Below are 72,089 nucleotides of genomic sequence, written 5' to 3' on the forward strand. Positions count from 1 at the left end.
AAATAATTATGGTTTGAAAATAGCAAATTTCGTTGGTTTTATTAGAATTTTTACTAATAATGTAGATCTAATCTGAGTTCGGCGTGTTCCGCTTACAAAGATCTTTTTCCTCATCATGCAATGTAGCGTCATACTCCAAGCTCACCATTTATAAAAAAGTACAATAGATGTGACGATTTGCAAGTGAATTATGTTGTTGAGCTTAATATTGACATTCTGTATTTGTACTAGTACTTTAATCTTTGATTGATAAAAGTTTTGTAGTGAGACATATTTAGTGAAAACGGGTATTTTTGAATACACGGTGTTTACAAAAGATTCTGAAAATAATAGTAGACACAAGAGCCATCAAAATATTTTATATATGTGTAACTGTTTAATAATTGTTTAAAAATGTTTATTGAGGAATAATTTAAAGAAATGCGGAAATTTGAGCTCATTAAAAAAGGACTTTATCAAAAACATAAATAAATAATATCACTTACTGTTTCAAAATAGTGTTTAAAGGGGATCAAATTAAGTATGTCAAAAACCGTTAATCCAGCAAAATATTGAAAGAATAATTTATTGTAAGTTAAACGACAAAACCAGCTATAACCTTTTTGTATAAAAATTCAGTTTACATATTTATTCACATCAACCGTTTTCAATACAAAGTTTTGTACTCATTATATTTTAGTAACCTTAACAACTTTTTTAATCTTATTAATTAATTCACAAATTGAATTTCGCTCATCTTTCATGAGTGTTTGCCTAATTCATATCCTTTAACAAACTGTAGTTTTTTCTTATAAATTGAAACAATATACATACGCAGTAGTAAATAGTTACGAGACCGCCAATTTCAACCTAAGTATTCTAGTCTTATATTTGTTACAAGTGATACATCAGAAGCTTTTAATTTATAAAATTAATGTTATGTGCTTTTAGTATACATATTTTAATATAAAAGCAGCATTATACCATATTACAACAACAAGGGCTATGAGTCATAAAGGTCAATGGAGTTTTCCCTCATCTTGTATGTTACCCTTTAAAAAGGGTAGTCTGCCCTTTGGCAATGCCACCACTTGATCAAGTTTCCGGTAAAATATAAAAATAAAACCAAAAATATATACTTTATCGTGTATTATTCGCATAAGATTGATATTATAAATTAACTGTAGTTAACGGAACTACTTTAACATTAAAATATCTCAAAACTATATAAAAATTTCCGCGCCTCCAAAAACTCTCGCTAAGGCCACATCAGCCCAGGTAAGACACAATGAGTGATGACCATAGCACACCGATAATGTGGAGGGTGGGACTCCAAGGAATGGGCTGAACGATGGGCATCGCAACCTATTCATTTGTGCGTGACAGCCCCTAATATCGAGATCGTGATAATAGGCTACTTCGATCCAATGTAGGCGGTTACCTTTTATCCTTGTAAAGCCTATAATTTATTCCAGTTTATTTGTACAGTACGTTCCAGAAATAACGTAACTCTTTAGAACATTTTAACCATTATAGGTGGATGTACATAATTTTGTACATTGCTGCTAAATATAAAAAACCAGTTTAATAGAGTATTTATTTTACAGTAGAATGCATGATTAAATTTCATAACTATATAGTCACGTAAGTTGAGTATTCCTATTGTTTACTTGATGTAGATAGAAATTTACAACTTTTATAATTTGGATTAAAGCATATTTTGTAAAGGAAATTGCAGTATTATTAAAACAAATGATAAATGACAACAACATTTCTTTCGATTTCAACATTTTCACGTCGTTTTTATATTTTACATGTTCTTTTATCAATTATAAATGGCCATTAACAGGGTAACAGTTATAAAAGGGTAAAATAAAATTCACATTAACTTAAGCAATAAATACAATTATTGTTCACTGCGTTTATCAAGAGAGTAGTTCGCAAAACACACCTAAGATTTAAAATAAACGTTCGAACTATGTTTTTTCTAAAATCACATAATTTACATGTCCGTAATAATAATGGTGAATATTTTCTGTATCGTTTTTTCTTCGTAATTGCTGAATTTATTCTCTAATTGTTATTCAATTATATTCTGAAACTTTTGTTACAAATCTTATATTTTAAACAATGCTAATGAAAATAATCTAATGAAATTATGTCTGTAGACTTAGCAGATCATGCACATGCTCCTCGTTATCGTATCCTCCACCGGAGAAACCTATTATTGAAGTATGTGCAGACGGTTATTTCAAAAACTGGGTGGTAATCCATCCTTTTCAAAACAAAATCCATTATTAATAATTCAATTGTGGGTAAAATTTCGTTTTATAATAATTGATTATCGAGTTCATATTTTTTCCATTACAGAACCCCTGATATTTGGTCTCTATCAATGCGCTATCAAGCTTAAATTTTGTCTGTGTAAAGTTATAACCCAAAATCAACAGAATATTGAAGGAATTTAACTGTTGGTTTAAAATAACGTTCACTCAATATTAATATAATAAAATCTGAAATAAAGGCAAGGAAACAAAGAATTGTTAACAATACTTCATCCAAACTAATTATATACAAATTAATGAATGTCACCAACATGCAATGAATCTCGGTCACGAACCTAATATTTTGTTCTGTCTGCTGAAGATTTCTCACCTATAAAAGTTTATCAACATAAGAACTCTTTGTTCCAAGTCCGAGATAAACATTGACTCGTTGAGTAGCGTGTAACGTGTTTAAACAGGATGAAAAATACAAATTCTGATTGGTCGGTTTCCTACACGATAACGTGTAACATTATTCTTCTTCGTTTCTATCTTTGACTAATTCATTATGATTGTTGTTGTTTGTGATATAATTTGACAAACAGAGAATTTGGCTAAGAACAGCTACTTAATATAGCTATTAATTGCCCAATTATGGGTGTTTCAATATTTTATTCATTGTGAGTTTAAGTGCACTTTATATTCCATTTTATCAGGCAAGTGAAGTGTGTTATTAAGCTTAAAAATTAGATGCTGTATATTTTTGTGTTAATTCATATCTCATATTCATATCATATCAAGGAGTCTCCTTTATTTTGTTCTGGGATTGACCGTTTTTATACATAGAAAGTTTTAGTGACGCATATAAGGGTATAATTTCCAACCTCCCCGGTCGCTGTTTCATTAGAATCAACTCCATGATTAGTAATACAAAAAATTGTACAATATTTTTATTTCAGTGGTTTTCGTTAAAAGTGATGTTAATATTTAATATTCAAATAATTATAACAACATCCATAATCAGTCAATTATTATTTAATTAACGAACATTCTGGATTAATCTTGGTATTTTGCCTTATAACACAGAATGCTGTATTGTTAAATATTGTTACTGACTACAACACTAGTTATAACACTGGTTATACAATAGTGTTAAATTGCCTAAATATAATCCAGTCATAATTTATTTAACAAAAGGTTAAGATATAACATTCCACTTATGATGACATGGAACTGTCAGGGTATGCAGGACCTCCACGATAAGGAGCGCACCCTATTGCAATCCACATTTTGCGAAGTCGTTTGGAGGACGTCATTTTTTAGGAACGTGATAGTGGCGCACCAAATAATTCGTACTAATTGATTCAATCTACAGAATATCAAATGGATATGCAATAGTTTTAAAAATCAATCGTGATACTTGTAAATAAAATTATAAGCGTCGGCGAATCATAAATGTGCCGGCTGTTTGGTGGGAAATTGCGACTATCAGCATTTTACCTAGTTGTCTTACGTTGATATACCTATTTTGTGAATATGTCTGTTCAGTCCTCTTGGTGGTTTATATCTTGTGAGTTCATGCGCTTTATATATATAAATTTGTCTCTTCACTTAAAGAGATGCAATGTAATAGAGAAATATAGCTTACTATAATAATTAAATTTATTTGCCATTTTATGATTAACATGCCTTTTTTATACATTTGATTTTTGACATTTTAAAATTATTTATTACAAATAATAATAGTTGCCGATAATTTTTGGCTGCGATTTGAACTATATAGAAATCAATATCGAATCAAATTTATTTTGACCTCCGGAAATCTCAATTACTTGTAGTAATATTTCCCCAATGCCATGGATGGCTACCCCGTGACGTATCTCTCGCTACAGACCGGGAGGATGATGGATAGTCAGGGAGAGGTGTGGAGGGGTGTGAGGGAGGGTGTACTGTAGACATTCACTTTGCTCTCAAGTGACCCGTGACCGAGCCAGGATGGCGAGGGCGAGGGGAGCAGGATTCCCTCTCAGGTGCGGCTCCAAATGATTTCACACTGAAAAATTACACGTACATTCAGATAGTATGCAGTTTTCTGGATTAGTTTCAGAATCATATACCTGCTGACATATTCAGGGCTATTAGAATCTTTTCATAAAGTACAAGTATTTCAATCATTTGGTCCAACACTTTTGTGGTGAAAACATTTTAGTGTGGACAAGTCATATTAAATACAAAGTTTTTACGAGAGACTCAGAAAAAATAGTATGCGCAAAAACTGTCAAAATATTTTATATGTACATATGTGAGTTTTCTTAGTAATAACCTTAAAAAACGGTTATTGACAATAACTGACACTTTTGCATTTCTACTAAGCTTATAACAACTACTTTATAAAACAACTCTAACTAAATAATATCACTTGCTATTTCAAAATGGCGGTTTTTAAAATCAACCGAAATTCAGTAACTCAAGAACCATTAATCTTGTAAGAAATTTCAAAAAATCTAGTTTTATTAGATATTTGATCTCAAATCTAACGGTATCATATTTGTGTACGCTAAATTAAAATATACTCACATTACTGATTTTCAAGTTTTAATAAAAATACGTATGTACGGTACATACAATGAATGGAGTTAATAAAAATCTTAATGCACACATTTCATGTATTATATATCAAACCACAACTTTTTATTAATGAACTTATAATCATCTTAAAATTTTTTTATGTTAAATTTAATAAAAATGAATTTAATGTCCTTCTTCTTTTTAAAAGTTGGGGAATCGAAATTCTTCACAAGCAGTAGTTTTATATTATAATATATTTGAAACAAGATAATTTTTCAGGAGCCAGTGATCACCAATTTCAAGGCAGAGGTTATAGTTCTTGTATATGATAAACATGGTTGATTGGTAGTGATTAAATTAAAATTATAGACTTTTAGTAAACACGTATTTAATATAAAAACTAACAAAAGAAAAACATATTTCATCAACAAGGGCTATGAATCATAAAGGTCAATGGAGTTTTCCCTCATCTTGTATGTTACTCTTTTGAAAGGGTAGTTTGTCCTTTGTAAAGGCCACTATTTGATTACATTTCCAAGTTTTAAGCAAATATACAGTAAAACTTCGCAAAGTTACGACTATAGCCCAACGATAATGTGGATGGTGGACTCCAAGGGATGGGCATCGCAACCTATTAATTTGTGTGTTTCATCCCTTAAGATCGATATCGTGATAATAGGCTACTCCGATCCAACGTGGACGGTTATCTTTTACCCTTGTGATGCCTAGCATTTACTCCAGTTAATTTATACAGTGTGCTCCAGAAATAATAGAACACCTGAGTAAATGTGCAACCATTACTGTTGGATATCTAGAATATATATATATATATATATATATAAAATATATATATATATATAAATATATATATATATATAGAATATATATATATATATATATATAGTATATATATATATAGAATATATATATATAGAAATAAAATTAGGCTATTGGCACTTTTAAAAATTTAATGAATGTAAATAGAAATCATTTGACAGGTATTTGGTCTTCCGATCATATGTTAGTTTGGTTATTTAAACACATAATTATGTGAAAGAAACGGCCAAATACAAAATAATTGAATCGTAAAAAGCTCCGCCGGGACTCGAACCCGGATCTCACTTGCCGGGTGAATGTGATACAATTACACCACAGAGCCCTCACTTTTTACGACTCAATTATTATGTATTTGGCTGTATCTGTCACATATGCGTTTAAATAAACAAATTAACATATGATCGGAAGTAACAAACTAACACACGATATATATATATATATATATATATATATATATATATATATATCTGTGTGTGTGTGTTTCTTAACTTTAACGAAGCCTAGCTGTTTCCCGCGGCTTGGCACGCTTTTCGTAAGTTTTGCCCGCGTATGAGCATTTCTGGTTGAAGTAAATTATATTTCCAACCCCGATGTAGATTTTACCTTGATGTCACGATCAAGAAAATATGTCAAAAATGTATTGTACATGCATAATGTATTTTATTACAAAGAGGTCTACCACTCAACCTTTAAGTTCAACCAAAAATTTAGTTTAGACAATTATACATCATAACTTAGCGCCTTCAAATAGTGTTTCACTGTTTAATATACGTATCTATCTCGTAATTGCAGGTTATAATGTGCAGGCGCTTTGAAAACTTTTCTTCATTTTATTCGTTTATATTCACGACATAAGCGAATAATTCAGATAATAACTATCCTATCTTCTAAGTTAGACTAAATTACGGATACATGTGAAATTTGATTGAAATTGGTTCAGTCGTTTTGGAGTTTATTGGCAACATACATCGTGACTCAAGATTTTTATATATATATATAAGATATATATATATAAGATATATATATATATATATATATATATCTGTGTGTGTGTGTTTGGAACTTTAACATGTTTTATGTGATCTAGTACCTTTTCAAGGAAATGATCGTTTTTAAACAAAATGAAAAAGGCAAGTGTTCTGTCTGATTACATACATTTTTCCACACGTTCACATTTTACATAGTTTGTTCTCCATTTCTATCTTAATATAATTATGTTGTGTTTTGTTCATATATGAAACATTATTTGGAAAACAGAGAAGTAGCTAAGTTCTATAGCAATTCATTTGTTATATAATAGTTTTTGAATAAGATATCAATATGTTTTATATGTATTTTATATTCAATGATATTAGGTATTAGTAATTTGCTTATGGAGAAGCCGATAAAGCCTCATTCTGCCCGTCCACATGGGCCACTGACTGAGCAAGTATCTTATCAAAAGGAATAAGAGGGTTGTACAATCCAAGGGCGATTGTACTGACTAATTGTGCAATAGTCACAGACTGCATTATACCTTGTAATTGTTATCTACCCGTATTTCTCAACAGAATAACTGGTGAGTTAGTTTTTTCTTTAGTAAAATATAATTTTTATATCATTTACGTACTGTGTAATCAGTCACATCTATTGCCTCACAAAAAACTCCAGAAAAAGAGGATGGGGCAGAGCATATGTACGAATTTAAGTGATTTAAAGAAGCCATGATGCAAGTGCAGTGTATTAACTAACCACAACCAATAATAATACTCTGCTATGTACAATGTAATTATCATAGGTCAATTGGGAAGAGAGCACCATTAGTTAATAAAATATGCTTTATCTCTGTACTGTATTTGTATTGTAATTTTACTCTTAAACTGCTATTAGTTCATTGCATTGAATGATATCGGAAAGATATAGTAATTCATTGCTTATTTAACGGTTTTATATTTAAACTAAAACTTGTAGGTAACTTTTTATTGATACTTTATTATTAATGATATTAATGATTAATAATGATCATTAATGATACTCTTTTGACAGTAAAAAGTAGAAAGTGTATACAATGATTTATTTATTTGCCTTTTATTCATACAAAATATTTAGTTCTGTTTATTTTGAAGAATTAAAAATAATAACTAAATACATAACATTTTATTACTTATAAATACGTCATTTAATATAACTTTACTTGTTTCACTTAGCATTAATTTATAACACCTTTTTATCTGTTATTTGGTTGGTTAATTAATTGACAAGCCTATTTTCTCTATTCTTTAGATGTCTGTATTAAACTGTCATTCACCGTAATTGCGGGTCGCCAAAAAATTTGAAATACTAAATAAAAAAAATACTCAACCACATAATTCACATAAACACGACCACGACAGAAAACATATATCCGCCTAACGACCCGCACTGCGCGGCGCACTCGTGTTATTCTTCATGATATCGAAACAAATCTTATCTTTGTCATTTTGTTATGCGCTAAACTCTGTGTTAGTGTCCACAGATGTTTCTTACTCTAGCGTTGTGCATAGTGTCAAACCTCTACTTTGATGTAGATGCCATGTTTATGGTTTTCCACCAGGAAAGCAGTGCTTAAACTGATTTGTTGTTGAACGATATTTCTTAACCACCTCAATTTGATGATTATTAAATTTTTTTTTAAAGTATTGGCTAGGAAAGGACGGTTTTTTTCTTCAAATTATTTTTTTGCAGAGATATAATAAAATATTATAAGCAGACAATCTTGTTTTTCTTGAAATTGGAAGATCAATTTTTCCTAATAGAAATAGATCGTCAGCAATGCTGGATTTTGTGTCGGTCAAAATCTGAGTGTAAGAAAGGGTTAAAACTATGAAGGGATGATTTTTCCAATAGGTGTATTGTAGCGGGTACAACGGTTATCATAAGATAACCTGATCAAGCAACGTCGTGGCTGCTGGTTGGATAAGTGACCGCTGAGCGATCCTGTCCTTGCAAGCAGCTCGCCTGCCCGGCCATTGGTGGTGGTTCGGAAGTCACCTTTAAGCCGTTGGTCCCCAGGTTGTTAAAGAGGGCTCCTTAGCTCTAACTTCGCCTGGTAAAATTAGATTACTTTACTTTACTTTTTACTCTATTTTGTCTCAAGTTAAGTTTTTTCAATTTCTTAAACCAATGATTGTCAGTCTAAGACATAATATTAATAGTGTAGTTATATTACCGTCATACCACCATAGAAAAGGAATTAAAGTCGACACTGACGGTCTGATACTTTTGTAACCTTTAGTTACGTTTCTGTCGGTCGATTTTAAGTGTGGAAATTTATGATCTGGTAAAATTCATTTTAAATTGTATATATTTAACACTTTTTATGCTTCCCATTTCTCGACCTGCACCAAAAATATCGATAAATTATTTTGTTTATTAGGGAACAATTCCATATGGGATTAAATAAAACCCAGATTGTGTGCTTTTACAATGTAAATTAGCTCTCAGATATAGGATCTTGGTTCAAATAACCCAGTATCTGCATTGTTATTAATAAAGGCTGAAGAGTATTTTTTACCACTATTCCTATTATTTACGATAATCATAAATCTTAATTGTGTTTGATCGTTTAACACTTTCACTGCCGACAACGTAATTTGACGTCGCGCAAGGAGTTCTATAGACTGCCGACAACGTCATTTGACGGCGCCGACTTTTACAGTAATAAAAACTCATTTAAACGACTATGAAATTCGGCATTGATAGTCATTCGCTAATTCGATGTTTTTGTTTCTTACTCTATGTATTATAATCTATGAAATGTTGTTGGCAGTCATCTGTAACATCGGAAAAAAAGTGGTTTGTTTACCGCTTCGCGTCGGGCGTCGGCTATTTGTTGTCGTTCTGCTACCGTAGTTCGTCGTCTGCGTCGTTATTGTTTTGCTTGCTATTACGTTTTGTTTATGATTGTTTTGTGAGTAAATACAATGAATCGTAACAGTATTGAAGACAATCAAGTTCTAGAAGAGTTACTCAGATGTTCAAGTGACAGTGAAAGTGATGATTTATTCCAAGATGACACAGATAATGATCCCGATTTTACTACTGATGGACTTCTTGGAGATGCAAGTAAGTTTGTTGACATTGTATTTTTACTCAAATAACAAATATAAGCAAATTAGTAATAAAAACATTTATTCTTGTGTTTTGTAAATAATTGGTTTATTACAGAATTTTACAGTTTATTGTTTATTTTATTTTATTTATTTTTTATTTTTTATTTTTTATTATTCAAGACTTTCCACACTAAAAAAAAAATATTTCAGCATAAGTAAATTTTAATTGTAAACATGTGTAGCTATAGTGTTAGTAATGACAATTCTAAATACAGAAAAAAATAATAAAAAATATATTATGCTACAGACTAGTACATGGTGATGTTTTTTGGTCAACTTTTTATTTTTTACAAAAAACGTTATGTTTTTAAGTTTTCAACCAAGACTTTCTGTTTGAAAATATTTATGCATGAGCATCTGTGTAGAAAGAGGAAGAACTTAGCTTTAAAAAAAATGTAAGTCCTATGGTTTTCTTATAATTAGTTAAAAAATTATATATATTTAAAAATCGTTTAAAAATGGGCGGCAGTGTAAGAAAGTTGTCAAAATTAGGAGGCGGCAGTGAAAGTGTTAATATGTTTTTTTGTGTGTAGAAATGGTAAAAAACTTGTATTGTTTATCTTAATGGTAACAAATATATTTTAAATAGGTGATTGACGAGTGATTCTTTGTAGCTATAAAATGCAATAAACCTCAAGACTTTTGGAATTTTCCAAATTTTTTGCAGGTAAGGATCCCTAAACTCTGTAACCACTCCAGTTTGTAGTCGGATATTACGATAACTCCTTTATCATAATCCTGTATTTTGAGTATTACTTGTACGTGTGTACGATAAACTTCACGGTAAGCCTTAACTATTGGAAATTTTCGATTTGTTCACTTTTTAAAATTGTATGAAAGTTGTATTTATACAGTTACAAAATGAAAACTAAAAGTAAAGTTTAAAGGTTAAGACCGTTTAAAATAAATGTTTTTCCTACATACTTTTCTATATACAATTACAAATATTGTAAACAGAATCTAGTTCAATAAAGATATAAAAATATATATATCTAATTTAGCTAAATTATGAAACATAATTTATGACTGTTAAATAATGTTTTAAAACTGTTGTTTGTGTAATGTTTCTTTTTTTTATATTTAAGGATGTATATGAAAATCATCAAATATAATACGATTAAATCAATAAGAAGCATAATGATATGCACGCAATTTGAAGGAAAATAATGTTAACATGGCTTACAAGTGATTCTATGTTAATAATTGTTCAAGATTTCAAGATGCTACATTTTTAGTAGACAAACCTGTCTAAAGTAGCACTTTAAACTATGATTGGAACTTTAAACTTTTAATATCAAATTTATTATAAAACCATTTCAAAATCAACATCTAGAACAGAGAAGAAAATTTCAAATACGCTGAAGGATTTTTGGTATTTATGACCAAGACTTTGACAATGTGGAGGAAATATCATTTTTATTTCTTACCAAGGCTATTACAGATTCATGTATCTCACCAGGAGGTTAACTGTTTGGTTACGCAGTTATTCATATTTCATGTTTGGAGGTTCCGATAGCTCTTTGAGATGATGTGATACATTTGTTTGTTTATGCTATATACATCACGTATCCAAAATGTTCTACGACTCTCTTACTATTTTGTATTTTTGAAAATTATTTAATAACATTTATTGCATCTTTATAGCATAAGATGTAGCACAATTGCCTTGGATTAGAGTTTCAGCCCTAACCACAATGTGAAGGTTGCAAGGAATAACCCAAAAGTTTGCAATAGAAACCCCTAACTTGGGAACTCTTATTTTATATTGTGCTTTTTATACAAATTTTTTCCTAATCATCATATGAAAATAGTGGTCTAAAATTGTGTGGTTATATTTTAGTAAGTAAACCACTCCCCATGTTTATTGTTAAAGGATTGTGCGTGGATACCGTACTACATTATCCGCCTCTTTAACTTTGCCTCTTGAATAAAGGCATATTTCATTTCATTTCATTAGGTAACATTAGATTTAAAAAAGAAATATATTTTTAGATTATATTTAATAATTTATTTTATTTTATTTTTTCAACTGCAAAACATGTTGGCACAATTCATCTTATATAACAGTAAAGAAGGAGTACTCATAGGTTATATATAACCAAAGTGATATACATATACATACAAGACTAGATAATGCAGTAAATTAACTAATTATATCATATTAAGTAAACAATCCATAGGTAAATATTAAGGTTATACTGTATAATAGTAAGAAACCCTAATTAAATTAAAGCTACAGATAATAATCTACTTCATACGGAGATTAAAGATAACATTCTTAAATGACAATGGAAAAGCGTGAATAACCAATGGGCTTATACTACAACAAGTGAGATCAACATATAGGAAACAATAAAGGAAAGCAAAATAATATGAATATAAATAATGAAATAGTAGCAACCATCCTAGTAAAAAATTATTTAAAATAATAACATCCAAATAACATAACACACAGGCAGGAACAAGATATGTAAAATTTGTTGTAAAAAAAACGCCAACAATACATTAATAGTATTTAGTAAGTGAAGTAATGTAACAGTTAGTGGTATACATATAGAATTTTTTCTATCATTCAATTTAGTAACCCAAAGATAACATACACCCTCTCACTTACTGTACAACATGCAACAATTCAATCAATAACTAAATGTTAACCATTCAACAGGATCTCATGCAGATACCTTCGAAACAACTGATGAGAAGAGCTCTTTGGGTCCGATGAAGTTGTTTATCTGTGGTACTTCTTTAATTGGATGTATAAATTAAATTTATTGAGGGACCGTGTCATCGAGACTGGCTTTATTTATGACATATATAGTGTCAGTTAATATTGTAATTAGCGTCAAATATAATAATACCTTATTTTAGGATTACAATTTTATCTAGTATTACTATGGTATTCTATTATTATTCTGGACACTCATAAGAATATAAGGGTTTGGTATACCTTATAAAACCCCCCCGGGGATAGGACAGATAGGACAATCGTACAAAAAATATAAGTTTGTAACCGCTCGTTTTATATATATATATATATATATATATATATATATAATATATATATATATATATATATATATATACAGGGTGGAAAAAAAGTATGGAAACGCTTTCACTAACTTTGTATAGCTTCACTTATACAAATTAAATTTTGTACATCACCACTTGTATTAAGTACCTAGTTTTTGAGACCAGTGGGGACATTTTATCTTTTCAGGGGACGGCCCCGTGAGGAGTCGGACGAAAAATCTTAAATGTAAGCATAGGCCGAGTTTGGTATCGAATTAAAGGTCTAGTAAAGAGAAAACTCATTACCGCAAACCGCACTTAAAAAGGTTGACCCTATCCAGAGTATACGGGCCGTATGAAATTTCATGACAAAGAAATTTAGTAAATTTTGTCTTGTGAAGTAACTAATTTACTTTCAGTAGTATGTTTTATGTCGGTTATGTAAATTTGAAAAACAATTTCCAACAAAAATTATTTTTTTTTTACCTCTACATTTGTTGGATAACAGTAAATAGGGGTTTTCCTGTCTTGTCTTCAAGAAACTGAGAATATTCAATAATACCACCGTAACTCCTTATCAACATGAGGTCAAGGTCCAGTCCCTCCAGCCCTTTTATCTCAGGCAAACATAAACTGGTTTAGGCAATACAAACATACTGTCACAGCAAACCTCCACAGTTTTGTATTTTTAATATCAGCTTGGTTTTTAGTCTACGTTATAATTTCGTCCACGTAAGATAAAGTTGAAAGTCTTCACTAGAAGGTACTGCGATAGTTATAATTTTTTTTACTTAAGTGTTTACATTTTATTCTACTAGTTTTAAAAGCAATGTCACTTAGTGAGTTTGAGAGAATCACGCTGCTTATGATGCGTGGGTATGGATATCTAGTTCGTCCCTATGAAGAAACAGCGCATTTGTTTAATGACACTTTTCTTGATAGACCCCCAATTAGGAAGTCAACAGTGTTTAAGACAGTGAAAAGATTTGAAGAAACTAGAACAGTCAAAGATCGCGAAAGAAGTAGCAGGTCTAAATCGGCAATAAATGAACAAAAATCTTTGGATGTACTCCAAACATTTGTTGAAAATCCCAGCAACCTGCGCCAGAGTGGCTGCAGAAGATCTTGATATGAGCCATACCTCAGTGTTGAATGTTTTTACACAAAAACAAGTATCACCCTTTTAAAGTAACCCTAACCCAAGAACTTGCAGAGGATGATTTTGATCGAAGGACTGAATTTTGCGAAATAATGATGAGAAAGTGTGACGAAATTCAAAATGTTTTAAGCTCGATATTGTTTTCAGATGAAGCTACATTCTTTGTTAATGGACAAGTTAATAGGCATAATTGCCGTTACTGGGCCGACCATAATCCACACTGGATGATAGAAGGCCACACACAAAGGCCTCAGAAAGTGAATATGTTGGGCTGGAATAATAAACAATAACATTGTAAGGACCGTTTGTAATAGATGGAAATCTAACAGGCGAACGAAATTTATTTCAATATGTTGACAAATAACATTTTGCCAGCAGTGCGTGCTCTTCTTGGGGCAAATTTTAATGCAGTATGGTTTCAGCAAGATGGAGCACCGCCCCATTACTATTTGCGGGTGCGGAATCTGTTAGATGAAGTGTTTCCTAACCGTTGGATTGGGTCGCAGGGTACCGTTGAGTGGCCGGCTAGGTCACCGGATCTTAATCCACTAGATTTCTTTTTGTGGGGCTTCTTAAAAGATAATGTTGTATAAAACTAAACCAGCCAACACTGAGGAGCTGACAATCGTTTATTAGAAGAAGCAAGAAGAATTACACCCGAGATGCTTCAAAAATGTGACTGCACAATACGTTTTTTTAATAATAGGACTAGCTCATTGCCAACAAGTGTTCGAAGAGCAGTTTGAGCACCTCATTTAAAAGGTATAGTTATTTTTTGTAATACAAAGATAATTTTTAATTTAATTCTTTTGGATAATTGTGTTCCATAAAGTGTCATTTTCAGTCAGAACAGATTACATGAGACTGTGAAATTGCGGAGAAATAATAATTAATCAAAACGTTACTTGTGAAATTCAAACGGCCCGTACTCTGGATAGGGTAAACCTTTTTAAGTGCGGTTTGCGGTAATGAGTTTCTCTTTACTATTACTCTCTACCAAACTCGGCCTATGCTTACATTTAAGATTTTTCGTCCGACTCCTCACGGGCCGTCCCCCCTGAAAAGATAAAATGTCCCCACTGGTCTCAAAAACTAGGTTCTTAATACAAGTGGTGATGTACAAAATTTAATTTTATAAGTGAAGCCATACAAAATTAGTGAAAGCGTTTCCATACTTTTTTTCCACCCTGTATATACACCGTGTCCCAAAAAAAAACTGAACAACTTTATTAGATTGTAATTATTTTAATAACACACATATAAAAGAATTTTTTGATTTAAAGTAACACGCATAATCTTAAGTTATTTTGGGTACAACCTTTATTTGTGAACCTCAACATGGTTTCCATTGTTGGCAAAAAGATAGTCGATTCGGCTATCTAACTCTGCCCACACTCCATGACTGACGCATTTCCTCATTAATTTTGGAAAAGGCCGTGATAATCCTTAGTCTCAATTCTTGAATGTTTTAACACTTTAGACTTGAAAACCTGGTCTTTTACAAATCCCCAGACAAAAAAATCACATGGTGTTATGTCTGGGGACCGTGGGGGCCAGGCTATGGAACCACCGCGCCCAATCCACCGACGAGGGAAAGTGTCATCAAGTGATTCTCTTACAAATAAGTTCCAGTGCGGAGGGGCACCATCTTGTTGAAAAAAAACGTTGGGCTGTAGGTCTTCTAGCTGTGGGTAAGCGTAGTTTTCTAGCATGTCTAGATAAAATGTTACCATTAATTGTTTTTTCATTGAAGAAAAACGGGCCAATAAGTCTGTCATAGGAAATAGCACACCACACATTTAACTTGGGACTGTCTCGAACATGTTCCCGAACTTGATATGGTCTTTCTGTACCCCAAATACGCACGTTATGTTTATTCACTTTTCCACATACATGGAACGTGGCCTCATCAGAAAACACTACCTTCTTTAGAAAGTTCTCATCAGCAGTTAAACGATCAAGCACAGTAACTGCAAAGTGTTTACGTTTAAGTTTGTCATCTGGAGTAATTTGCTGCAAAATTTTGCAGCTTATAAGGTTTCATTTTCAAATTTTTCTTTAAAATTCTTTGAACACTGGATTTTGATAAATTTAACTCACGTGCTGCAGTGCGAATAGATTTTTGAGGACTCCGTAGAAATGTTTGTTGCACGTTCTCAATAGCTTCATTTGGCAGTTTAGGCCTACCATTGTTTTTTGAATGTTTTATGCTGCCAGTTAACATGAACTTATCATACATACCAGGCTCGAATGCTGTTCCTTGATGGTGGATGCGACCATAGCGTGTTCTAAACCTTCTTTGCACTACAATTATCTGATATTGGTTTCAATGTACCACTCAACACACTGCGCTTTTCTCCTGTGCATTCATAGTGACTGATTTATTGTAGGTTATGTTTTGGGGTTAAGCAGTTTGAGCAAACAACAATGAAACAGCTGATCTTTACAACTAACATTAAAAAAAACTTTATAAACTCTACCTTCATGTGGTCATGCTTATAATAATCTAATTTTAAACTTTGCGGATTTTATTAGGCTTTAAAGTTGTTCAGTTTTTTTTGGGACACGGTGTATATATATATGGGCAATTGTGTCAGCTGATTGAGTAATAGGCTTCAATGGCACAAAGCCAAATACCACTTGTGTTACCTAGCTGTTTGCAGCACGTTATTTTCTGTCTAGAAGCTCCATACGGATTTTAATATATTAAGTCACTTAATGAAGATTTTGCATGTGTTGGAGTATATAGGTCTAATGAGTTACGCGTTAAAATTGTATACGCTTGTACTCTTTATATTTTAAAGTGTATTTATTCTTTAATTTGTCGTTGTCATAGTTACCCATAATACCAATCAGTGTTGTTTATATAGAAATTTCCTTTCAAGCTAAATTTAAAGTCTGTACGTCAGTAAATGCCGTGCTAGTAGACTAACAACCATAGAGACCATAAGGACAGAATAGTCACGGAATATAGTTGGCAGCACCATCTTACGGCCGTTTACTTCACATAGCGCGACACTAGCGAATTCTATTGACTGGAGCCAGTACTAACCTAGTGAGGCGTCTACATTAAGATTTTCTTCAGTAACAACTGTAGAGAAAATTCTTACGTTAAAAAGTTGCAATTTTTCCTCCCTACGCAGTTAAAATTTTTAAGAGTTATAAGAATTATTACATAAGAAAAAGAATACAGAACTTCAGATAAAATAATAATTCTGTAAACAATAATAACCGGTATTTGTTTAATCAATGAAGCGATAATGTAATATCTGGAACGGAACAATGTAAACAGTTAGCGATAAATGTAGTCATGCTTCAATGCTTCTTTTGATGAAGTAAAGGGAATATTGCCATAAACAAGCTGATGCTCGAGTGACGCGCCACAATACAGTTCTGTACAGTTCAGTGGTAGTCAACATCAAAGTCTCATACCAGGCACGTTTAATTAGCTGACTAGCCTTTTTTAGCGCTCATAGGAATAGCACCAACACTTGCATTCTTTATATTCCTAAGTGATAAAGAAGGATATTAATCATATATTATTAAAAATTAAGGCATTTCTAAGATATTCAATGATGTTGAGATCAGTAAATTACATTTAAAATTTCCTTTGAGATATAACTTTGGCATATTTATAAAATATAACTAGTGTTTTATACAGGTATGCTCCATGGAAACAAGTGAAGAAATGTGCGTTTACCTAAAATGGCATGTAATTTGGATGTAGTTTTTTTTAATACTCACCTGTTTTTCCGATTTGTACATAGTATAATGCACTTATTTAAGCGACAAAAATGGGATAATAGTCAGATATCAAACAATTAATTAATATTTTACATTTAAAACTTATATTAATCTTTACATATTAATAAAGCCTTAGAGACTTGACAGAAGGCATACAAACCGAATGGCTGAAACTTATAAAACGACGTCATAACAATAATTAATAGTCAAGAATCTTACTAGTCATTGTTTCTAGTTTCGTTTCTACAAAACATGGGTTACTGAGAACCAGAATTTCTTGATTTTATAACTCACTATAATGTGTGGTAAAATAAAAAAAATGGTGCCTCAAGTGTCATTAGTAGGAAACCTTCACACTGCGGTTCTGTTAGTTTAAATTTTCAAAGTATGAGTAATTATTTAATTGGGCGTTAATTTATTAATTGCTAATTTTTTTTAATAATAAAAATAAATAAATAAATAAATAGAAATGGCTTTATTAAGAGCTATTCTCATTTACGCTTTTTTAACTTATGCGTTATTCAATACATTACAGACCTTCAACAATAATTTAGTTATAAATAACACATAAAAAAGAAATATTCTTTAAAATTTTAATATTCATAATATTTTTACACTATATCTACCTTGTAGCTTAACATTGAGAGCTCGAGAAGTTTACTTTTAGAACAAATGTAAATAGACTGCATGTTATTACAAATATAAAAAGTCAAGTTGCGATTATTTCCTTAACAATGAAACATATTTACAACAACAAACAGAATAGAAAAAAAGTAAATAGCTAGCTATAGAAGTAGATTGATTCCAAAAATGTGTCAGATTTTTATTAAAGTCCAAAAAAATGTTAAGCTGTGTATTAAGCTCCATGAAAAGGTGTCCTTGATCCTACTCCGGTAAACTTCAGTGTATCAGTAAATCATGGTATCATTGGTGGGGTAAATCTGCCCAAGAGGTACTCAATTTATGCAGAGAGCCAAGTCATATTTGTCACAGACGCTATATAAACAGCGGTTCCCGAGCAAACATCACGCTGTCTCAAGTTTCTTACCCTTGATAGTTTAAAAGTCAACTGTAAAAATGGATTTATGTATAAATATCTCTATCGGCCTCACAGAGTGTAGTAATCTTGAATTGGGTGAATTTTTGAAATTATTTTCTGGTGAAATTTGTATAACTTTTAAGAAATCATAATATACTTATTAAGTATTATTAAATGATGAATTAATACGCCTTATTGTTATTAAATGTTATTGAGTATTTTATACTGCGAACTACGTATTTATGCGTTTTTGTTTTATTGCAATAAGACAATTCATTTAATAATATATTTAACATATTTATTTACACCTGCATAGGTAATGGATTATCATGAAAATTCTTTATTGAATCAACCTTTTATGTAACATTGTTGGAAAACTTCTAATTAATTGTTAGTTACAAAACTATATATTTATTCAAAATTACAGAATAAGATACAGTTGAAGTCCGTAATGAAAGGTTGTTTTGAAAGTTGTAGGTGTCAAAATGTATCCAATAACTAACTCCCATTTAGATAATATAGTGGAAGTGTATGACATCTATTTATAAATAACAAATTGATAATGATAATAAATGTTATTGCCCATTCAATATGTTTTTGGAAGTTACACTTACACTTAGGCAGATAGTATGAATATTATCTATAAAGAGGATACACGAAGCAAACAAGGAAGGTAAAAGGTTTACTAAAAGCGAAATGGGGAATGTTAAATGCGCCTGCATTATTAACTGGTAATAGTGGAACAAGGAAAGCCGAGATTTTTCTCCAAGAACACAAAATGCTATTTTTACACTTTGTTGCTTTTTCTACAGTTTTTTATTGCAAACCTCTTTGTCTCCCAGCAATTTAGCTTTTCACTTATTCCCAGCAACACGTTGTTAATTACGGGTTGTTCATAGAATATATTAATTAATTTAAATCTCCCTCATGCATGTTAACATCGTTTTGAATCAAATGTGGTTCGCATCAGAGTGAAATTTTTCTCTTGCTTATTATTTCACCAAATACAGATTTTTACCAAATACTCATCAATGTTTATTTGTACCGTATTGACGAGAAACGATTTTATGTACTTATACTTTGCACATATGGTTGAGAGGGAGAGAGAGAGAGAGAAAGAGAGAGAGCGATAGAGAGAGAGAGAGGGAGAGAGGGAGAGGGAGAGAGGGAGAGGGAGAGAGAGAGAGAGAGAGAGAGAGAGAATCCTCTCACGGGTGATTCAGCCATTGAATATGGACCGAATATGATTAATTAGTTACAGAATATCCCGCCAAAGAAGTCTCCTACAATATTGTTATAGGAGGGCACATTGTTGAGAAGCATTTATCTCACAATAATTTCGACCTAATCTCAACGCCAACCAAGATCCCCCTCAGTTCACTCTTTCAATATCTTCCTCAGAATACGGCGTATTGCTGGCAGCCTTAAAAGCCCGGAATATGCAATTTATGTGTATTTAAGTCTAGCCAGACAATTTTTACTATGGTCCGCATTCTTTTTTATTATCTGTTATTTCTTTCCTCTATCACTGAAGTTTATTATGACTGAAGTCAAAACAGAGAACATATTCAAGAAAAGATAAAGAAACTCCTTTTACTTACATAAGCCGGAGATTCAACCTTTGGATCAATACCAGACGGAAGCACCGAAGCTATTTACTGATATCTCAAATTGAACCGTAGAACCTCAATGGAGTTTTTGCATTCATGCATTGATAATTGTAGTTCGGGAGTTGCTTGTTTTTCAATCAAGAGTTCCTAATTGAAAACCAGTTTTCATTGAAACCACCTAATGGTTAAATACAGGAATTTTAAGTGCTAAGAGAGAAGAAGAAAAGAACATTATAATAGAAAAGGTGTCACTGAAACAAGTAAAGGAAGCGAATGATGGGAAGTGGAGGAAATGAAGTAATTCTGAGGTTTTCCCGGTAATTACCTGCTTCGGTAAGCAGTCTCAGTGATTCAGAATTAGAAGAACAGGAAAAAGAAGATATCCAAGAATATTGTGGACGTTTTTGTTCTTTTATTGCACTTAGTCCTGTAAGAACATTTTCGCTGCTCCTGGAGTGACAGGATATTCAGGATGGGTAAGGTTAGGGAGTAGGGGCCGCCTCCTATCGATTCATGAGGAACAATTAGGGCATTACATCTTAAAGTCATGTCTCCCAGGAAGAAGGAGAGGCCAGATCTGAACCAGCCTCTTCATTAAAAGTAGGTAGGGAGTGGCATACCCTTGTTGAGGTTAGCAAGAACCTCTGAGGTTAGGGAACACACCCCACTAACTCCAACAGTCATCTCCCACAGTAGACTAGACCTATTGAATTGCCCATGTACCAAAGAATCTCGACAGTTGCGATTTCCTGGACGTCCATAAGGTTACCCAGGTCTAAGTGATATTGGTTTTTGCTATTCCCAGAGGTGGCTTCAACTGGAAGGTGTCAACCAGCCAGAAGCTGATCTCTGTTGGATGTATTGTGGACTTAATGGCGAGAAAAAAGTGATGGATTTCCTGGCTTCAGTTTCTAAGTGAGTGAAGTAATGAAATATAAGAGAAAATATTTTAGATGAGTCTTCTGGAGGTTTTTGGAACGATCAATAAGAAGAGGCCAGAGCGGGATATTAAAGATCTTACAAGAGGCGGCAAAACCAAAGTAGCCATTCAAAACCAACATTATCCTACCTTAGGAGTATATATGCTCGGCGAGAATTCTGTTTATTACAATTATTATTATTTCACACATTGCTTGTATAATAAACACAAAATATATATTTAAAATTAAAGAGGATTTTAAAACATGAAGGTAATAAACTTTTATTTCAAAATAAATAAATAAACTTGTTTATTTATCTTTTTAAACTTATTTCTCAGTTATTTAACTTGCATGTTTTTCTTTTTACATTTGCTTTACAAAGAAGAAAAACAATCCATTCAAACGGGGTTAAGCCTTGTTTGAAATCATACATGTACATCATAAACTAATTAACTTCTGTGTTGCGTTGGTGTATTCTACCATTTTTGGGTAAACGCGCTACAAAGGGATTTGTACTGGATGAGATTGGCTGGATCAACACGTGAATGTGACATGTGCCATAGAATGTCGTGTGTGTGACAAACAACCAACCTGTGCTGTGTGCGGCAAACACGGGCTGTTTGTGATTCAAACATCGCTCAGTCAATAGCAAACATTGATATACGCAGATTGGTTGGGAGTCTGGATTACAGTTACCATGAAATTTTAATCATGCCAAGAAGTATAAACCACAGTGAATGTAGAGAAAAACAACAACTTCGATATATTGAACAGAATAATAATATCGAAACATATGCAGGTTTTCAGGTATACGCAGTCAGTACAAATGTTAGTCTGTGATAAAACAGTTTTCTAATTACTATCACACAAGCAAAAATACTTTTTCAGTACATAAGCAATTCGTTTCCAAATTGAACATTGATATATAATATGATATTCATCTTCACTCTTCATTCTTCACACTATTAAAGTTAAACTTGTGAACACAGATTTTAACTGGTATATAACTTACTGCAACAGGTAAATAGTGCTTTTAATCCGTTACCAATCTGATTATTATTATTATTAAATGTCTGCCCAAGATTTTCACAGTTAGTTGACGCCGTTACAATTTAAAAGGTCATATATTTTACAATTTATTTAGCAGGTGATCTAAAATATTTTACTTCTGAAAGCCAGATTTCTCTTTTAATCAACTGTCCAAACCCGTTAAAATGTATACTCCTAATAAGCTCAAATGTTCCAAAATAGTATACAAGATCAGTTTAGTTTTCTGTTGTTGTTTACGAGCAAAGATCATATTCACCATTGGTTTGCCTGATGCAGTGGTTTTTCACCTATACTGTAATGTACATTCTATTTTGCTTTAGCTCTAGTTTGGTCGTAACTAAAGATGTCCAAGCGTTTTTCCATTACAGTAAAGAGGATCTGTGAGTGAATTCACCGAAGCTGTGTAAAACAATATTGATTTTTATTTACAAACTTAGTTGAAGACATTTTCATTTCTAGAGTTCCAAAATCTAATCAATCGGAAATACTTAAATTATAACAATCAAACTTTATATGCAATATTAAACTATGGTTCTTTACTTTCACGATATTCTATTCATTTTCACTCGTTTTCTAACTTGAAATCAACATAAAACAGCTGCACGTATCTGAAATAGCAGTAACTTGCAATAAGTTTGTTTTATACTAATTCGAATATATTTAGTTAATTCTCGAGCGCTAACAAGGGAATGAATTTGGTTTTACATTCAATAAAGTATAATAAATGATCTGTCCATGTATTTCTTTAATCGCCAAGGTTGTAATTTTAAAAATAAATTAATTTTTCTTACATAATTTGTTGCTAGATATTTTAAAAAAGATAAATTTTATTTTATTATTGCTGTTATTTCCTTTATAAAGTGTTAGTCTCCTATTTAACTGAAGCACGGAGATGTAAGAAAAGATGCAGGAAAAATAAATGACGAAAAATAAGGAGTTTGAAGCAAAAAGAGTTCCAGCCATCCAAAACCAAAGATAAAACAAAATGGACGAAGAGTAGGATGTTAAAGAGCTTAGAGAATGTAACTTACTTCAGAGATAGAGTATGGCTTCAAGATAAGAAAATATATTGACGTATAATAGAGTTGTGGATATATATTACTATATTTTGATCTTAAAAAAAGAAGAAGTTCTTGTGTATATGGCTTGAATAAAATACAGTTTTTATTTCGAAACATAATAAAATCACTTTTTTAATGGTGACTAGTTTACTCTATTACTGATTAATTGAGAGCGGTATTTTTTATCACAGTTTGCTTTGTTGATATATTGATTTATTATGGCCAGTATTATTAAAATTTCCAGAAAAAATAAATAAATAATGTATGTAATATAGCCAAGCTATATTCTATTTAATTGTAGTTTACTGTACTTTAAACTATAGTTAATAAGAATGGAAATTTGCAGACGAACAATTTGAGAAACAATCTCCGATGTATTCCAATACCTTTGTGTATCCAATCACACCTGATGTTGCCATGGCAACCAATCACCGTTGTCTGTCTGTTAACACGTCTGGATGGTTTCAATCAGTATTCTGTGATTTATTGAATTAATCATTGACCATGTTATACAACTTAACTGACGCTGTTATCAATGGGCCTTTTGTCTGTATCGTCCGTTTCCATAGTAACCTACTGTCGTTATATATCTGTAAATGTGACTTTATGGTTACAATCAGTATTGTGTGATATTTTGAACTGATCATTGAACATGTCCTACTTACTGATCAGATTTTACACTTTCCTCAATGGGACTTCTGTCTTCCTATCGCTTGTAGCAATGGAAACCTACCATCGCTATCTATGATTTATGGAATTGATCATTGCGCCTTTTATACTTTTTATACTTTTTTTTAACTACTGAAAAGTCGTTTTCTAAATAGAATTTTTGTCTTCCAATCATATGTTGCTATGGTAACTAACCACTATCGTTTTCATCACTTCTCGTGATTTCAGTCACTATTGTCTGATTTATTAAGTCTATTTTTTATACCTATTGAAATCACACACACACACACACACACACACACACACACACACACACACACGCGCGCGCGCGCGCACACACACACACACACACACACACACACACACACACACACACACACACACACATCTTTATATGTACAGTATGTATGTATGTTTATAAGAAGCAAAATATTGTTCAATTAATATAGTTTAATTTAATAATTGTATTCATACTGACATGATTGCAATTCAAAGAATTATAAAACATGACTATGCATTTCAACTGACTTCTTTCTCAACGACACGGTCTTGTTAGCTGTTTTTGGATACTGCATACTTGCTCCATCACTGTTATTTAGTTGAGAGACGGTGTCTTCTCAGGTTCCTTAAACAGCGGTCAATGCGTCATCACTAAGTATTAAAGATAGATAGTGTCATTTTATATACCGTAAGGAATAGATCGTCGTCACAAAGAATAGTGTCTTGGTAGATGCATTGAGGAGGACATACTGAATCACCACTAAATATTAGCAAGAATTAGTGTTCGCTTTCAGCGAGACATTTCCTGTAGATGCCTTGAGGACCAAACAATAGAACTCGTTTTAGTAAGAGACGGCTTTCCTTCGTTTTAAATACTTTGACCTTGATCCTTTCTCTCACCCCTCCCCCAACTTCCCCCAACACTACTTGTTATTCTTATTCATTATCAAGTTGGCAATTAGTTCAAGTAAATTAAATACATTTTTCATGCCGGATAGTTTAATTTGTAAATTTGTGGCTTATTTTTTAGTTTGTCTCTGTACCTTCCCGGCAAAGCAAACTAAAATAATTTATCTAAAGGATAACGTCTCTAGCCACGCACATGTTGCTTGCGTCCATGTAGGCTAATTTCCAATAAAATATATATTCAGAAATTACAATGTTTTAATAGTTCTGCTAACAAATTAATTCTTTGCAGACAAGTTTTTAATCTCTGTATCAATATGAAAATTGCGGAAATAAACTCATATTTCATTTAATTTTGTTTAGCAGATAGTGCATCATCACCAATTATTAGTGAGAGACGGACGAATGTTTCAGGCTGTCTTGTGGAGCATAATACATATTAAAAGTAAATATTAGTGAGTTAAAATGTTCTATCAGATTCCTTGGAAAGAAAGCAATTATTTTATTAATGACTGTTAGTTATTGTTCTGTTATTTATCATGGTAGCAGACAGTACAACATCGCAAATTATTACGAAGGGACAACATCCTGTTAGATTCCAGACATTGTATTATCACATCGCGATAGTTACAGCTCGATTAATTGACACTTCGAGGTGCAGTGTGTGTTGCACTATCACTAACTATAGGGGAACACGGTTTTAGAAGGATTATTCAGTAGGAAGTAGACTATATACCATTAGTATTAGTGAGTGATGGTGTTTGTACAGTTCTTCATCACTGACTCTAATTGACTGAGTGTACTGTCAGGTGCCGTGGAGCGCAGACTATACATTATCACTGACTTTTAGTACCGGATCCTTTAAGGTGGCACGCTTTGGATAAACGTTTTGTGTAATAATGAATATCGGTATTCTGTTAGGTGTCTTTGGAAACAGAAAAAAGTGTAATTAATGTTTATCACTGAAAATAGCACCCATGGCATATAACATTTGACTAGGTGTATCGTATTTTCGTTATTTTTGCCCGTCTATATTCACGATCACGAGAATTATAAGTTCTATAATCTTGATATTTTTCATGAAGCTCAATTTCTATATAAAAGGAACATAGATTTTGATGATTGTGCATGCTTACGTAAGGACAATCATCCACATTGTATCCACTCAATCATCACGGTATCCACAGGCTATCTCGCGAAACATAAGTTGTGTATTTCCACATAGACAAGAACGAGTAGGAGGTGTATGTCTATTCATGGAGTTCGACTAGGCATCGTTGAAGTGCATAACTCATTGGACTGGCAGATTTCTCTTGTAGGCTATCTGCCTGGGGCGTCTGACTGTTCTTTTCTGTTTGATTGGTATTCTCTCCTCAGGACATGTTGAAAGTTCTATACACTTGAAATGTTGTAATACAACTCACACAAGGTTGATACATGACGCGTAGTATGGCGTACACCTGCCTTGTATGATATATGATGGTATTATTTTAAAAACTCTATCCCCTGTGTAATATTATGAAATAGAAATCTCAAAATTAAAAATTGTTGTTTCTTTCTCGTCAATGTTTCCAATAAAACTGGATTACATCATGCCAATGAGTAACAACGTTTATGACACGAAATTTATTATATAATTTTAGTTTTATCTCTTAACAAATACTGTGAATAGATCGTAATTTGCCTCCAAATCTAGTATTTCATCTATAGAGAAATAGCTATCTAAAAATATTGAAATGAAAAATAAATTAATAAAACACTATTAGTAGTTTACATTCGATCGTACACTAATACCTACGGTCATCAGTGTGGGCTAAGGCAATACCTTAGGCGTAATGGCTTAGAACAACATTCCTCGAGTATCTATTACGTATTAGGATAAAAGTTTAAGGGATCTGAAAACAAATTTCTAACGAGCTATTAAGTATTGTTTATAATAATTTGCATAAAATATAATTCTGTAGAAAAAATTAATTTATAAGCCCAGCTGACTGTTATCTTTAAGACGTGTGACTCATTCAGTTTCTATGGTAACACTGGAAAACCGATTATCATTATTGGCAATAATAGTATACAATTATTTTAGGGTTAAAAGGTCGTATAAAAGAATGTGACACTATAAGATAAATCTATATTCTTAATTTTTAAAATTAAATTAAATGTCTATATATTTAACATTATACTGTAATTATCGCTGAGATTCCTAATTGTAAATGCTAATGCAATATCATTAGATTGAATTCAGTGACAACATTCAAACTCCGCTGTCGAATTTGTGCGTTTGACAGCCATTTTGTTTGCTATAAGGGAAGAGACGAATCAATTTGCGGGATTAAACTTTAACGTTTGCCAGGGGGAGAGAAACGACCGTCAATAATAAATGGTTAAATACGTTGACACATTCTCCCCAAACAAATTGTAACCTTCAGTGGGGTTGGTCTGTCGTGCTTTGGTCAAATATACCCCAAACAGTAGAGTTGGACTAATATTACATATGTTAGAGTAACGAAATACAGTCCGGTTGTAGTCAGCTGGTGTTAGTATCATACATTATTTGTTTTATCTCTTTATTACTAGACTGTTATTGCCACAGAGCATCACTTAAGTAGCGGAAAAGTTATGAAAGTAGGGAAGACATGTAAAATGTTAAAAGTTATTTGTATTTAAGTTAAAACGTCTTTCGTACTGTTCTGTAGTGTATTTGTAAATAAGCTTTAAATAGTTTGCTGTATATAATAACTACACAGGGTTGGAACTCTATTGCTTCGAAGCACTTATGTGTGAACAATAACATTTATTTATTAGATAAAAGATTTATTTAAAGTGATTATAATTTTACCTATTGAATATGTCATCATTAAGTTAGTCCTCATTAATACAATGGCTTGTTTTACAGACATAACTCTACGTATTTCTGTTATTAAAACTATAGCAGAGTAAAACCATTAAAAGTTTTATATAATTAACCTACTACACAGAAAACACTTAGAATGTACTATTATATACAATAATCTTTCACAAACACATTACCTTATGTATGTTTTCTTACTTGGTAAGAATACTTTTCACACATATTTTAAAAAATAAGAACTTTGAGGATGAGGCAAGTATGAGAATTCTTTGATTTTTTAATAGACTGTTTAACTTACTAAATCTTGATCTATATTTGGGTATTGTATTGACACCGAGATGTAATAAAATTACATAAGCATAAACATAAACAAAAAGAGAGAGAGAGAGAGAGAGAGAGAGAGAGAGAGAGAGAGAGAGACTTCAACGTTAACCTTACAATATTTAAAGTTAATTTATTCCCTATCGTCTTTTCTACTTATTTAAAATTACCATCCTATTTGGACCACACAGCTATCCTTGAATACTGACTTCTTTGTCATCCCTAGTCGTCATCCCTGGACACAAAGTTCTAAACATAACCATTGTTTCTTAAGTTCTTCTGCAACAAATACGGTTTCAAGCGACCTATTCTTTATATAGGTATAAAGCTGCTATGATATCCTGTATGTTATTTCTTATTCAAAAATTTACTGAATAATTCCTAATTGTAAATAAGCACTACTATATAAAGTTACCATTTCAATGATAAATAAATAATTTTTTCGTTTCATTTTACTTAAACTGAAAGTTTTACATCAAGATTTATATTATACTAGCAGTTACCCGCGGCTTCACACGCAATTTCCTGTTAAACTGGACAATATATTCTTTTTCAATTACATACGTAATAAACAGTATAGAGATAATCGATATTCACTCAAAGCTATTCCAATCTCCTGATCCATTTTATATTTAAGTTTAAATAACAGTGTTTTGGAATCCTTAAGTCGTAAAGTAAAACAGTTTTATAAGATTCGTATTTCCCTCCAACATTCCATGATAATCTGTTGAAGTTCTCCGATGACTTCATAATAAGAGTTAGCCTTTTTATCCCAATGACGAAAGTGTATCGTACAACTAAAAAGCTGCTGTGGTCAATATGTGTCTGTTCTGGTCGTTTAAATTTACTCCCGGTCTAACCTATTTACGGTTCCACAATTGATGTATGCTGTTGCATTGACCAAAAGAATTGTCTCATATGTTGGTTTCAGAATCCAACTTAGATATTGGTGAATCATTTTCATATTTTTCATAATCTAAAAAATATGTATAAGGGGTGTATTCTTCTAGTATATATATATATATATATATATATATATATATATATATATATATATATATAAGGGCAAGTGTGTGTTATCCTCATTTGTTTTTCTATAATTACATTAAGAATACCATACACAATGTTAAAGGAGCTAACCAGATTCAATTACTTTATGTGCAAACATTCACAGCTTTATAAAATACGGTAGTTTTTATAACAGCGTGTAAATAGCATTTCCATTGCATTACATGGATTATTTATTGATCATTGGCGCAATCTATATATAAATTTCAATAACTTCGTCTTTGCAATCTGAATTACACTACTGATCAAGTACTTTACAATAATTTAACATTTACTACAATTTAAATGTAAACAAATGTTTCTGCCTCTTTGATGAACTTCAGCTGAAAGTTTTAACAGCTGTTAAGTATCAGTTAAATTTTTATTACGTGTCGTAGCGCAATCTACCGGATCCAATGTAAAACACTCCAACATCAACAACAATTTATAAATGAAAAATTATTGAAATAAACTATTTAAATCGGACCAAATTGATAATCTAAACCATTCTCTAATCCACCTGAATACACACAACAAATTTCATCAAAATCGGCCAAGTCGTTTAGGAGGAGTTCAGTCACATGCACACGAACACAAGAAATATATATAAAGATAATATATAAAATAACATCTAAATAGGGTACGATAATATTTTGAAAAGATTTCTTAACGTTATACCACTAACCTTAGGATTAGAGAACAATACCACGACTAAACAGAACATGGCGCAGGTGCAGGATTATCCTGTCTTGTAATTGTCACTCCATACTCCTCTAGAATCCTTTGGCATCTGCTACATCATCTAGTGCACTTCCTCTAGAAACACATTTTGTGTGCTAAACCTAAAATTCTATACAAAATATATTTCTCCTTTACAACAATTACAAAGGCTGCGGATAAGTAAAGTTACCACAAGCAATCACTCAGTCACAGACATGCGAGACTATTGAAGGTACTAAATTATAAACGTAAGGAAAGGTACACACTTTGACGTTGCCGGAGGGAGAATACGGGCAACTTTGCCGCTGGACACACCTTTGTTTCTAACCGATACACTCAAGCTCAATAGGGTTAGTTTAATTTGCTTTATTTGTGAAGAGTAAGCGTCGTGTTTTATTTTTGTTCATAAAAATTCTGAATTTTCAAAGGGACCGGAATACAAACTGTAAATAAGTAAGGTTTGGTTGGAAATATAACGCAATAAGCACAGGGGCTGAAAATGATTCGTTTCTTTTGCTTAAAATACAATTTTTTATATTAATTTTTACAAAACTACGAAACAAATAAGTAGATATTTAAATACAATTTAAACATATTATTTTCAGCAAGTTCCGTTTACAAAATGTGTGCTTCTGATTCTTCTAATGCAGCCTCGTACTTCAATACCACCACAAAGTATAATTTATTACAAAGTAAAATTTATTTTGTGACTTTCTCAGTTATTTTAAATTGTATAATAATTGTTCAATTCTTACTTTGTACATCGTGTCACGTGAGCACATTGGTGCACAAACACGCATATACATGCGTTATTTTATCTTTAATATTGTAACTAATGGTACTCCCAAAATCTTTTTACACACTATATAATACAATAAACGGGTAAATGAAGAAAATGTGTTAGTAAACATTTTTAAATTTAAATGATATATTTACAATATCTATTGGAGATACTGCATAACATTTTAAGTAGTATTAGAGCATTCTTTTGACAAAAAAATACAATTTTCTGTTATCTATTACACAATGATAATATGGTTAAATAAATATTTATAAAATTTAAATTAATTTATAAAAAATGGCACGCTAAAATTTAATTTATGATAAAAAAATTATGACTATTAAAAAAATCTCTTACTTTTTATTTTTTTAGTCCGCTACGGCTCTCTGTTTTACATCGAAAAGGATCGCCACCGACCAAATAGGAATATTATGGTCTTAGGGCAAGTGAATTGATATCTGAAAATTTGTTTTCCAGTCATTGCTTCAGAAGTAAATGGCAGTTTGAATTATAATTAGCATTGAACAAAATAATATATGTTTTAAGCTGTCATGAAGACAATATAGTATTAGTATGGTATTATATTAGTATCTTCAGAGATTCATATAAATTTACGCATTTTGTAAACTACGTAAAAGCTGGTAGGGGTGTAACACACCACATATCGCGTAACGCACTTCACTAACATTGCATGCAAAACTTGCAACACGTCTACAGCACGTTTCAAGCTTTAATTGTCCTGATAAAAGAGAGAGATAAAACTATTATACATAAAAGGTATAACTGCACTTCCTCTGCATACATAAGAGAAATTGTGAAACGTAATGTTGGTGTATGTTGAAATATTTTTCTGTGTAAATATGAAATAGAATGTAGATATAAGTCGATAAATTATACATGTAGAGATATTTTTCTATACGATACACTCATATTTTTGTTCAATAAGTTATTTTTCATAGCAGTGAATAATAAAAGTCTACACGCCAAGTCACATATTGACGATGTTGTATTGTTTCAAACATAATTTGTCACGTGTTAAAATTGATACGATTACACTCAATATGTCCAAAAATGTATTCTTTGATTTACTCGTTGCCATCATGGTTGCCATATTACCAATCTTAACATAGTTTCTGACGGCCAACAAAATCCCATAGAGTGAGTGATATGGACATAATTTAATAGGTGTTGACTGTATAGACATTTCCTTTCATGCTAAATTCAAGTCTTCAGGTTAATTATTTTTCAACAGAAAGTGTGCACAGACAGACAGAAATAACATTTTTCCAGCACATCAAGTGATAACCTTAGCCAATGTTCATCCAATAGCATACATTCCAGATTATAAAAATACCATAAAGGTCTTCAGCTAAATTTACTGCAGTTCATAATGATCTTTGCTAGTACAATAACAAACCTAAGACATCATAAGGCCAGAGTATTCATGAAATTAGAATCGCAGCACCATCCTGCGGGTGTTCACTGCACATATCGTAACATTAATGCATTATTTTTTCTGGAGCCAGACAATTTGATTGTCTCCAGTAACATATGTCGACGAAATTCGTACTTTACAAACTTAGAGAACTCATTGTATTTTTTTCCTACCTACAAAGTTAAGAAATTTTAACAGCTACAGTTTGTGTTGCAATACAAATAAGAATAAAGAATTTGTTACAGGATATTAATTCTGAAAACAATAATTAGTGATAAAATTCTATGTACTCTTTTAAACTCAGTGAAACGATAATGAAATATCTGGAACGGAATCATGTGAACAGTTATCACTACATGTAGTCATGCTTGAATGATTTTTTTGTTGAAGTAAAGGGAATATTTCCATAAACAAGCAGATACTCGAATAACGCGACACAATAGTGTTTTGTACAGTTCAGTCAGAGTAAATGTAAAAGTGTAGTACCAGATACGTTTAATTAGGTCATATAGCCCTAAGGAATGGTGGCCGAAACACTTGTATTTTCTATAAGACAAAGTGATAAAGAAAGATATCAATAATATAATATAAAAATTATGCTATTTTTAAGTTACACGATAAAATTGAGATAAATACATTACATTTAAAATTTGAGGAACTATTGCTGGAACTGTTCGGAATAATTGTAGTGTATTATGTAAATGTTTTTTAGAGCAATAAGTGAAGAAAAATGTATTTATATAATTGTGTGGATGTATTTGTTTTATATGCAACTCTCTGTCTGATTTTACATAGTATAATATACTACTTTAAGCGTAAAATATAAATTATAGCCAGATATATCATAGTTGGTATTACATTAAAAGTTGTGTTGATCCTTATACGTATTAATATATTAGAAAGTAGACAGGAGGCATAATAACTGAATAATCCTCAAGCTTATAGCTTGACCTCTTGCAATAATCAACAACAGTTAATAGATTAATCCTCGACACTTTTTCTAGTTTTTTTTATTTTTTATTTTAATACATTTTATATCCTACCACAATGAACTAATGATAAATTGTATGAAAATTATTAACAATAATCGCTAAGTCTCTAGTGAACGTCGTGAGTACACACGGTCTTAAACACTGTGATTCTGTTAGTTTTGATTTTACATTACTTATTTTGTTTTTTAAAAGATAATAATATTAAATATACAAATAAAAATTATTTTATTAACAGCTTTTCTCAGATACATCGCTTTTTCAGAAAGAATGGTGACTTATTTAATAACTTTTTAGATAAGATTGAGATTTTAATAATCTGAAACTTTACTCCCTGAAAATGCAATATAAGCAAATTAGAATAGTTAAAACATAACAATTTAACTATGTACCGTAGATTCATAATAATAAAAGAAAATAAATTACTATAACCGTGAATGAAATATAACAAATGTTTTATAATATTACATAACAGAAGCAGGAGGATTCAGGTATGAGTAAATCATGGTATCATTAGTCGGGTAAATTTGCCCAAGAGGTACTCAATGTATGCAGAGAGCCAAGTCACATTTGTCACAGACGCTATATAAACAGCGGTTCCCGAGCAAACATCAGGCTGCTTCATGTCTCTTACCCCTGAATAAATCAACTACTTAGACAAACTTTTGCTGTGCCAAAATGTTTTCGGGTTATCATATACGATGTGACACTCCCATTATTTAACAAAACAATATTGAGATATACATAAAACTGCTGGGTGATGTACGAAGGAGCGTTATACAGCTGATCTTTCAGTTTGTTATAGACATGTTTTTTCCTGTATAGGGTTCAATAGGCAACATCTTGTAAAGAAAATTGTCAGCATTATATTTTCGCAATGTACCTGTTCAAAGAGGGATCCATTATGCACCCCTAATTATTGTATTTATTTATTTATTTCCAACGGCAGCAGCCAATTTACAAAGACAAGCATAGATGGTAGAATACAGCGGAAAATAAAATTAATACAATCAGATGAATAATCTACATAAAGTAACAAAATAGGTATACAAAAATTTGATAATAAATAATAAGTATCGAAAGATATAACACGTTATAAAAAGTATAACTTTACAAAAACTTACAGCAAATGTATGTAACAACGTACGATTTTAAGAAAACAACAGTCAAATTTATACTTTTAGAGATGAAAAGGTGCTAATTTAAATGCTTTATTTTATAATGGTTATTATAATTCAGTAGGTTTATGAACATTTGATCATTCAATACCAATAAATCCTAATCACAGTACCTTTAATAACATGCCAGACAGTTTAGGTGCAGTATGCGATAGAGATTAGTAATCTGATGTTGCCTAAAAGAAATCGTTATGACTTCTTGGCTATGTTTTAGAGTTGTGGCTGTGGAGTAAAGACATGAAAATGTTCTGGTATTCTGTCCAGTCAAATTTTCCAGTTGTATATATGATTTATGACAGTTTTTTTTTTTAAAGATTAGTATGTAAAGAAAAGGATTCTGATGTTTCCATTTTTAAAATATAGATTTTCTGTTTTAGGATATCGCTAGGGAGGTAGAAGGTGTTCAAAGTATGAAAACATTGAACACTGTGTATTGTCAACTACGTAACACAATATATCCTTATTATATATGGTAGTGAAGGAAACAGGATATTCCGGACATTTGCCATCGTTCAGTGAAACAAAAAATCAGTAACACTTCGTTTCGAGATCTGCAATCTGATCTCTTCTTCAGGTAATTAACTAACCTAATACATAATTACAAACTAGGTTAAAATAAACAAATCATACTAAAGCGTTGTGTCACGCCTAAGTCAGGAATCACAACCACCATGTTATGTGTCAACTTCACTAACTCTAAAACATGCACTTAATAAAAAAAATATATTCAACTCTAATCATTAAAACTGAACTACAGAATACAGGTCACAATACGTCTGCATTCGTCTACCAACCACCTACGACCGACCAGAGGCCAATAGCAAATGGCAATCGTCACGGCAGAGAGAAACAAGATGGCGGAAATAAAAAGGAAGGGGACAGGAATGGGCCTTTATTATTATTATTATTATTATTACTGGTTCATGCTAGATGAACTTCTTAAAACCATATTGTGACTCCGCATAGGTTTATTAAAAATATATGATCTGTTTGATACTTTTGGTTTTCGTTTTAGTTCATTTTTTAGCATTGGCAACCAAAGCGGCCTAATCTCGACTGATAATAATAACAATAATAATAATTTTCTTTATTGCATCATCAATAGTTACAATTGCATTGAATGCAATTGTAATTATTGTCATATTGCAATTTGCAATTGAATGCGTCACAAACTGGAATATAAGTTGAAACTCAAATTGAAACCACAACTTAAAAATAAAACCATCAAAAATTAATACGCATATTTTGCATAAACACAGTATGTCATAAAACACACAGCATACAGATGTCATTCGCTCTTTATTTATCTATATTAGAACCAAATACTGATTACTTTTTATGGTTGACTGATTGGTTGGTCTGCCATTTTATGTTGCCTATATTGATTTCCTTGTGAAGAAATATGGTTCCCGATGTATTATGTTGGCTTCATCCCAATTCATATGATGATCTCCTGACCAACAGTGGTGTGTAATTTTGACCTTTCTGTGAGATCTTTCTCGTGTTTTATTTGTGCTCTTTTATCCCTAGTTTTTTTTATTAAGTGCATGTATATAGAGTTAGTGAAGTTGACAAACAACATGGTGGTTGTGATTCCTGACTTAGACGTGCCACAACGCTTTGATATGATTTGTTTATTTTAACCTAGTTTGTAATTATGTATTAGGTTAGTTATTTACCTGAAGAAGAGATCAGATTGCTAATCTTGAAACGTAGTGTTACTGATTTTTTTGTTTCACTGAACGATGGCAAATGTCCGGAAAAATCTTGTTTCCTTCATAATCCTTCCATCGTCAAAAATAACCTTCAAACAAAATATATATGATAGGGCTTCTAATAAAACCCTATATTGTATGTATAAATAATGCCAGCTAATTAATGTTTTGATTGTTATTCATTGCTATTATAAATATACTAGTAATTTCATCCCATACACAGAAGAACAATAGGAGACAGAAATGCTGAGTATAAGATTACTTCTTTGCTGCGTATATTATACTGACTATTGTACTGTAAGTCACACAAAAATCCTGTTACTAGTGACGTATTACTAGCATTTTCACTGTATCACCACCTAACTATATGTTGTTAAAATGTATAAAGTTCAGTATTAACTCAATTCACTTATAATTTTATAGAGCCTTTAAGGTGCTTTTTACAACTTTTTAAAAAGTTTCATTTTCTACAAAAAGATGGTTTAAGTGATCTTATAAGTAACTTGAACCTAACTAAGCTTAACCATACACCTATGTTAGTCATATTATGGGATACCCGTAAGCAACAGCAAAGTAATAATTAAAATGAAAATATAGAAAAAGGATATAATAATTACTCATCAGAGTGACGGAGATAAACTTTTCAAGAGCTTGTGATGTAATTTAGTTTGAACAAATTGAATTTAAGGCAGCTCCGATGTCCCAACTTCGATTTGGTTCCTCGCATCCGTTATGAATTTGTTTCAAATTTAGCAGTATTGCTAAAATATCATTTTATTACTAGTTGGTGATTTTATGCTAAACGAAAATATGTTTTTACCATGATATTTATTACGATAAATCAGCAATAAAATATACATCAACAATATTATTAACATTTTTATAAATAAACTAGCTTTAGAGATGTTTTTAAGAATACTTTTTTATATATTATTTAATTTAATACTAATTATAGTGTGCATTTATTGAGTAGCTAAAAAGAATAAGGTTTAAGATAGAGACATTTGTATTAATTTTTGTAAATTTAAATACCATACCAAAGTGTCAAATGAATATTTATGAAAATACTAAAATGGGTAAGTGTTAATAAAGAGATGTACAGCATAATATATAGTTCGTATTTTGGTTATGAGTTTAGAATCCATCGAGGCTTGCTCGACACCCAACAGTTAATTAACCTGAGTATCCTCGCATATTGGTTGTTAATTATGTAACAGTATGCGTCACGTACTGTAAAATATGTACAGTACCATACAACAGAATCGATAGTGAGTGTTTCGCTATTAAGATTTGAATCCTCAGGGATTTTATCAAAATAAATTCCATTACTGTCCTATTTTGGTGTTACTTCATTAGTATACGTATATATAGGGTGGCGCATACGTTAGTTTCCCCATAAATTGGGATATTTTGTTTCGCTAGGTTGGTAGCAATGTTAAGTTGGCAGCAACACGGAGTAAGTCCATTGTTGTCTGTTCCAGTGGCTAGTGTAAAGTGACACTCTTTGCATCTGTTGTTTGTTTTTTGTGTTTTAAAAATGTTTACAACCAAACAACGACTCTACATCCTTCAGTTGTGGTGAAAGCATAATAAAAATACTGCTATAATAATTAAGTAAATATCCAGGTGTCGCGATGCCCACTCGACAGTATATGCGGAAGTTAAATAAGAAATTTCAAATCACTGGAAGCGTCTTAAATACCCTGAAGTGTGGTCGTCCACGATGAATTTGCAACGAAGAAAACCTGCAGATAGTTGCTCAGGCTTTAGTAGCCAGTCCCTGTAAATCGAATCGAAAGGCATCTGCTGAACTAGAAATATCAAAAAAAGCGTGCAAAGAATGTTAAAGCAATTTAAATTTAAGCCATACCGTCTATCTTTACTCCATGCGCTTCACGAAGACGATTCCGATAGGCGATTGGAATTCTGTTAGACAATAATTATCCGCTCTGAGGCTGATCCGAATTTCTTGCGATCAGTTTTGTGGTATGATGAGGCATGTTTCATACTAAATGGACGCGTTAATCGGCATAACTGCTTGTACTGGTCGGATGTGAATCCTCATAACGTAATCCAAACAGAACTCAATTTGCCTGGTGTTATGGTATGGAGAGGTATTTCGAGTACTGCATTGATTAGTCCTTATTTTCTTCAAGAAATTTCAACTCAGAAAGTTACTTACGGTTGCTGCAAGAAGTAGTAGTTTCTGAGCTAAGAAACAATCCTGTTTTTAATATTAATTCGCTAATCTGGGAACAAGATGTTGCCCCAGCACATTTTGGTATCCAAGTTCGAGATTTTTTAAATAACACATTAATGAATGGATTGGTCGCCGTGGTACAATCGATTGGTCTGCGCGCTCGCCACACCTGACCCCATGTGATATTTTTACCGTGGGGTATTATTAAGGAGGCCGTGTATGCTTTAAAACTGCAAACTCAGAAACCTAATTAGAAATGCATTTGAACTCGTTAATAACGATACACATTTATTGCTAACAATTTGTGATTCTGTTCTCAGTCGCTGTATGAAGTGTTTACAAATTTAAGGTGGACATTTCAAACAACTGCTATAACATTGTATGGTAATATTATTTTCATATAATGAATTTGTTTTCTTGTCTAAACATTTTTTTCTATTGACCTACAAAGCCTTTAAATTTATCTTCTCGGTAAACTGACATACGCGCCACCCTGTACATTAGTGCAGCAGCTTGCAACAGAATCTAAAGTTAGAATATGATGTTTGAATCTTCCAGAATTTCTTTTAAATTGAGTAGTAGTAGGAATATTTATATCCAAGCATAGTGTTATAGATTAATTACTAATTATGTACAATACTGTTAAAATAAACATTAAGCGTATTGCCGTAGGGATTTCTTGAAGTAGAAGAGTTGGCTGTTCTCCCATAGGGCTACTTAATGAAGTAGTAGACGCCTACTATAGTACAAAACAAAATCGACAATTAATTACAGTTGAGGTTTGAATTCTCTGGGACTTTCTTCAAGTCGAATGATTAACTGCCTTGTGTATCATTCATTCCATAGGGTTAGTTTAGTAGGAGGTATGGACAGTAGCATTGCTACAAAACTGTTAGTTAGCTTATTGTTGGTGAAGTTTGAGTTTTCAGGGGGATAGATAAACTAATATTTCACTAGTTTGTGAATAAGGGCAACAGAAGCAACTTTGAATTTTACAAATAACTAAATAATACAAAAATCGGTTTAAATGTTTTAATTGCCTAATATTAATTTTTATGTTAAGTTTTGTTGCATCAGTTTAAGCGAAGAAGCTTCGAAGCAAATAGGGAGATGTCACCTTTTCAAGATTTATTTATTAAATTTAACTTTTTAATGCATTATTAGTTTTATTATTGTCACATTAATTTGGGTGATGAGTGTATGGTCCAAGTCATTACGATTTTTTTATAATAAAAGAATTATTAATGTATGTTTATAAGTTAAGTATGCATTGTTATTTTGAATTTGTTAATTATACCTGTAATAATAATCACTTAAATATTCTTCCGGTTAAGAACCAGACTTTCAAAAAATTACAGTACCTTAATCTTCTTGTGTTCTATGGATTAAAATAAGAAAAGTTTATATTCACGAATATAAATGAATAGTACTATTAACCATTGTATCGCTAATAACTTCAACACAGACTCATTATATTCCAGGATTTCTCTGGCCTCGAAAAATTACACATTGTGTCAGATGTTTAATTTTTATGTCCTTTATAATGGACAGGGGTGAATTGAGCTCGCTTTTATCTTAAATTGTGATCTTAAAGATTATGGCTCATTGTGCCACGTTATTGCTTGTTTTATGCTTTCTGTTCAGTCACTTAGAACACTCAAATTCAATTGCACAAACTTAGTGAATAAAAAAAGTTTCATTTTAATTGATTCAGTAGTGTATGAGTGATGAGTGATTGAAACATTGTAATATATATAAATATATATATATATATATATATATATATATATATATATATATATATATAAATTGGTTTTAAAGAGCAAAATTCCACTTGGACTCAACATCAGATAACTTAGCCAAAAACGTCTAAATTTGAAATCAACATATGGAACAATTGTTTAGTTCATGTCATCTGTATTTATTATTATTATTTATTCACTGTTTATTTACTTTCGTTTGTACTGTTTTCTTTTATATTTTTATATCTTATATAATTTTTGCACCTGAAGACGGTTTTCCACCGAAATATAGTACCAATGATTTAAAAATACTTTGTTTTTTAATTGTACAGTAATTTACTAAAAATAATATATATATATATATATATATATATATATATATATATATATATATATATATATCTCACTTAATATATGTATATACTTGTATACATATATTCAAATCCACTCATGTATACGAGTACAATAATATAATTGGTTAATAAGTATGTGGATGCTTGATTGTTTATAGAATTTTTTAATTCATTACGTGGTATAATAATTTATGCTCTTTGTTTAAAGACTAAATAAATTCATTTGCTAGCATTTTACCAACTAAGAATTTCTTAAAACCGGACATTACGGATTACTTGTGTTGTGTACGGACTAGAATGTGTTGACAGTTAAATGGACGGACAAACACGCCGGTTACCATGGTTACACGACTTTAAAATTACCACAACCCAGTACAAACAAGGAGTTAAATTTCTTTGCATTTGCAATGTTACTCAGTTACTGATCAATTAATAAATAATTTCAGTGCGCTAAGAAACACGGATAGTATAGGTTATAAGCAAATTTTAGGTACAAATTTGAAAACTCTATGTCTTTACATCGCCAACAAGTATTGTACCTTCGTTTATCCCGGCCGTAATATGTGTGTTACACGAGGGCTTTATCTATTAGCATCACCTGGATGGAGAGGTATTCCTCAGACTCCATGAGGTCAGTTATGGTTATTGCGGTTATTGGCAGATATATATATCATATAATACTAGATATATATATATATATATATATATATATATATATATATATATATATATATATATATAGTTTTATTGAACAGTGGAGTTTAAGCAATTCAATAGATGAGTCATATCTTACATTCATCAGGATTATGACATATATCTGATATTTATTATGGTAATGCAATAGATCAATCTCACACTGTCCGCCAAAAACCCTTAATTTTCCTCATGATAAGAGCGATTAAATATGAATCGTGTTTTCGTGCCTATAGAATGAAAATATAATTTTAGGCTACTCTATGTTTTTTTTATAAACATGCGTAAATTTAAAATGTTCGCTATTTCCCCCCGTTGATAATATACTCATTTATTAAAGTGATATAAGGATAAAATAATCTCTTTTCTTATCTCAGGAAAGGTCTAGGACGCTATACTTAGTTATAGAAGGACATTTTCGCATCCCTTGTTTGTATTTATCACTCGAATATCAGAGGCTTCTGGAAAAAATTCATATATCTGAGCTCAGGTTTTATAATATCCTTTAGCCTCGGCACCTAGGCACATATTCCCTGGTTTAAAAATAGCAGGACAGTACATCCTTGTGCAGTCTCCTGATTTTTCTTCCTCTCCACAGAGTCTTCATTTATCATTCTTATTTAAACCCATATTCATCAGATTTGTCTGTTTATGGTCATGTCCTGATAGCATTCTAAGTACTATTCGTATATCCTCCATGCTTAGATCTAGTTGCCTAGTCTATCCTGTAAAATAAGGAGAGATAAACATTTTGATTACCTGACTCCTTCGCCATTCCTTCATGTCGTAGTTCTGATTCTCTTTTCCCAGGCTTACTGCCAGGCTTGAGTTTTTCTGCAGGAGAAGACTACTTTACGATCCGGCTCTGGATCCACCAATAGCCTTTCAGAGCCTATCTTGGCTACAGCGTCAGCCTTTACATTCTTTAGAACACCTTTATAATCATGTGTCCAGTTAAGGACAACTTTGCTCCTCTTCGCCGTTTCCATCGGAATTCCTGCATTCTCATCCTACATTTTCCAACAACCCGTTAAGCACGATTAAAATGTCGTAACTAGTAAAAGGTATTTGTATATTTTAGATGAGCCTTATAGACCATGTCAACTACTATGAATTCTGCACAGAATTCGATGACTTGTTTCCCTAAGGGAACCTCCGTTGTTTCTCCTGGCCCACATATACCCTTCCCTAGAGTCCACGTATGAAGCGCCTGTAAAAATTTAGATCAATTAGTAGAGTAGGCCTTTTTTGTATTTGTATTCTAGTTTATTACAGTAATGTTTGTCTAACTAACTTTGATATTGTATGAATCGCATGACATTGATACCACAGCAGTTTCTGTGACGTAAATATTTCTGACACTAATATATTTTTAATATTTTCATATTTTTATAACTATGCCTTTTAATATAATTTGTATATCGGCTGTAAATTGCTAAGAGATTGCTAACAGATTTCTACTGGAGAAAGAAACACGATTTCTCAGAAAATTTTTACACTACAAATTTAGAGATCTGCAATCTAACCCATTCATTATGTTGGTAACTAACCTAACACGTAACATCAATCTTAGGCTATAACAGACAAATCATTCCAGAGAGTTGTTTTACTGATTTGTTTCATCACTGAACAATGTGAAATAATCCATGTTTCATTCAAAATCCTTCCATCAGTAAAAGTAATCTTTGTGAAAAAAAAAGATATTTTTATTTCTAAAATAAAATTAATTAATGTATGCGGATTCAGTTTCTTATGTCGTTGTGACGGATTAATACCATTCATCCAAGGAAGCGCGTGTGTAAGATACATCATGACGTTTCACTGGAACCATGGGCCTAAGAATGAACAAACAACAATTTCCTAAATCACGTAATCGATCCAGATTCCAGAGGCCACGCAAACCCAGATGGTGATTTACGACTCCAGTTCCCGGCACCGCCTGACGCTATGTTCCCTATTTTTTTTATATATTCCTAGTTATATAATTATATGGACAGGAGTTTTAGTTCTAGCAGTTAGTGAAAATAAATTTCATAAACGTCAAAGAGTTTGACAATGGATATTGGCTGCAATATAAAGAGCTTCAGTTCCTATTTTTCATTTTAACATTATGGAAGATATATCAATTTAAAACTTATTTAATACTCATCACTACGTGTTTAGGTTTAATTTTAAATATTCTTTTTAATATTTAATGGAAGAGTACAATAAAATTTTCACTAAACAAAATCGATAATCTAAAAACATTTTGAAGCCATACTAATTATATATTTTAAATAAAACACCTCCTATAACTCTAATGCAGAACGTAATTTAATTAATTTGAAAAATTAACACAAGCATAATAATACAATATAGAAAAGTTTTCATATATTTTATAAACTACAAACATATACTTTATCGTATTTTCCACTGTAAATATCCTATATTCATGAAGAAAGGAATACACAATAAAATGTCTATTAAAAATATTATTTTTTTCCTGATTTTTACTATCCAATTTTACTAAATTTGGATTAAATGCTAACATCCTAAGCATTTTATAGTGCTGAAAAGTGTTTGCCTTTTAACTAGGAGTCCCATGAATTGGGAACCGCAGAATGACTGAAATAGGGATAGTTTTGATTCTGAATGAGAATGGATGAGTTATGATTCTTTCTACATTTAAATCTGATACTTTAATGAATGGCTAAATTTTAATGTATCTTGACAGTGGAGATGCACTCGTAGTATTACGTTTACTGGAAGTAAACTCCTTAAATGGTTGATCAATTGACTAACGAATATAAAACATTGGAAAAGTGTTATTTGTAATTTTAAATATTGATATCACGAAATACCAATATACAGTTATAATGCTGATAACAGTTTAAACATAAAATAATGCAAATAGTATACATCGGATAAAATGTAGGTTGCAGAGGTAAATATTGATTAGAATACTAAACATTAACAAACAAACAATCTATATTATACTTGAAAAACATTGTTAATTTTACAAGAAATAAAAATATGCGGTAAAATAAATATATATGTAAGTAAATGAGATTTTGATTTATGATTCAAGATTACTTTACTATAGCTACAAACATTAACTCAAAAAATATGTTTTTTGTGTAAAATTTATGATGTTTAGTTTTAATTGAAGGCTTTTACGCATCGAAAAGTAAATTTTTATTAATTATCGAAGGAAATTTTGTACAATTATACTCAATTTACCTTTATTGTTATTAAAAGTATTAGGTCAAGTTTATGCTGATATTTTTATTACATTAATATGCTGCATGTAGCCTACAATGTTCAGTACCAAAATTATAATTGCTCGTTTAAGAGTATTGAATTTATATTGCACTTATATTTAGATTGCTATAATTTAAGAAAATATTGTACACATTTACTGACACTATGCACTGATTTTATGGTCTGATTTTATTCACACTATTACGGAGATTACTATACTAGCCAACAATACAAACAGCTGTCGACATCGCTATTTCTTGAAGAATATTAAACAGCCGTTTAAAGGGGGGAATGGTGTATATAATATTCCACAATATTGATGTTCCCCATTTTTATTCCTTCGATTGCGGCTTATCAGAGTTTAACACTCGGGCCGCTGTATTACTCGTACAATATTCCCCTTGACTTTTCCGTTCCCCTACCGAAATTTTATCGCCACTAGCGTTGTATCCCCTATTTAACTAGGAAATTATAAAAAGTTTTAAATCTGTTAAGAAAAACTATATAAAGTTAAAACAATATATCTCTACAGAAGTGCCTTTACTATGTGCAGCTTGATTTTTGAAACAGAGAGATATTATTCACGTCTGAACGACATAAAAAATTTCAAATATTAAAATGAAAAAAATATTACAAAGGAACATAATTATAGCAAAAAATTATAAATAAGTAAATTGTGTTATCTTGAGGATACAAAATATAATACCATAAAAGTTGGAGAATCTCTAACCATGAGGTATATCTGAAAAATAACACTGGTTCACAATTTTGTCCACAATTTTGATGAGAGTACTATTTCATCAATAACAAACTCTCTCCATTAACTTGCTGGAATATATGCTAACACAAGTGATCTATCCAATGTAAGTGGGCTGAATATGGCTTACTAGTTACGGAATATTATGTCAAGCAAGTCTCCTATCCTATTGCCTTTGGTAGTCAGATAGCATCACTCTCACTATCATCTGTATCCTGTTACAATGCCTACCAACACCTCCCTCACTCTCTCACTTTCTACATCTCTCCCTCAGAACACGGCGTGTTTCCTACCAGGCGTAAGAGGCTGCATAAAAGGGAGCCTACAATCTGCATTTGTCTGTATTTTACCTGTTGTCAGACGACTTGTACTGTGTTATGGATTCTTTTTAATGATCTGTCATTTTTGTCCCTGTCAGATCTGTCTCCAATTTTGAAGTAAAAACAAATAAAATATTCAACAAGGGAATGGAAATTCCTCTTCACTTTTCCAAGCCAGAGACTCAGCCTTTGGATCAATACCAGACGGAGCACCAAATCACATTACTAAAATATCTCATTTGACCGAAGAAACTTACATGGATTTTTTGCATTCATAAAACAAAAAACTTAGTTTAGCAGTTGCTTGTTTGGCAATCAACAATTCATAGTGGGAAAACAAAGTGTTTATTGAAGTCAGTCAATGGCTAAATTCACAAATTAGGAGGGATAATAGACAATACGGAGAAGAGAATTATTAATGAAAAGGGGGTCATGAAGAATCAGAACTTTGGAATGAAAAAAGAGGAGGAATGATATGATTCTAAGATTTTCAAACAAATCATCTGCTTCTTTACCCAGTCACAGTGATTTCGATTTGGTAGAGCAGGATAAGAAAGAAGGCCGAGAATATCGTGGACATAGAATAAGGCGATAAATTAGTGAAGGATTTCCTGCCTCCATTTTCTAAGTGGGGGACACATTTAAATATAAGATATAAAACAACAAAATATTATACGGAACTTTTTAGGATGGAAAGAACAGTAAGGAAGTGTTGATAGCGTGGTATTAAATTTTACAGATAAGCAGGGTTGCAAAAACCGTATATGATGCAAGGAACGTTATGATGATGAATGACCTCGAAAATTATGATTGTCTCAACTGTTACTTTTGAACACATTGCTTGTGCAAAAATGCATTAAAGCTGAAGAGTCTTTTGAAACCACAAGAAAACAAAAGCTGATTTTTTTCAACTTATGTTACTCAACTTTTAAAATTTGTTTTACAAAGAAGAAAACAATCCATTTAATAGGGATTTAAGTTGGTTTTAAACCATACATGTACATAGTAAAATAATTATGTTTTGTGTTAAGTTAGTGTATTCTACTACGTCCGTGTAAAATTTCTACAAAGGGATTTCTACTGGATGAACTTGGCTCGATCAACACGTGAATGTGACATGTACCATAGATGATCGTGTGTGCTGCAAACATGGACTGCGTATGATTCAAATATCGCTGAGTCAATATCCAATATTGATGTACGCAGATTGGTTGAGATTATGCATTACATGGTTTAGAGTTAGTATCACTTATTAATCATGCAAGTTTGTATAAATCCCAGCAAGTATGGAGATACGTAGAATAGACTATTATCGTTGAAATACATATAATGCATATTATCAAATATCAAATCACTACGAATAAATCAATTTGTCTTATCATTATACATAAGCAATACAACTACTGCAATGCAAATGCAATTTGTTTCCAATACTATACTGAAATATCATAAAATAATATTCATCTTGAAGATCAGAACCACTAAGGTGAATTGAAACATTTAAAAATATAAATTTTGTATGTTGTTATAATACGCGGCTTCACACGCAATTTTCTATGATATAATGTCCTGAGAAACTTTATTGAAGTAGCATATAGACAAACCTCATATGACTGATAATCGTATAGATATTCTCTTCTTGCAGTAGTGTTGCAGTAATCTGTTCTGATTACTTGAAATAAAATTGAAGTGACATCATGTATTTATCATCCCTAGTCCTATTTATATTGCTGATTATAAAAACAAAAGTTTATAAAAATTCAAATATTCATAAATTGGTCGTTTTAAATTAAAACTGCGAATTCAATTAATGAAGTTTCTTATGCAAGGTTCGTAGCCAATTAGTTGAATATATCAAAGTTTCAATAATTGTTATTGAAATCTTCAAGTTCACAGTAACCTAGTATGGATGTGTAAAAGTTCTCTTTAATAATTTAGAATTTAAACCCTTGTTGTTTTTAATTATCTTGATGATTATGGTAAAGAATGGCATTTGAAATTTGATCTACTTTTAGTTACACCTGTGTAGTAACATTAACTGTTGTAATATTCATGTAGTTTCTGAAACATTATTTACACGTACTTAAGATTGGAGAGACGTAGTTGTGAGTACATTTCGAAAAATCTTTTATGAGTTTTACACCTTCAAATTTACATTATTTGGAATAATTATACTAAAAAAAGAAGTGTAATGATTATTATTTTATAACCTAATTATACTGAATTGTTTATAGTTAGTAAATCGTCCATATGTCGTTATCAAAACCAAATATACTTACTATATAATTGTTAAAAACCGTTATAATCTTTCAAACAGCACAGAACATATTATTTGTAATGGAACCTAGTAACTGTCAATTGGAATTGGAATAACATAAAAATTAATATTGTCTTCAAACTGTTACCGATCTCAATGTTAAAACAATATAATTTGTCACTAGCAATTTTACAGTGAGTTGATCTCGTCAGAGTATTGAAAAGTATATATTTTAACATTGTATTCACAGGTTAACCAAATATTTTATTTCTGTATAAAAGATCTTATACAAGGTTTATGAACTGTCTAAACACGATAAAAATGTATACGGCTTAGATTCTGCAGTGTTGCAAAAATATTCTAGATCAGTTTTGTTTCTCCTTGCGCTTCTCCAACAAAGAATTCGACTGCAATTGGTTTATATCACACAGCGATGAATCAATTGACAATGTGCATATAATTTATGATCTATATTATACTATAGCTCTAATGTTTTCAAAATTCGACGTTAAAGTGTCCTGCCACAAAGAGCAAAGCTTTCTGTAAGTAAATTGTGCGTGAGTTAAGTAAGTAACTTCAGGCATAAAATTAGTTTATTTAAAGTTTTTTTATATTTTAAATATATTTACTTGGAAATAATGACATTATGGAAGCTAAAATTAACTGCATATTTCATATTATTGGGTAAGTGTTACCGAATCCATCACGCGAGTGGTGGGAAAAGAAAATTCATTTCTGTCTGTTTCTCTGTCTATTTTTGTATCTGTCGGCACGATATATTGAAAAATAACTTATATATAGACTTTAAATAATGCATGTAGCTTTATTTCTTTATGAGGAACACTGCGTTCAATGATGGATGACCTATGTCAATTTTTCTGAGGGTTCGTGATTATTTTTACTTTGTTCTTACACCATAATGCAATGAGGAAATAGTAGAATATAATACATTTTCAAACAAATTTAATACACTCACAATAAACTTTAAAATGTTACATATTAACACTAGCCTAACAGTCTAAAAACATACGACATTAGGTTATTGAAACTCAGTGTGGAAACTTTTATTATTTAAACGTAGGTAATAAATTTGAGCTATGGAAATTGGCTGAGCGTCGTTGAAGACTGTAACTCAATAAGATAACGCAATTTTTCTTCTTTGTCTTGGGATGTAAACAACTAATTTCAGTTTGTTTGTTTCTTTCGTTTCTTCTGTTAATAATATAATGAGGTATGGACTTGGAAGTAATACATCAAAGTTTATTACTTTTTTAGGAAATCTGAGTTTCATGATGGCGCGTGCCACTCTGTGTGAAGTGGCTGAGCGTTAGCGAATATTTTAACATAGCTCTGTTGGGTAACTATTATGGTACCGAGGAATAGCATGATAAAAAAATATTCAAACAGACTCAGTACACTCCAGAGAGATTCTAACATGTATATTACCACGTTTACCTCAAGAATACAAAACATAAAACATTATTTTAAAGTAACTCCTTGTGTGAACTGTTAATATTAACACTGTTATGAAACCCAATTTGATGAAACAGATAATAATATACTGTTATAATGTACAAACCAAGTACTATAAGTTCAATTTACAATATATATATATATATATATATATATATATATATATATATATATATATATATATATTATCAATATACTATAACATAGTACTATTTTCATTGGTATATCCATTGCAGATTAATCAAGAATGGTGTTATAACATTTTTCTTTGGAAACATGTTTTTTTATTGTTATTGTTTTTAAACTGTCTAGTAATATAAAGTAATTATAAATGTAATATTTCAAAATGTTCTGTTCAACTATAGTTTACCGTACTGTAAGACCAAAAATTTCATTAGGACGTAATATACACGACATTGCCTACCAGTGGAATAAATATAATAGGAATATACATTTGCAGACAAACAATTTGTGAAACAATATCCTATGTGTTTCGAAAGCTTTGTGTATCAACTCACACCTGATGTTGCCTGGGCAACCAATCATCGTTGTCTGTCTGTTGGATGCTTCCAATCAAAATTCTGTGATTTATTGAATTAATCATTGAGCATGTTATAACAACTGAACTGACACTGTCCTCAATGGGAATTTTGTCTTTATTGTCTGTTGCCACGGTAACTTATTTTCGTTATCTGTTTGTTAACAAGACTGTATGGATGTAGTCAGTATTCTGTGATATATTGAATTTATATTGAACATTTTGTAACTGCTGGCCAGGTTTTACACAGGGCTAAGTGGGATTTCGGTCTTCCTATCTCTTGTAGCCATGGCAACCAACCATCGCTGGCTGTCTGTTAACACGACTGCGTAGCTCTAATCAGTATCCTGTGATTTATCGAATTGACCATTGGACGTGTCCTAACTACTGAACAGATTTTACAGCGTCCGCAATTGGTCTCCTGTCCTTCCGTCGCTTGTTTCCATTGTAATTGATCATCGTTGTATGTCTGCAAACACAACTGGATGGAAATAATAAGTTTTCTGTAATTTATTGAATTGATTATTGTGATTCTTCTGTACAGAGATTACATCGTTCTCAATAGTTTTTTTCCAACCATATGTTGGTATAGAAACCAATCACTATGGTTTTTTATCACTTCTGGATGGTTCCAATCGACATTTTCTGAGTTATTGAGTCGATTTATGGATATAATACTATTGTCAAAAAAATGTACACGTACGTTAAAAGTAGACAAAATATGTTTTAATAAATATAGTTTTATCTAATAATTTTATTCATATAGTAATTTTGGGAACATTAATAATTAAAACCGCCAATATGGATATCGACCGTATTGTTTCACAACGCACGGCCTTGTTATCTGTATTTGGGTACCCATTTTTGCTACACTTACTCCATTAGGCTACTGATTTTTAGTTAGAAACGGTGTTGTCTTGAGTTCCGTGAGCAGCAGACAGTGTATAAATAACATAATAAGTATTTGTGAGTGATGGTGTCCAGTAATACGAGTGCCTGAAGGGGCAAATCATTTTCCCTAAGTATTAGCGAAAAGCAGTGTCCTGATAGAATCCTTGAGGAGCACACAGTGAATCACCACTGAATATGAGCAAAAACATTTCCTGTTAAATTACTTTAAAGTATCAACAGTGTAGCCTCACTAAGTATTAAGCGAGAAAAAAGTGTCCTGTTAGAATTCTTGAGGAGCACATAGTAAATCATCACTAAATATTAGCAAAAATATTGTCCTGTTAAATTCCTTTGAGGGTCAAAGTGGTGTATCACTAAGAATTAGTGAGATACAGTGTCCTGTTACATCACTTGATGACCAACAATAACACATCACGACTAACAATAGCAACAATAACATTAATAAGTTACATTGCATTGTTTGATATTTTTTGAGCAAATAGTGTTCCTTTAATAATTATTAGTGGAAACAGAAATATCTTTCAAGCTGCCTTGCGGAACAGACTGTACCGTAAAGTACATCAGTCAGATACCTTGGAAAGAATAATAATGTTTCATTACGGACTGTTAGTGATTGTTCTGTCAGTTGTTTTGGGAACAGACAGTACAACATAACTTATTATTAGCGGGAGACTATAATTTTAAATTCCTTGTGAAGCAGATAATGCCTTAGCTAGAGCTGGTTTCCTTTCATATGCTTCGTGGATTTTTGCGTGTGTTGCATTACAACAAACTATGAACAAACGGTACATCATCACTCACAATGAGTCCCGATTCCTTTCAGGTGCCTTAGGGAGCAGACTGTACATCATCACTGACTCGTAGTGTCGGTACGTCTAAGTTTCCTAGGGACCATAACACGCTTGACTTAACTCAGCTAGCTTTATGCACATTAATGAGTAACGTTAGGTTTCTTTCAGAGCAGAAATAGTTTGATTAAATTACTTGTCACTAAACCCGGTACCTGTGACATAAAATATGACTAGATGTATCTTATTTTACTTATTAATATCTGAGCGATATTGAATATAGTATAATTTTTTAATATATATGACTGTACATTACCAAATCTCGAGATAGGACTTTAAATATAGCTTGAATCTTAATTACTATAATTATGAGAAACATCGAATTCAATGAGATTGCATTTCACTCTATTAGCTTTGGCGGAACCTTTACGTAACCAAACTATTCACAGGCTTATCTTGTGGGACATAGGGTATATATTTCCACATGGACAAGAATTAGTAGGATGAACGTGTATCTCTACTCATGGAATTTTGAACTGAATAACATTGAAGTGTATCAGTGGACTAGAAGATCTTCTCTTCCTAACCTGGAGGTTCTAACGTTTCGTTTCTGTTTGATTGTTAAATCTCCGCAGAATATCTTTTGGATAAAATGAGCTGGAAATTTTGCATCCAACTTTAGCGGAACCTATTACGCAACACGGGATATAGCGTATTCCAGCCTTGTATGATATATGTTTCTAAAATGTATAAGCTTTCTCTGTCTCTCATCTGTTTATTTTGTAAAATAAAACTATCAACTCGTCCAATAAAACTGTATTAAGAGTTACGAATGAAAAACTGTATTTATGATACGTCAATAATAATATAATCACAGATTTAACTCTTAAAGCCTATAAACTGTCCGTTATATGCCATATAAACTTTTTCTATATATAAATACTCGTAACTCTCAAAAACTATTTAAATAATATCGTAAATCATATACCTACGGTCGTCATTGAGAGGTAATACCTTTGGTACGATAGCTCAGAATAAAAGCATCCCTCGAGATAGTTCCTATCACGTAATAGGAAAGAATCCTACAGGATCTGACCGCAAATGATTTAGAGAACTAAAAAAATATATTTTTATTGAAAAGGTTTGGAGTTCAAAGCTCAACTTACAAATGAAAGTCAGTTTTCTTTATTGTGATTAGACATCTCACTCAGATTGTTTCGCGGATAACACTAGAAACAATATTGTTATTTTTGGCGTTGTATTATAAATTATTTTATCGTTAAAAACCCGGCCGTATAGAAAAGGTTTTGGGCCATATAACAGAATGCGACCTTATAAGATATTGATACATTTTACAATATTCGTTTAAAAAATTAAACTGTCATGTAATTTTAATATTTTTTTATTATAATGTAATAATTATCACTGTGTTTCCTACAGGTCGGAAATGTCAATTTAATAACATTAATAAGAATTTGGTGATAACTATGAAATTCTACTATCGAATTTGTGCGTGTGACAGCGTGTGTTTTGTTTGATATGAGAAAAAAAGACGAATCAATTTGCGGGATTAAACTTCCACGTTTGTCCGGGGGAAAGAAACGACCGTCAATAATAAATGGTTAAATACGGTGACAGACTCTGCCAAACAAATTGTAAGCTCCGGTGGGGTTGGTCTGTGGTGCTTTGGTCAAACAATAACCAAACAGTGGAGTTGGACATATGTGTTACAATAAAGGAATGCAAGTCCGACTGTGGTCAGCTGGTGTCAGTAGTGTAGAACGTCCGTTATGTCGCTGTAATAATTATCTGCTATTGCTACTGAGAATCACCTAATTAGAGGAAAATGAATGGAAATAGGGAAGATATGTAGACTTCAAAAATATTTTTATATTTAAGCTACAGCTTCGTGATCACGTAAGTGCAATTCATGTAAATACCAAACGAGGGTTGGGTGGTCACACGCGATTCCGCGTAAATTATGTATCTCCGGTGGTCACAAATTTTCACATAATGTTAAAATTATCGTATATGAAATCTCAGAGGACCCTGTTCTTGGTTATAGAAATGACTGATGTATTTCGAAAGTGTAATATTTGATTGTAGACCATCTATTCTTAATAAAAATGTTATATTCAACAAGATGGTCTTGAATACCTAAATTGAGTGTTATAGTAATTTTTTTTTAACCATGCCGAGTTAGATGTTCCAAGAAGACACTTTCGAACTAGAAAATAACAAGGTGGACAACTTTTGCAAACTTAAGACTGTGTTCATGTGTTGTATGTTATTCTTAGTAGTCCAAGTAACCTATCAGTGTATTGTAAAAAATAATGTATTTAAATGTTTATGATCTATTTTTGAGATATTTAACATACTCACGTTGCATAACAACACTTTAGGTATTTGGGTATGCCACAGACTTTAAGCAGTGATTAACTTGAGTAGTCATGTACGAGATACTCCAGAAACGACCAGAGTATACTCTAATTACCACACGACGAAATACGATGGCGTTAGAGTCAACACCGTTCTCGAGTCAAATCCTACTTGAACTATGTGTCCTGATCTTGGCTAATCTCACTGTGTGCAAGCAACTTATTGTAGTAAACTTCATATCATATACTACCTGAGTGTTATTGAAATACAACTATCTATCGTTTTTGCAGATCATTCAGTTTGCGTTATCAAATATTGCGTTTAGCGTATATTCTTGTCAATCATCCGCATTTTACGTTTTACCACAGCTTGTAAACTGTGCTAACACAGTTATTTAAATATATTTTCCAAAAATCAAACAAGATATATAGTATTCTGGTCAGCCTCATAAGATTAAGAATTAATCTTAATATTAAGAATTAATGGTCTTGTGTAACAGATTCAGCATAGGATAAAGCACAGGTGACAAGTGGCATTCTCCAGCATTTTGGAGTTATGAATAAGCGTTTTGCACTTTGCATGTATACGAGTACATAAGGATTGTCTGACAGACGTGAGATATTAGCTAGTTGTAAAATGCATCATATTACAAATATAACTTCATTTTTTAATTTAATATAAATGCTAGGTTTTTTCAATATTACTTGCGTATGCTCACTATAAAAATTTTATAGTATTAATTTCATTTAATGTTGAATAGCTTTCCGTAATAAATTTATAAATACGCTTTCTATAGTTTACTGCTACATATAGTACTTCCACAGGAGTAGATCTCCATTATTTATAGACATTTGTGTTTAAAAAGGTTATTATTTTACCAAGTAAATATATTTCAAGCAGTTTAAACATCACCTATTGAATAATTAATCATGAAGTTACGCCTCATCAATATAAAGGCCTATTCTACATACATCAATCTGCGTTTTACTTTAATTTAAAATATAAAGTTTTATATCAATACCTTTCTAAATAATAAAAGTTAGGATGTACCATTAAAGTTCTCGTTAAAATATGTTACCTTGTCACACATATTTCAAACTAATGATTATTAATTTTCTGTAGAGATGGGCACGAAACTCGTTTCAATTTTCAATAGTATGTTTAACTCACTACTATAGTCACACTAAATTGATTATGCTCCTTATTTTTAAAATATTTAAAATTCCAGTCTTAATAGAGCCACTTAGCTATCCCTGTCTACTGACTCCTTGGGTCATCCATTGTCGTCATCGCTGACCACAAAGGTTTAAACTATCATCAAAATTCTTAACGTATTCAGCAACAAATAGGGTTTGATTTCAAGCTAAATATAGACAGAATGTGGCTTCGTAATCGTAGCCAAAATTCCGTAACTGCAAGGATATTGTGCAAAAGCTCTAACATTATCCTTTCAGTAATAATTAATTAATTCTACTAGTTTCGTTTTACCTATACTGAAATTGTTACATAAAACTATTACATAATATATTTAATACAAAACAATATATAAATAGGATAAATAGATATTTAATTATATTTGTTGACATTATACCAGTAGCCTTTGGATTAGAGTATAATACCAAGACTAAACAGGGCATGGTGCAGGTGCAGGATTATCCCGTCTTGTAATTGTTACTCCATAATCCTCCTGAGTCCTATGGCATCTGCTACATCAACTGGTACAGTCACTGTGGATACATAGCGTGTCAGCCACAATTACAAATCTATACTAGCAAATTTCTCCTTCACAATAATTTTTTATAATACGGATAAAAATAGAAAATTTTTAATTTATTGAAAATATTTTTTTATTATTGGTTTTGTGACTGGTATTACGGATTATGTTAATTCTGAGCCTACTTAGATAAATAACGTAAGGTTATAAATGAAAATTATTCACTAAGTGTGTTGCTAAGTACTAATCTCAGGAACGGTTTTCCCAATTCTAATTCTTTTTATTCGTAGAAATACAAAGAAGTTTCCTATAAAAAGAAGACCGGAAATTATTTCGGAATAGTTCAGATTCGGAACCATAGCGAAGATATTCATGAAATATAATTGAAATTTTACCAAAATGTACTTTAAAAATTCATTAAAGATACTTAGTTTTAGAAAAATCTGAAGTAGACAATGATCGATCAATAGTGAAGTTTCAGAAGGAAAGGGATACTGCAGATTATGTCAGTGACAAATTATACAACATATCTAAAGCATTAAACTAATAATACTAAGAATAACTTATAAAACCAATCTATAAAACCAATGAACAATGCTATAAATCATTGTATATAATTTAATCGAAATTGGATCCCTAATATGACAGTTTACATTGGCTTAAGGAATAGAAATAGAGGAGTGGATTCTAATGGGCCTCAAAGATAAATTTTCTTCCATACTACAGTCCGAAAAACAACAAGACATCTATCACTCAAATCCTATTATAAATTATTATTTTTAAATCTGTCATGAACTTCGTGATGATGCTCCTACTCTCGTCCTTATAACACAGGTTTTATAATAGAGGCGCAGTGTTCTTTGCCAATAAGCCAATATAAATGGAAAGTTGTGACCAAATCTTTTGAAAACTGAGTATTCAGCTGCTGATAACACGGCCTTGGAATCTGCTGACGCATCATCGGTGCGGTTGACGATGCTTCTCTGTGTGGAAGCTCGTAAAACTTGGAACAGTCATAATTTTCCTCATACTTTATTACTCATAAATGGAGAGAGAACTTTTTCTGCTACAACATTGTCTAGATAGTAAGTAAAGTTTATAAATTTAAATAAACCAAATTTTTCAAATGTGTTATAAAAGATATTCTGAAAGTTTAAAAAAATTTAGGTATCCATATTTTTACGAATTCATTATTTCGCCCCGCTCCATGTACTTTTATTTTTGTAATATACTTGGTTATTATTGGCTTTAAGAACAAGTGTAAGGCAGCTTGGTCCTTAATAAAGAAAAACTGTAGCATGGCAAAAGGCCAAGAGCCCTTGATCTCACCAAATATGTTTAACAACTATTGTGTAGAAGCAGTTGCTGAAGCAAAAAAAACCATCGAAAAACCTGCTGTTACTACTAAAGCTCTCCTTAAAAATGTTTTCCCATTTAGTTTAAGTAATATTAGCTTATTTGAGTAGAAATCCGTGTCAACAGATGATGTTCTTAAGGCCGCAAAACATTTGAGTGATTCTTGCAGGAATGATTATTATTACATGTCTAATACTTTTTTGAAGGAAATACTACCTTTTATTGTCAAACCTATTACTAAATGTTTAAATAGTTTATTTTTGTTCTTGTTCACTGTTCTTACTAATAGTCTTTTTTTTTGTTAACTTGTTGAATATTTATGATGTTATCTATTTATATACTTATTTATTTATCAATTTTACATTTTTTTTTACGTAGGGGGAATGCATTTGCGCACGGAGTGTGGGACTCCCTTGCGGACTACCCACTAAACCCCCTACGGGCCACGGAGAGCCCAGGCCGGAACCCTTTCGGATGACATCTTGCCTGGTCCGTGTGTCTTATGTCCCAACCAGGACAAAACTACTTGTTTCGGAAGCTAGGGGTCAGCCAGGCATCCGTCTTAACGCTTCTGATGAAGGATCGCATGTACATGAGTGGTGACTGCATTCCAGGCGTCCTCATTCTGCAGCATCATCTCCACAATGGTCTCTGCCGTAACATCACCAACTGTGGTGGCGAGCGTTTGCCTGGCCTCGGTGAAGCGCCCGCAAGCGAAGAAGGTGTGATGAACATCATCATCTTCCTCCGGGCAGTAAGCACACCGAGGCGACCTGACTTTTCTCATCCTGTAGAGGTACTTCCTAAAGTAACCGTGCCCCGTCAGGAACTGACACAGGTAGAAATCTATCTCCCCGTGGCCACGATCTATCCAGGATTGAAGCTCTCGAATGAGACGGAAGGTCCAGCGACCGTCCGATCCTTCCGTCCACCTCCGCTGCCAAACCTGCAGAGTCTCCGCCCTGGCAGCAGCCAAGGCATCCTCTCTACCCCGCTCGGCAGCCTCCCGGAAGACGGTCTGTCTCTCGATGGCCAGCAGGTCAATAGGAATCACGCCTGCCACGACCGCCACGGCCGAACCGGAAACGGTGCGATAGGCGCAGGCGACCCTAAGTGCCGTTCTTCTCTGTACCGATAACAGCTTTTGACTGTATTGCCTTATCCTCATGACACCCGCCCAAACCTCTGCGCCATACAGAAGGGTTGAGTTTATAGTAGACATGAGGAGGCGTCTCTTACTTGACGTAGGGCTTCCTACGTTAGCCATCAGCCTGCCGAGAGACATAACCACCTTAGAGGCTTTGTCACACACCGCCTGAATGTGCTCCCAATACCGAAGACGGCAGTCGAGTAACACACCCAGGTACTTCGCCGCAGTCCTTGTCCGAACCTCGACACCCCCCACATTCATAGAGATCAGAGTGGGGATTCTCCGTCGAGTGAGGATAACGATTTCGGTCTTGGCGACCGCCAGCTCAAGTCCATGGCTCGTCATCCAGGTATTGACCCGAATCATTACCTGATTAAGGCGTAACTGTGCCAAGTCCGGCGTCCTCGCCGTGATGACTGCAGCCACGTCATCAGCATAACATCAATTTTACATTGTTTTTACAATTGCTACATCCATTAAATTACATGCAATACATGCATTTTTACTATTTTATACGGCTAAGTTTTTTTATTTTTTACTGCTCTAGTATGACTAAGAACAATGTAACGTTAAAAAATTCTGACATTGTCAATACATGTATATATATCTCCATGACAATAAAGTATTATTATTATTATTATTATTATTATTAATGCAACCAAAGTCAACCTGAGCAATTGCTCTGCCACAGCTATGAGACAGGGTTAAAGATACTAAATTATACACCTAGGGGAGGATGCACCCTTTGACGTGGCCGTGGAGGGAGGTTCCGGTCAGGTTTGCCGTTGGACACACCTTTGTTTGTGGCCGAAGTACACAAGGGGTAAATTTAATTTACTTTTGAAATGAAATGAAATGAAATGAAAATTCCTTTATTTCAACAGGCAAAGTTAGGGCCTCATGGCCCTTTCTTACACTTAACCTGTCAAACTTTACTTTTGTCTTTACTTTGCTCGTAAAGAGAAATCGACATGTTGTCTGTTTGTCACCTAGTAACATACACACTTTCCTAGGAACTGGAATACACAGTTTTAGTTAGTAGTTATGGAATGTATAGCGCAAGAAGTATTGTTCCTAACAATGATTAGTTTCTATTAATTAAAAATATACTCGTATTTTTGCCAGAAAAACTCCATGAAAAATAGGTAGATTTTTACTGATAATTTAGTCATTACCTTGGCCCCACATGTTCCATTTACAAAGTTTGTGCGTTTTCTTCTTTCAAAATAGCGCTATACTTCAAGCTCAGAATATACTATATATTAAAAAATAAAATGAATATTGTGACAGTATCGTAATTTTGCAAGTGTATTTATTACAATCTTTTCTCAAAACTTCACTCAATATTTAGCTTGGTAAATAAATTTCACTAAATTTAACAGAATTAATTTAACTAGTACGTTTTTTTAATTATTTTATAATTACATTATATACCTAGGTTTGAAAAAAAATTTTATTTTGAAAATTTCGTTATTGTCTTTTTTCTTGCATCGACAACAATGACCTGTGCCATAATACGAATACTGGACTAATGCACGGTTATCCCAAAATCTGTATTCGGTGTAAAATTTCCAGTTATAAAATGTTTTCCAAAAACAGCTTACTAATATTTTACTCCTTGCCAAACGCCGAGCAAACGAATATTGGTAATGATTTATGGTTAATTGAGTTTACTGGCTAAACAAAAGCAAAACCTATCTGAGTGAACCTGGAATAATTTAATTTCCGTCTTTTCACACAATATTTCGAAAGAAAAATCATAATTCGCAAACATTAATTATTTATAAATAGTTAAACTTCTTAATCACAATTGCAATAATATTTTACTAGTTAATCTCAATATTGTGGGTTAATCTTTATATTTTGCCTACTAACACATAATACAAGTATTGTTATTGATTAAAAATTTAGTTATAATACTAATTATATGTTAGTGTTGGGTTGTTTTTATACAATCTAGTCAGAATAGATTGAACAACATGTTAAAATATAATATTAAACCTTGAACAATGATGGAAAGTTCAGGGTTCGAAGCGCGTTCTATTGCTATCAATTTTAAGCAAGGACGTATGGAGCACGTTAATTCGGTGCCATATACACCTCAAATGGATCTGAAATAATTTAAAAAATTAAATCTTGATACGTGTAAATAGAGGTTAAATAAGCGGCAGCAAACCATAAACATACTAGTTAATTATCGAAGAGTAGCGACTGTCAGTCTGTTCATGAAGTAGTCTGGCATTGATTTTTAAAGTTGTCTACTTTGCATATCAACTTTATGCAGGTTATGTTTTCAGTGACTAACATTCACATAGTACTTTTGGCTACGTATTGAACTATTTTGAAATCAATATCGATTCAAATTTATTGTGATCTCCGGAAAGCTCAATTACTGGTTGTAATACTTTCCCAATGCCATGGGCAGCTACCCCGTAACGTATCTCTCGCTACAGACCGGGAGGATGACTGGTAGTCAGGGAGAGGTGTGGAGGGGTGTGAGGGAGGGTGTACTGTAGACATTCACTTTGCTATCAAGTGATCCGTGACAGAGCCAGGAGGGCGAGGGAGCAGGATTCCCTCTCAGGTGCGGCTCCAAATGATTTCACGCTGGAATATTCCACGTACTTACAGATAATATTGCGTTTTTTCCAAGTATGTTTCACAATCATAAACGTATGGTTTTAGACAATCTTTATCATTATGTAAATTTCAAGTATAATACGAGTATTTTTATCAATAACACTTTTGTGGCGATGTAAATTAGGTGTTAACCTGCTATTTTAAATTTAGATTGTTTTACTAAAGACGAAAAAAATAATAACAGGCACAAAACAATAAAAATATTTTATACACACAGATATTTTTTTACAATAAAATTTCAAAAATAATAGACGAGAATAATTGAAACTTCTGCATCTATAGTAAGCTAAATAAAGGTTTTTTTTCAAAAAAACTAAATAAATAGTACCACTTTAATTGTTAAAATTAAATATATCGAGAAACGTGTGACAAATAAAAAAAATAGTTTATTGGAAGTTAAGGACTGATTCAACGGTATCCTATTTGTGCATATTGAAACATATATTAAAGGACCTTAATTAAAATTGTTATAAGCACATGTTTAACGAATTCTATGTAAAATAAAAAGTTTTGTATAAATAAAATGTTTTTAATAAAGTTAAATCCTGTGATGTAAATCATTATAATCTAATTAAAGCTTTATAAACAATAGTTTCATCCTTTATTTTCAAGAAAGACACGATTTCAAGAGCCAATGATGACCACCAATGTCAAGCTAATTTATATAATTCTTATCCGAATAAACTAATTAATAATAAACGCCTTTAGTAAACAAGTTGTAAATATAAAAATAACAAGAACATCATATTACACCAACAAGGGCTACGAATCATAAAGGTCAATGGAGTATCCCTTATGTATGTTACCCTTTTGAAAGGGTAGTTTGTCCTTTGTAAAGGTCGCTTCTTGATGAAATTTCCAAGATTTAGGCAAATCGCTACAGCTACCGGAAAATTCCAAAGTTTTCTCCGCCTCCAAGAACCCTCGCTGAGGCCACATCAGCCCAGGTAAGACACAATGAGTGATGACCATAGCACACCGATAATGTGGAGGGTGTGATTCCAAGGAATGGGCTGAAAGATGGGCATCGCAACCTATTCATTTGTGCGTGATAGCTCCTAATATCAAGACCGTGATAATAGTCTGCTTCGATCCAATGTAGCCGGTTACGTTTTTACTTTTTTGTTTCCTAACATTTACTCCTTTATATTTTTGGAGTTTGTTCCAGAAATACCGGATAGCTTGAATTTATTTTTAACCATGACACTTGTATATACAGAATTTTGTTGCTCAATATTAAAAACTATTTTAACATGTTTTGAGTATACATTATTACTACATTTGAGGGGAGCTATCCACAAGGAAATTGAGAGCATAGGTGAAATTGTAACTTACATTGAAAATACCAAGCTACAAATATGATATCGAACGGTACAAACTATCTAAACTAGTAAAAGGTTAAGTTTCTAATCTGCAATTTCAGGTAAGTTGAGTATGGATATTGTTTACTCAGTATTGATTACTATAAATGGCAATTTTATAATCTGGACTGAAGTATGTTTTGACGAAAAATCACAGTAAATTGATAATAAATTCTTTTGGAATGAAAATATTGTTTTATTTGTAACGGTACGTTATTGGTTTTACCTATTATACATACAATCTAAACAATTATAACCAGGTAAAAATAATTTAATATTAAATTTACAATAAATAAAATATTTGTTCATTGCTTATATTAACGTAGTAGTTCGTATAATGTATCTTCAGTTTAGCGGAAATGTTCGAACTACTTTCCTAGTCATTATTAGTTAGTCGGTAATAATAATTGTGTATACTTCTGCATTGATCTTCTTTATATTGATGTACTTCTCTCTTTTTTGTTAAAGTAAATTCTGGAACTTTGTTTAATAAACCTTACATTTCAACCCAAGGAAAATAATCTTGATTGTTGAGTTTAGCTCCAGTTCACCTCCCTTTTATTGTAGCGTCTGGCATTTGACGCTGTCTCAAACGAGACTCCTAAGATCTGGAGTCATGTTCGTATGAAGAGACTCAAAGAAAGTCTGCGACGAATAAACTGAAAACGAACCTTTTATCGTTCCGATATCACAGACACCTATAAATAGGTGAAGTGGGAGTCTCATTGTCAATGTTTTGTTATTTTTATGAGCAGATGTTTATTTTAAAACTACATGGCAATCCATCCTTTTGGAAGAAATATTTATGATTTAATGCCTTATTGACTAAATTGTAAGAACAATTCCGTTAGCTAAAAATTGGTAGTAGTTATTGAGTTCAGATTTTTTGAAATAAAGAACGTTCCCAATGTTTTGTTTCTGCTAATGCCCGTCAAATCTTTTTTTATCTGTCTAAAAGAGATATGCAGAATGTGATGTCTGCATCCCGTGTGAAGCTATAACATAACCTGGATGTCGCCTGTAATCTCAAACTATGCAAGGAATTTAACTGTTCTTTCAAAAAGTTCACACAATAATATCAGCATACAAAACTGAAACAAAAGGAAGGGAAACAAAAAAAACAAACAATACTTTGCCATAATCTAATTATATACACGTCAATGAATGTCACAAACATATAATGCATCTCGTTAATGAACACAATATTACGGTAATGAGTATTTGTTCTATTTCATCATCTATAATACATCAACAGAAGAACTCTCTATAGCTGTAAATATAATAATATAATAACAGCTATTGAATGAATGACGTCAGTGAATCCTCATTATTCCAGAGAGCCTTTCATCAAACTTTCAAACTTCACTGTCAGTTTATTCTCCAAGTCGAGATAAACACGGACTTGTTATGGCGTATCGTGTTTAAACAGAATAAATAAAACAGGTGTACTCATTGTTTTTCTTATGTTAACGTGTAATATGATTGGTTCTGTATTATTATCTTTAGTCCAATGAATTAATATTTTTGTTCTTAAATTTCAAAAAAATTACAAACAGAATAGAATAGCTAAGTGCTATAGCTATTTATTTCCTAATTTAGGGTTTAGAAAAATCTGATTCATCATGGCTTTTATTCGCATTTTAAATTCCATTATATCAGGAAATAATAAGTTTTTTTAAGCCCATTATCTTTTAGGCCTTATTCTGCCCACCCTCATGGGCCACTGGCCTGTGCAAGTACAGTTATGTTCATTGAGTCGAGTTTCGTACAATTATCAAATAATTTCCTCAATGCTTATAGTTTATTTTGTTAATGGCTCCATCTGCAGCACAGGTTTGATATAAAACTTTCCATTGCCCATTTCACTGATAATGTTTCAGCCTCTCTTAGCATGCTATACATAACTATCCATGTTAGTAGGATACCATTCGTTATAAATCCCTGCAATAATATTGAAATGCTTATCGCAATTCTAGTGTAAAAACTAAGTTCACAGCAAAATTAGTAATTAATATATTTAGTTGTGTTTGCGTAATAAATTTATAATAATCGTAGACAAAACCATGTTAAATTTCCAGAAAATGTAAATTGTATATTCAAATCGTCTCGAATATAAGCTACTTTTACTTAATTAACACGTGGATGCTCGAATGTTAATAAAATAGTTTTAATTTTGATAATATATTGATCTAATAACTTCTACTGTTTGTTTGTTAATCATACTAATTAGCTAGCCTCTCACCAACTAGAACCTACAAGTAACCTGTCACAAAACCAGATATTCTGATTATTTAGGCGACAAAGTGTTGACATCAAACAAACAGACAAACACGCCGGTCACCATGGTAACACACTAGTAAGAGTGACACAAACCTATATAAACAAGGATTTAAACTCTTTTTTGCATTTGCGGTGTTACTCTGTTACTGATTAATCAACAAATGATTTAATTAGGCTAAGAATACGGTTATTATAACTTATAAGCAATTTAAAGATTCAAACTCAAAAACTTTAGTTTTTTCAAATTACCAACAAATATCTTATTATTCCTTTCTTTACTCCGGGCGTAATACGTGATGTTAAAGTATCTGGAGAGCGTCATATATTAGCGTCACCTGGATGTTGAGGTCATTCTAAGAATTCCTGAGGTCAGTTATTACACTTATTAGCAAAAATGCCAAAATTCAATATTTCATAATATTTCGTGTTACTTAGCAGCGAAATTTGTACAATCGGACAGAGGTGTCATATCTTATATTCCTCTGGAATGTGAGTTATTACTGAGAACTTCTGACTTAATTCAAGTTAATGGCAGATATTCATACATTATGCTCAGTTATCCATGCCATTACACTCCAAAAGGCAGGTAGCCGACCAGCGGGATAACCACATTTATTTTGGATGACTAAATATCCGTAAGGAATCTTATCATGTGTTATATGCAAAATATTCGAGCATTATGTAACGGTTTATTGATTAAGTTCTGAGGTGTCTGCAAGTAGAGAAATTTATAGCATTGGATGTTGACGTATGGATTTGTTCCAATAACTATTATAGCTATAAGAAATGGTTTTACGTGTCTCACCATGGATATATTATGTCAAATTTCACTAGTTTCCAAGCCATGTACGGATAGAAGAGAAATTTTGCAAAACCAAACTTTTTCTGCAGTGTTCATCATTAGCCTATCGAACGTTTATTGCTCCATGTAAGGCTTCTTAAGCTAACCGTGTTGGACCCTTTATAGATTTGGACATAATACGTAAAAACGGAATATATAGGGCTTATTTCTCACATTATCAATCAATGAACATTAATTCGTGACTTTTAATAGCTGTTAAATATTAACCACATGTTAGTGTCCATTTAATGAAAATATAAAGTGAGACGACTCATATGATAATTTTCACATAATCATTCTTAAATAATACAAATTACAACAAATATTTTCTACGTTGGAAACCCACAAATTACACAAAAAAGAGATATAATGATAAATTATTAATTTTTCTTATTTCAGTGAAGGTCTACGGCCTAGTATTTAGTCGTTTAAGGACCTTTGAGCCTCCCATATTGGTTTTTATCCCTCATATATTTTAGGCATCTGAAAAAATATATTTTCCGACTCCTCTTCTCTTCCTTAATATATATCTTACCAATATAAGCCCCTTAGTACATATTTTCTGGTTTTACAAATATTAGGACAGTACATCCAAATGCACTATGCTGATTCATCTGCCTCTCCATAGAGTCCACATTCGTCAATCTTGCTTAATGTTACCTTGGTCAGATTTTTCCTAAGAGGATTATGTCCTTTTACTATTCCAATTACTATTCGTATATCGTTTTTACTTGGACGTAGTACCCAGATCAATGCTTGAACCTAAGGAGAAATACAACTCTTTTATTTCGTGAGACCTGAGGCATTTTGTCCATGTCATAGATTCGACCCGATTTTCCCACTAATTTACTAGGGCTTTACGTGCGTTTCCATCCTAATTTGTTCACACAGAACCGTCAAACGCGATTAAAGTGGCATAAATATCTCATAATGTCTTATATTCTGTACGTTTAGATATATACTGACTGAGCCTTCTAGAGCATTACTCAATTGCTATGACTTCTGCTTAAAATACTGTAGCATGTTTTAATAATGAAACCGCCAATGCGACTCCTGACCCACATACACCAAACCTTGCCTTTGAGTCCAGATATGAACCACCAGTAAATATTCATAGGTTGATATCTTAATAGCGGAAGTTAACTAAAGGTTTAAAATACTAATATTTAGTTTAATATTTTGAGAACAATATATTTAAAATAATTCTATATTTTATTGCGTGTAAATTATATATTTGGAAGATGAACGTTTCTCTGGTCATCTTCCTTCTTGCATACATCCAATTTGGAAGAAGCTAAAGAAAAAATTATAAAGCATAAATCAATCTTTAAAGAGAACTAAATTCCACTTTCAGCTGTCAAATTGTGATAAGCATCGAAGCCACATTATGCTATTTATAGCATTATTCTTTGCTACAACTATTGTTAAATTCAAACTAAACGGATAAACGGATTATTTCAAATATCAGATAAATAAGATAATCCAGATATATAAACCAATTTAAATACAATTTATACGACTACTAAACGCTGACATTAGTGTAGTATAGTACAGAAATGGTAGGATGTTATAGTAAATATAACTTTATTTCCTGAACAATGACTTCAAAAATAAATTATTTGTATACAAATAGTGCGAAAAATCAAGAAAATTTGTTTGCTAAATGTAAAAGATCCTAACAAGAAACTTCACAAGATAATCTCATTGCATTTTCATTTGCAGTGTAGGTTACTCTAATTGAATTTCAAATTTTTAGTTAATTAAGAATTGAATTTCCATCAACATATGATGTAACAAATAATAGCACGTCTTTATTAATTTTTCTATTAAATCTTTACAAATATTAAATATTTTTACACATTCGTGTGGTATTTAATCAATCTGACAGTACAGTACATTCTATATTTGGCTAATGTTCTCAATAATTTGTATCCCTTATAAACGGAAATGTATGAAAAGGTCAAATTAAACGATAACGTATTTCGGCCATCTATAACACTAAACGTGGAGACCAACAACGTCTTAAAGGTGACTTCCGAACCACCACCTATGGCCGTGTAGGCGGGCTGCTTGCACAGTGCGGGACAGGATTACACAATCGTAATCCATCCAAGAGTCAGCCACCTTGCTCGACTCAATTATTTCGCGTTTTTATCTACGGATTTTTTTTTCATATTTAGTAAACTGCGCCATTGGCTGTAACATATGCCTGTGATAACAATATCATTGTTCTTAGTTTAAAAATTGTTATTGACGATGCATAAACAGAAAGGATAGTAGGGTTTTTGGTATTTGCCATTCTTTTATGTGTAAAAATAAACAACACATCCCAGAACGTTGTGTTATTGAGTTCTTATGCCACTGAATAAATTCTAAATTTCAATTAATTAATGCGTATAAATTCAGTTATAAAATGTATATGTAATGGACTAATACCGTTTCTTCAGGGAAGCGCGTGTCAGGGATACGTCATGGCGTTTCAGGGGCTGGAACCATAGGCCTAAGAATGAACAAACAACAATTTCCTAAATCTCATAATCGATCCAGATTCCAGAGGCCACGCAAACCCGGATGGTGATTTACGACTCTAGTTCCCGGCACCGCCTGACGTCTGGGCTACCTGTTTTGTAATGTTCCTAACTATTTGGACTGGTGTTTTAGTTCGAAATTATAAAGCATAATTTCATAATCAACTTATGTTTAATAATTCTTTTTCAAGAATAGAGTAATAGAGTCAAAAGAATTTCCATAAACGTCAAAGAATGTAACAGTGGATATTGTTATCGAAGAGCTGGCTGTAATAAAAGGATCTTCAGTGTTTCATAAGGACAATGTTAAACCCTGAGAATGTATACGCCCATATTTTGTATTGTAACATTAAAGTAGATTTATCATTATATATATATACATATATATATATATATATATATATATATATATATATATATATATATATATTATATATATATATATATATATATTATATATATATATATATATATATATATATATATATATATATATATATCAATTATTAAACTTCTTGATACAAAGTTCCTTTAATATTTCGGCTTTTTGCCGTTTTCAAAAAGGTATAATACAAAATAACAAACAGCAACAAAATTTACAAAAGTAAATAAATAAAAACTGACATAAATAAATAAACAAGAATTTTTGAACATGTGGTTAACACCAAAGAGAAATAAATAATATCATGAACAGAGAATGAATTTAGAAAAATAATTTAGAAAAAATAATATATAATAAAAACAATTGATCATTTCATCTTTTATTCAGACCATATATATATATATATATATATATATATATATATATATATATGTGTGTGTGTGTATTAATTAATACATATCTAACCCTTTTAAATTTTTTGAAGCAACGAGTGAAATACTTGTTTTTAAAGGATGAAGTACAATAAAGTTGTAATGGAACAATATCGAGAAACTATAAATCGTTGAGAACGTGTAACATTGAAATATTCTATTATAGAGAGAATAAATCATTGTATTAACACACATATTAAGTTTTTTAGCATTCCAAACATTCCATGGTGGTGAAGAGTGTTTGTCATTTAACTGGGACACCACGGAATTGGAAACAGGAGGATGACTGGAGTAGGAATCGATTGGATTCTGAATGAGAATGAATGAATGGTTCCTTCTTTGTACTTTTTGGATATTGTGAATGAACGGATAAATTTTTATTTCTCTTGATGTTGGCTAAGCATTTTAGTATAGTGTTTACTGAAAATAAACTAATTTATTGAGTGATTATTTGACTAACCAATAACAAACTATTCATAAAGGTTTTTTCTTATTTTAAATATTGATATAACGAAATTACAATAAGCAAGTATACTACTGATAACATTTAACTACTGATAGTGCAAATATACATCTGCAAGTTTATTATACATACATAAATATTGATCAAAGTACTAATCAAATAGAAATAAACAATTTGTATTGATTACTGTTATACATAAGTACATAAGAACATAGATAAGTTTACAGAAAATAAAAGTATAAGTTTAGATAAATATATATGCAAGCTCATCGAATTTGGTAGTTTTATGATTCAAAAGGATCGCACTATACGTAACAATCTCAACCTATGGAAAAATATTAATTTATTAGTATTACTTATGAAGTTTGTTTACTTGTTAATATTTTTACACATCAAAAAGTAAATTTTAATAATTATCGAGGGCAATTTTCACATGTATATACAATTTACATTTAATTAAATGAAAAGTAATTGGTCAAGATTATGGTGATATTTGTATACATTTACAGTATTATATATATACAATTTATAATTAATTCATATTATTGCATTGTTATATTTTAGTTCATTTATACTACGCTTAATTGAGTTGTAAAAATTAAACTATTTTTAACTGTGTACTGATAATATGCATAATTTGGTTTTGTAACTCTTCAAACATTCGGTATAATACTTGAATAGGTTATTATTTTACTGGTCAAGAATAAAAGCAGCTGTCGAACTCCCCATTTCTTGAAGAATATTAAAGAGCCGTTTGAAGGGGAGATAGTGTATAAATATTCCACCATATTGATGTTCCCCATTTTTATCCTTCGATTGCGGCTTATCAGAGTTTAACACTCGGGCCGCTGTATTACTCGTACAATATTCCCCTTTACTTCTCCCTTCCCCTAGCGGAATTTTATCGCCTCAAACGTTGTATCCCTGGTTCTGCAAGAAAATAAGGAAAAGCTTTAAATCGCTTTAGGAAAACTATATAACATTAAAAAGAAGATATTTGTATCAGAAGTGCGTACACTATGTGCAGTTTGACTTTCGGACACAGAGATGTCATTTACTTCATAATTACGTAAACCTTAAACATGTTATAGTAGTAAAAAAACAAAAGAAATGATAGTAACTAATTATCAATAATGAAATAATTTTATCTTCAAACATACAAAATGTATGTTATTAAATCCACTTATAGAGTTATCTATATATATATATATATATATATATATATATATATATATATATATATATTAATGTAATGAAAGTAACTAAAACCCTTTAAAAGATTTTTTTTATTAACATACACGTGTTTCGGTTTTTAACCATCTTCAGTGTACATTAACCTCTAAATGAATAAACAAATAATAAACAATTAGATATACACATGTGGACCTTTTAAACATGTGTTAAATTTAAATTTTAATAAAAGGTTTAAAGAACACATACAAGCTTTGAAAACAAATACGTGTCTACAATAAAATCGAATTTTTTAACACTTATTGGAAACTGACCATAACTATACAAACATTGAAAAGAACATGAAAATTTTAGACATCGAGGGGAAAGGAGAGAAATTATAATAAAGAATAAAAATTAAATATAAGGTTACTTTTGTTTTCTCTTATTGTTGTCCAGCAAAGTTTGTTTTGTATTCACTGTTGTTTTGTCTGACGCATTGGTTAAACAACAGTACGCAGTGGTTATGTATGATCTGTTATGCTCTACATCCAGTTTATTTGTAATTCGATGTGAAAGCGTTATTGTCAAACAAAGAGTAAAGAGGAGCTGCGTCTGAATTCGAGTGAGCTTTATAAAACGATTTTATTTTATTCATAACATTAGTTAAAAATTTCATATGTGTAATAATTTCTATTTTTTATTATGTAATTATTACTACTTACTTTTACAATATTCCCCTTGACTTCTCCCTTCCCCTAGTGGAATTTTATCTTCTCAAGCGTTGTATTCCCCATTCAGCAAGAAAATAAGTAAAAACTTTAAATCGTTTTGGGAAAACGAACGTAACATTACAAAGAAGATATTTGTATCAGAAGTGCGTACACTTTGACTTTGTGCAGTTTGACTATCGGACACAGAGATGTAATTTACTTCATAATGACGTAACACTTTAAAATTGGTATTGTAGTAAAAAACAAAACAAAAAAATAGTTATCAATACTGAAATATTTTTATCTTCAAACATACAAAATGTAATAATATAACAATTGAAGAACCTCTTATCAGGTCAGACAACGCTGACTTTTGATATGAGAAAATTGTGCAGGTTCAATATTCTATCCACAGCCGCAGAATTTCACTGATAAGAAACTCCCCTCATTAAGGTGTTGGATCTCGCATGGATAATATAACTATTGAAAATCGCTAAATAATTTTAACTAGTTACGGAATATCCAGACAAGTAAGCCTCCTGTACTATTGTCTTTGGCGGTCGGAGGGTATATTTTGAGAAGCATTCCCCTTACTATCATCTCTATCTAATCTTAATGCCAACTAATATTTTCTATCCTCAATCGACCACTCTTTCCATCTGTTCCTTAGAATACGACATATTACCTGAGGGACAGTAAGGGCAGTCTAAAAGGGTGTCCAGAATCAGCATTAATCTATGTATACATTTAACCAGACGATGTTTACATTGTTCTGATTGTTTTTAAATTTATCATCGTGTATACGTATCCATTCTATATACGTATATTTCTCTTTAGAGAATTCTATTTCGATAATTTGAACAAAATTGTTGTCGCAATAGCCCTATGTATGTTGCTACTGATATAAACTACCTTTCTATATATTCAATGATTTAGACCATTTGGGTGTAACCTTAAAGTCAAACCTAGATTGCCTCACTGTTAATTTCTGGGATTAGATCTATTTTTAAGTCAGTATTTAATCACAGTTCAACAGTTTCTAATTTGCTTGACTTGTATTGTGAAGAATGCCATTTAACATTTCAAACCATTTTTAGTTACACTAGTTTGGTACTATAAATGTTTTAAAACTCCATGATTTCCTTTTATAGTTTGTAAAAATTAATAAGCAAGTAATTAATATCGGAGAGGCTTAACTTTCAATGTATTAAAAAATAGTTTTAGAGTTTGACTCCTTTAAAGCCACATTAATTGGCATAATTGTATGATGTTAAGATGTGTAATAATTACTATTTAGTAAACTATTGAATATACAGCTTTGTTTTTTAAGTTAAAGGCTCATCCATGTGTCGTTATAAAAACTAAATATTTTTGCAAATATATTGTTCATTTAAAATTATAGAAATGCTAGAAATATCCAACAAAG

Source organism: Homalodisca vitripennis, chromosome 5, assembly GCF_021130785.1.
Source record: "Homalodisca vitripennis isolate AUS2020 chromosome 5, UT_GWSS_2.1, whole genome shotgun sequence".
NCBI lineage: Eukaryota > Metazoa > Arthropoda > Insecta > Hemiptera > Cicadellidae > Homalodisca > Homalodisca vitripennis.